The 72,089-nt window shown below is 37.6% G+C and overlaps 2 protein-coding genes across 10 annotated transcripts; one reads left to right on the top strand and one right to left on the bottom strand.

Moving 5' to 3' along the window:
* Positions 1 to 22,628: 22,628 nt before the first annotated feature.
* SLC24A5 (solute carrier family 24 member 5) lies at positions 22,629 to 41,826 on the top strand. Its single transcript, XM_006191785.3, has 9 exons — positions 22,629 to 22,824; positions 23,536 to 23,715; positions 33,955 to 34,038; positions 34,128 to 34,231; positions 34,574 to 34,674; positions 36,379 to 36,662; positions 38,780 to 38,986; positions 40,923 to 41,024; positions 41,504 to 41,826. The coding sequence occupies exons 1-9, from the start codon at positions 22,704 to 22,706 to the stop codon at positions 41,824 to 41,826; spliced, it is 1,506 nt and encodes a 501-aa protein (XP_006191847.1). The 5' UTR covers positions 22,629 to 22,703.
* Positions 34,317 to 71,478, bottom strand: MYEF2 (myelin expression factor 2). Of its 9 annotated transcripts, XM_032481246.1 has the most exons (17): positions 71,180 to 71,474; positions 65,915 to 66,123; positions 64,623 to 64,675; positions 63,380 to 63,387; positions 63,185 to 63,278; positions 59,456 to 59,647; positions 58,626 to 58,779; positions 58,014 to 58,063; positions 57,831 to 57,894; positions 53,072 to 53,173; positions 51,551 to 51,601; positions 51,183 to 51,251; positions 50,773 to 50,871; positions 50,398 to 50,469; positions 48,416 to 48,624; positions 48,285 to 48,336; positions 34,317 to 42,555 (listed from the first exon to the last, which is right to left on the bottom strand). In XM_032481246.1, the coding sequence occupies exons 1-17, from the start codon at positions 71,338 to 71,340 to the stop codon at positions 42,392 to 42,394; spliced, it is 1,803 nt and encodes a 600-aa protein (XP_032337137.1). In that variant the 5' UTR covers positions 71,341 to 71,474; the 3' UTR covers positions 34,317 to 42,391. The 9 variants fall into 9 exon arrangements, with proteins under 9 accessions (XP_032337137.1, XP_032337138.1, XP_032337139.1 ...); XM_032481247.1 differs by lacking the exon at positions 51,551 to 51,601 and having other exon boundaries at positions 71,180 to 71,475; XM_032481248.1 differs by lacking the exon at positions 50,398 to 50,469 and having other exon boundaries at positions 71,180 to 71,472.
* Positions 71,479 to 72,089: the final 611 nt, after the last annotated feature.

Below are 72,089 nucleotides of genomic sequence, written 5' to 3'. Positions count from 1 at the left end.
ACAGCTCAGATTTGCAAGAAAGAAAGAAAAAAAAGTAAACAGTACAGAGAGTTCCAGTGTATCTCTCGCCCAGTTGTTAGCATCTTACATTGTGACGGTGCATTTAAGTGTGACACTTTTCATTCTGGTTTCTTTCACTCAACCTTACTCTGAAGAGATTTAGCCATGTGTTGCATGTAGTTGTCACCCTTTCATCCTCACTGCTAACTGGCACTGCATTATGCGAATAATCCATAATTATTTATCCATACTACTGTTGATGAGCATTGGACAGTCTCCAGTTTGGAGCCCTTACAAGTAGTGCCACTATGAACATTCCAGTAGGCATCTGTATTTTTTAAATCTCTCCAGGGAGTCTAATGTGCAGCCAGAACTGGAAACCACTCAACTAATCTAGGCCAAACAATTCATTCCTCCTTGGATTGTTGTCCTGTTATTTCTTACTCCGTGGTGGTGGTGGTGGGGTGGGGGGCGGGGTTTGGAGCGGGGCATGGTGTTCTCGTGCTCCCAGGACACAGCTCAGTGCTAGAGACAAAAAATAGGTCTGCAACAAATGCCCGTGTATTGATCAATTGCTTATGCTTCCCTGTTTCATGACACTCTTTGTTCCAGGTTGGGAACCATTTCTGTGCCGCAGTTTCTCTCCTGCTGCTGGAGCAAGCCGGGTAGCAACCACCTTTGCTTCCTCTGGCCTGAAGTAGGCCTTCTGTCTGGTCCTCACAAGCCGAGTCCTGAACGTGCATCTTTGGGACACACCTGAAAGAGAAAATCTTGAGTAGCAGTTTAAGAGGAGGCAGGATGCACCGTGAGCCCAGGTCATCCAGGTGGTGATATTACTAGTCATTTGCCACTTTTCCTTTGCGTATTGATTGTTTCACGACTTCCCTCACTCTTCTAAAACGTATTTATCTTTTTTCTTTTTTTAATTAAAAAATTTAAAAAAATTTTTTTTAATTGAAGTACAGTCAATTCCAATGTGTCAGTCTCTGGTGTACAGCACAATGTCCCAGTCTTGCTTATACATACATATATTCACTTTCATATATATTTTTTTCCTTATTGATTTTTTGGTAGTAGCTCTTCATATGTAAGGAAATTTACCCTTATTTTCCTACCATATGTGTAACACTTATTTTCAATGGGCTGTTTTCTATTCAATTTTGTATGTGCGTCCCCTTGGAAGCCCTATATCTGAGACTTTTTCCCTCCCTGGTCCTCCTCGGTGTCCACACGAAGCTGTCGTGTGCCTGGCATCATGAACATTCCAACCTATTCTCGGTGGCACATCAGACCCTGATTTCTACTAGGAAATGCAGCTGCAACACTGCTGAGTTTATCTTTATATTAGTTTCCTAGTGTAACAAATTACCATAAAGTAGGTGGCTTAAAACAACAGAAGTTTATCGTCTCACAGTTCGGGAGGCCAGAAGTCCAAAGTCAAGGTGCTGGCAGGGGTGAGTCCTTCTGGAGCCTCTGAGGGCGGCACCGTCTCAGTACCCACCACCTATACTTCCGTGGTTGCCGTCAGCCCTCGGTGCTCCTTGGCTTCAATCCCTTCCTCCATTTTCACATTGCCTTTATCCCCGTGTGCCTGGGTCTCTGTGATGGTAAATTTTACATGTCAGTTTGGCCAGTCCATAACACGGGAGGTATTTGGTCAAACATTATTCTTGCTATTTCTATGAAGGTGTTTTGAGGTAAGATTAACATTTAAATCAGTGGATTTTGAGTAAAGCAGAAGGCTGGGCCGCCTTCGACCAGTTGAAGCCCTAAATATAATGAAAGATTCACCTCCTTCCCCAGCCATCCCTACCCTGAACAAGAGGGAATTCTGCCACCAACTGGTCTTGAACTACAAAGCTGACTCTTCCCTGGGTTTCCAGGCTGCTGGCCACTGCAGATTTTGGACTTGCCAGCCTTCATAATTCCTTAAAATAAGTCTCTCTCTATGTATACACACATCCCACTGGTTCTGTTTCTCTGGAGAGCTCTGACTGGTACAGTCTCTGTGTGTCCTCACCTCTTTGCCTAAAGACACCCGTCATTAGATTTAGGGCCCACCTTAATCCAGCGTGGCCTCATCTGAGCTAGCTGTACCTGCCAAGACTCTATTTCCAAACAGGGCTACATTCTGAGCCTCTGGATGGATATGAATTTGGGGGGTGGGATTCTATTCGACCCTGCACAATCTATATATGCTTAGAGTTACTGAATGGTGGACATGGCCTAAGGGTCTTGGTGGACCCCAATTCTATCTCCCTTTTCTTATCGACCTGCAGGTGTCATGGCCTCAAAGAGCAGAAGCTACACAGCTCTTGGCTGCCTGGCACCAGCCTGGCCCTCCTGCCTTGGCTATTTCAGGTTGACTCTATAGGCAGAAAGCACATCTTACCCTCCCCCATCTCTGTCTTGTGTACCGAGCACACAGTAGGTCATCAGTAGATGTTAGTGGTTAGTCAGATGGCTAATGAGTGCTGTGCGCCAGCTTTATCTGCTCTGACAGCTTCTCACTCATCTTTTGTTATTTGTGCTGCACTGTTTGAAATTCTTCTGGAGCATGTTCTCCTAGCATTTGTCCTTGTCACTCTACATCACCCACCTGTATTCACCATATAGAAACCAGTCGGCACATCCATGGTCCCTGTCCACACATGCCCTGCTGGGTGGGGCTGGGCCACACCAGGACTGCTCTGAAGGCGTGAGTTAGCTGTGCCACAAGGCTCCAGTGCAGGAAATCTCATCTTGGCCCTTGTCGACACTGCTGTGCCTACATTATGGCAGAAGCATATTTCCACCTTATTCCGAACATGATACATCTACCTGTAAACTGACACTCTTGACCTGCCCAGTGGTAGAGACTAAGCTCTTAGCTCAGGGATCTAAAAAGCATACACAACTTAGCCATGATGGAGAGTCCCAAAGTATCTGAGATCCAACCCCCAAACAGGTGCAACCAGCTAGTGTCCGAAGGGTGAGCCAGATGGCTGCATGCCCTTCTCAAGAAGCCTGACATGGAAGACAATGGGCATTAAAATGCCTCAGGTCTCTGGTGAGAGATGATGAAGGATTTGCTTTAAGCATTTTCCTGCATTCCTGGTGCAGTGGCATTTAGGACTACCAGCCTATAAGCATGGTAGAAACCAACAAGCCTGATTTATCTCTCCAAGTCACCCTCCACTTTGTGACCGAAGAGGTCATTCTGAACTCTGACCCCTCAATGGAGTCAAATGGCCCAAGGCTCCTCATTTCATACAAGATTAGACCTAATCCAGCCCGAGCTTCCTCTAGAGAAACCAGTCACTCTGCTCCTCACCTGCACTCTGACCACATCACTCTCCTGTCCTTCACCCAGACATGGGGGGCTGTCTCTCCTCTGTGCCTTGGCTCCTGCTAGTCCCCTCCGGTACTTCCACCTTCACTTGTCCTGCTGGAAAATGCAACTACATGCACATTTTCCCCCACTACACTATATAATGAATCCGAACTAGAAGCCATGGTAAACTGGGGGTTTTTGGTTGGATTTTTTTTTTTTTTTTTTTTTTTTTGGTGGCGTGAATAATAAGAACGAGTGTTATAAAAATATTCATGGCCTGTGGGCATGGATGGAAGAGCTGCAGTGAATTCTGGGCACACATCTGACATCAGCCTCTTACCTCCCCCCGTTCATGCTGCTTAAAGTGGGGGCCTAGCCCAATCCCACTGGTGTTAGAGGCTGGGACGCAGATAATACCTTCAGTGCCTGCTCCCCGCCAGGGCTTCGCCACCAACCAAACGTCCTAATCAGGTTCCAAGCTCACCTGCAGGCTGTCAATAACACTTTACTTACATAAAAACAACATTATGAACCAGCCAATTTGAGCTTGAAAAGCTGAATTTTAAGAATTAATTTGTACAACCTGCCATTGGGGTTCTTACTCCATCTCTCACCCTACCAGCTTTGACTTCCCGCCATCCTTGCCCCTCCCTGAGCCTCACAGTATCTCTTCCTCCCTCCTTTGCCCTTATCTCGTCCTCGATGGGATAAGCAGCAGAGCTGTGGTAAAGAAAGAGCTGCTTAGAAGGGAGGCGGTGAGGAGTGCAGTGATGCATCCTGCGTGACTATTATTCGGTAATTTCCTTCAAGATCAAAGTTTAATTGTTTTCAGTCAAGTCAAACTATTCTTGTATCCAATTATTAGATATGAGATATAATATTTTTTGACACAATGTCATGTGATGCAAGAAAAGGAAAACAGTAATGGCTGTAGCCAGGGGATTGGGTTGGGGGCACCTTCGGTTTTCAGTACGTATGATTAACACCTTTTGTATTCTGTGCTGTGTGCATGCATTACCTGGTCACCAAAACATAAGTGAGGGGATTTTTTTTAATAAGGTTATATATTCCCTTAACAGACCCACTGCCCTGGGGTCCTAGAGACTAGTGCGTGCCAAGTCCAGGAGGACTTAGGGTAAATATCCAATTAATTCCAATATATTTGCACCCCAGCTTTGTTGGAGATGAAAATTTGAAGGGTCTCTTAGACATGTTTCCTCTTTTCTAGTATTGGAGGTAGAGTCTAGAATTGCCTGTGAGCTTGTAAATAACTGAACACAGGAGTAGCTTCAACATCGCTTCTCCCACAGGAAGCCAAAGAATCATACAAACACGTGTCTGAGAAGCAAAGGCATATTTAGGAATGCAAACTCATGTTTCCTGATTGGCGAATAAATGTCACAGTCCTGTGACTCAACACACAGAGCCAGCAGGCTTTAATACTAGAGTTCATTGGCTTATTTATTTCTCAGAAACTAAACCAGCAAAATAGAACATGCTGCAAATTTGGTTCATTTGCTCTCTTCAGTCAACTCCTGATGAGTTAAGACTGTTACACTTTTATAAGCTACCAATAGTTTTTCCTTCAAAGAGCTATTTTAATTCATTATTGATGCTTTTCAAAAATGTCACTGTCTAGCCACCATCCTATTGATGGCAGAGGATAAAAGAGGAAACATCTGAGGAAATGAGGTATGAATTCTGTGAGTACAACCGTTGCTTTGGTTTTAATATGGTTCATTAAATTATCTCTGATGATGCAAGCAAACTCAGCAGCACCTGCCTTACCCACTGGAGCAGTGGGAGCACCAGCAAACCCCCCCGTGCACGCCTTCCCCCCCCCCCCCCCCCCCGTTCTTCCGAAGTCAGTCAGTGTGGCTGAGAATTATGCTTTGGGGCTTGAGAGCCAGGCTGAAGTGCTCTACTAGCTCCTAGCTAATCATCTTGGCCAACTGCCTTCCCTTTCCTGCCTACGTTTTCTCATCTTCAAAATGGGGAGAACGGTTCTCTCTCCCATGGGATAGTTACGTGGAGTATGTAGGACAGCATGTCAAGGCCTCGGAAGCAAGTGAGTGCTCGGGATGTATCAGCTATTATAATTATATTGTAACACAACGACTGGATTCGGGGCTCTTATACCTGGAAACTTTCCTATCCAGACGCTTCTCCACTTCACCGTGGCCTCATTGATGATCCAATCTGTGCGTGGAGAGCACATTTCTAACCATCACCATGTTCCCCCCTGTTTCACTGCCTCATTCAGCCTCAGGTCTTTGCCACACGTCTGATATTCAGCAGTTTGTAGATCAACAACCTGGAGGGTGTATCCCCTCCTCCGCGCTGCTGTGATCCCGCCCCGGCAGAATGAGGGGCGGGCAGTGAGGTACCATTCCACAGGGTAAGGGAGGACCCAAATCTCCGCTCGACCCCAGTCCATCCCTCACCTCTGGAGAATGCCTGCACTTACGCCATCGGCTCGTTAAATCTTCAATTAAGAGAAATGAAAAGAAAAGAGGAAGTGAAATTAAAACTCTCCTAAAAGGAAAAGGAACACAATTTTACCTTGTTCCAATCTACCTCGAATTCAAGCTTAAGATATGACAGGAAACTCTGGCAGATTGTGTAGCCTGTGGGTTATCTTAAGAACCAGATCCACAGGTTTTGGTTGCAGTACGTCACCAGTAATAGACACATGGATTACCTTTTTCCTTCTGCCTACCCAAGTCCTACACATCATTCAAGACTATTCTTCAAATAATCCACCTAGGAATAAACTTTCCCTTCTTTATTTTTTTAAGCTATTTTTTGCAGATTTTGGTGGGGGTGGGGGAGGCTGGGGGAGGTAACTAGGTTTATTAATTTATTTATTTGTTATTTTTTAATGGAGGTACTGGGATTGAGCCCAGGACCTTATGCATACTAAGCATGCACTCTACCACTGAGCTGTACCTTCCCCTCAAAACTCTCCCTTCTTTAAATGCCCAGAATGCCTTGTACTTGATTCCAGCCTTTATTAGTTCCTGCCTTATTTTAGGTTGTTTGTGTGTAAGTGACTGTGTCCTAACTTTTCCACTGGGCTGTCAGAAACCTGAGGTCAGGGCCCCTGCCTTTCTCACCCATGTTCATTTTTGGGTCGTGTCACCCTCATCGCTCCAGCCTGCATGACAGCCCTGTTTGATGCATGAGCAACAACAATTAGAGATCCAAACTTACAGTGACTTTACATCTTCACAGCCTCACAGACCGTGACATGAGCCAAGAAATAATCAATGGCATAGTTTTTAATAGTGCAGCTAAAAATGGATTACCTGCTCCTAAGCATAGAGAAACAATTACAGCCGAGCTGCCGCAGAGAGGAAGGATGGTGTTCGATAACGTGATACAGGAAATCTCATGAAACTACAAAAATGAATTATTTATTTTTAGCTCCAACCTGGAAGTGACTTTTCACACAGAAGGGTGCAAACCCCATTAATAACCACAGCTCTTAAGAATCCAGCCTCTGGCCCCTAAATTACTAATCCTCACAAGGGAAATGCAGCACTCCAATCGATCTCTTCTTAGAAACACAAAACTCAAAAATCTATATGAGCGTTGGGGGGATTTCGAAGGGAAGTCTCCAGGGTCCCACAAGGTCTTCTAAAAAACGTATCTGATGGACTCAGAGCCAGTGACATCAGAGCCAGACACAGCATGTTCTTCTCATCAGCTTAAGCACACCTCGAGGCACATGTCATTCGGGGGTAGAGATTCATGATCTCCCAGACTTTATTCCAGACTCTTTTCCTTACAGCTTTGGAAAATTTACAAGGAACCCTGAAAGTAGGGGCAAGTCCCTGTTTCCCTGATTTCCTCTGATGTCTTCAAGGTTTATATCCACATAGTCCCTTAAAGACTGACTACTCAAAGCAGAGAGCCCACATCCATGCTGCCTGGGTGCCCCAGTGGCCTTTACCTTGGAAGTCCTTCCCCCTCACCCCGAGCTCTGCTATGAGCAGGGCATGGGCCCCAACTGCTCCCCAGACAGGCCGGCTTCCAGACCTTCTCAGTGTCTGGGGTTTCCCCGCTCTCACCTTGTCCTCGAAGGTGCTCCCTCTGCATCTCTCTTCTCCAAAACACCCAACGCCATCTCTGTAATAAACTCAAGGTTTTAAAACGCATTGGAGGGGCTTTAGCCCTCAAGCAGCTTCTCCTCTCTGCCCTGCAGAAGTTTCCAAGGTAATGAAATACAAACAACCTGTTTCCCATCTGAAACAGGGCAGGAGGAGGAAGAATGGAAAACCCACACCAATTAATATGTCAATCCTTTTTTCTGCCATAAATAACGACTCTGTAATAAAGACATAAGCAAGATGCAGATAGCCCAGGGCAGAGGGGAGCATTTCAAATAAGAGCAACATGAGACAGACAGAAAAGAAAGCCAAAAACCAGTTTGGACCAGAGCTAGTCTAGTAAAAGTTTACCTCTAAGTTCCTTAGGGAGGAGGGAAAAGAGAAAAGGGCAGAAACTGCTATACATCTTTCCTTTGCAGCCTGAAGTCTGTACATAAGAACAGTGAATAGTGTTTCAATTTATTCTCCACAATACATTTACCATCTTCATAAAACCCAAGGTATAGAATCCTTTCTAAAAGTGTTAGAAATAGACACAAGATTTGGGTGATGCACACTTGAGCACCAGAGTCAAAGTAAGTAGACAAAACCAAACAAACAGCCCCCTCCAAGAGGACTGACTTAACCCTAGATTATGCCCATCTGTATGTGTAGAATAGGACCGTCACACAGTTTTTGAAAGGAAATCTAGGTGTCCAGGTGAGACTTTTGCACAGCACGGATGATGTGAAAAACAGCAGATGCTTTTATCCAATTTATTACACCACTCACTTACTACGAAAATAGAAATTCTGGAAGTGGGCCAGACATGCTCAGCCTGAAGATCTGTGCTTTCCACAAAGGAGTGAAGAGAAACCTAGATAAGCTTTCCCATCACAGAAAAGACCTACACAAGGTGAGAGTTTTCCACCCATAATATATTGGCCCCAAACTTTTCCATTTTCCCTATTTGTTGGGCAAATAGTCCTGGATGAAACCACCAAAGAATCTTAAATAGGTGTGGTAGACAGGCAACCAACCCATCTGCGCACACATGAGGAAGCAATATGTAACTTTTTATTGCACAAGTAATTAAGTAATGCTTGCTTATTGTTAAACAAAAAAGACCTAGAAATTATACAAGTAAGCCAATAGTACGGTGTAAACTTTTCCAGACTTTTTTCATACGTTCGCATAAGTAGACTACATACCTAATTTTTACAAGATTAGGGTCATTGTACATATTATTCTGTAACCTCTTTTTTCATTTAGGAATAGACTTTCATATAGACAAACTTCTATTTAACCATTTTAATATCAACAAAGCACTCCATTGTACCATAATTATTTTATTAGAAAATGTAGGTTATCTGCAGTTTTTTGACATTATAAACAATGCTACAAGAGATGAATACACACTAGATGCATTTCTGGCCATTCCCTTTGGACAAATTCTTTCAAAAGGAATTTGAGGTCAACACGTTCCAGATTTCATAGGTGGTTTTGATGGACGTGGCCAAATCGCCCTTCAGAAGAGCTGTTCCACTTTCTACTCCCACCCGCACAGTGGGGTGAGGGTCCAAAGCAGTCATCTTAATGCTGTGCAGCAAACGCACTGACAGACCCAACTTCTGACGGCTGCAAGAATCTGAAGCCTTTACAGCATGTTGTCCACCCTTTGCACACAAGCAAACTCAAGAAGCAAAATGTTTGTGTTGATAAGTAATCTATATCAAAATAAAAATCTGTAGGAGATTCTCACTTGGCAAGAACTATTAAATCATATTCTATTTTTAAATTTGTAGTTCAATCAAGTCACCATCTGCATCTCAGGTTCTTTATCAACTAGATGCTAAGGTCCCTTCTGTTCCAAAATCTATGGTTTCTCTCCTCAGAGGGAGATACAAATGCCCAAGCACCCTGGCTGGGAACAGAAGGCCCTTTGTGTGACCCAGCTTCCTCTCCAGCCACCCCTCCCCCCGTCCCCTGCAGGAGCATTTCATGCCCCTGAGCTGCTTCCTGAGCGAGCCAGGCCACTTCTGAATTCTGTGTCTTTGGACACGCTGTCTCCTCTATCTTAGAATATTACCCTTCTTTTCTTTCTCCCATGGTGGCAAATTCTGCTCATCCTTCATGGTTCACCCCTGATAGCACTTTCTCTGTGAAGCTTTTTTGGGATTCCCTCCAAAAGTCACTCTTTGTTTTTCCCACAGCGCCCAGCTTCTGCCTCTTTTACATCACTTAGAATCCTGAATGAACGATCTTCACGTCTCTCTCCCATGAGACTGTGCGCTCTCTGTGTTTCCTGAGTTAAGAACTGCCCTGTGCATCTTAAAGGTGCTTCGTGAGTACTGGATAAACGTGGAAGTGAACACACAGGTTACAGTTCTTCTGAGTCCACCTGTGACATCTCCAAAAACGTCAGAGATCTACTGAGACCTATATCAACTGGAAGACTGTTGTTTTGCACGTGTAGGAGCCAGGGATTCTCCTCGGGGTAATCCCACCTCCAGGCGCCTGTCAATAGCGTGCTCTTCCCTCCTCCTTATGAACATGCACCTACTGGCAGTTGCTGTCTTTCCTGGACTGGGCAAGAAGGGGGATGAGCCCAGCCTAAGTACACGGTGCCTTGGAACCAGCCAGGGACTCGCCACCATCTGTAGTGAGAGGTCCAGGGAGAGAAGCGAAGGCTACAGGGATTCTAGGCGAACAAAGGTGGGCTGGTAAGTGTGAATGGGAGAGATTCTTTGCCTGCCCTTCCAGCAGAGACAATAGCATGATAGGAGAAAGCAATGAGAGGAAACTAAAGGGGAAAACATGTTTCCACTACTATCAGCTGAATTGTGCAGGACTCAGGCAAGGGCCCGATGTGAGTTTCCCTCAAGCCTCAAGAACATTCTGCAGGTACGTCAGGGAACGCCTTAGAAGCACTCACACTGCACATGCACGTCCCAAAGACACCCCACCCCCGACTCATTTGCACACAGCAAAATAGATTCCCAGCTGTTTTTCAAATCGATTTTAATCAAAGACCTGTTTATCTTTTTACCATGAAGCTGTCGGAAGGCTGCCCGCGATCCTCGGGGGACAGCAAACCCTGACGTCGGAAGCTGCAATTCCTGCAGCTGAGCTTCTACACTCGAAACTGCCCTCTGGGCCTGCGGTGAGATCAGCCCAGAACGCTGAGGCGTGAAGTGTAATGGTCCACAGTGACGGTTCCAGAGTTTGACACCCCTGGGCCAGAATTCCAGGGCAGCTGTTTTCTGTGTGACCCTTGGCAACTCACTCAGCCTTTTTTGGAGGTTTTGCTTCCTCTTTTATAAAATGACTCACTCTCTCCCTGGATACAGGTCTCTTCTCAAACGTCATCTCCTGAGAGAGGCCCTTCCAGATCATTCTGTCTAAAATGGTACTTCCTGCCACTCTCAGTCCACTGCTCCAGCTTGACATTCTTCCTGGTGTGCATTACTCTCCACGGTTCATTAGCTTCTTTGTCCGTAGTCCTCCATGAGTGGGGAAGCTCCAAGAAAGCAGGGTGTTCATCTCACTCACTCTAGAGAAGTTGCCAGCACATATTAGGAACTCAGTAAATACTTGTTCAAGGCCTGAGTGGGGGTAGTGACTGTATCTAGCATCCGATTGCCATGAGGATTAAGTGAATAAGGCACAAAAATGCTCAGCACATTGCATAGCATGTTAGAAGCACACAGCGAATGATAACTAGTAGTTCTAATAGTATCAATAATAAACATTCCACCCCGAAGTCATTTCGTAATCCAGCAATGAAAACCTGCCTTTATGTAGTCCTTTTCCTACGTTCTTTAATGAATAACCCAGTTTCTCCCAGAAAAGGGTTGTAGATATTTTACAAAACTATGTAAAACTAGCTGTACTAACATAACATCATTCTGGAATATTTTTACTGTTGTTGATAAAATTTTAATGCCTTTCTATTTGCTTGTTCAGACATTTCACGGTAAACACAACGAACAATGTCACTCTTCTCATACACAGCTCTTAATGAGACTGGTGATCAGTCTTCACAGAGACACGCGTACAGTTGCCTCGAACCAAAGACACGCAGTGGGTCTGGTCTCAGCCCCACTGTGCGCATGAGCGCCTGAGCCGAACTGCACCCGTCCTCGGTCCTGCAGCTTCGCATCCCTATCAGGAAACAGCTCTTATAAAACACAGTATGTGTCAACTAGTGCTCTGGAATATACTTTCCATAAGGACAATATTTAATGTACTTAATTTACCTAATGACTCTCCAATGTGGTGTATGGCAAAGCTCACAGCTGTACATGTTTCCTCCGTTCTTCCCTTTCATTTTCTTAACAGCGTGTACACCTCTGTGTTCAGTGCTCTGTGTGGTTAGCCCCATCGCGCTTCCCTTGACTTACTCCTACTCTCTTCTCGTCCCACAGTGGCTTCTGTCCTTATTCATCACGATCTCTGCTTTGTTATCGCATTTGCATTTCTTGTAAGCTCCTAGGGTCTTTACTCAAGATTTAGTTCTTTTTAACCCTTCTTAAATTATTTGATTAAGCAAATGTATGCTCAAAAAATTCATAAAATTCCTTAATCAAATTAATAAAGTCTCAGCTAGGAGCTTTGGATTTAATTGATAAATGCTCAGAAGTGTGTTTACTTTTTGTAAGCAGTTTTGTACCTGGCATTGTCCAAAATAGATGACATGTTGAATATTATTTATTGTAGAAATTCGTAAGCTTAACCCAAAAAGATTATTAGCTCAGTAAATCTAAATCCTCAGAAACATGTATTTTTTACACATGGTCCTAATTTGAATCTTTGCTATTACAGTTTATAACAGGCTTGCTTTCCACATGATCACCGGAAGCTTGCACCAGCTGAGGTGGTCAAGAGACCATTTCATCCAGCTGAACCGTGGGGAAACACACTTTAGCATTAAATATTTAAGAAAGATTCTAGAATAGAAAAAGGAATGTGAGAAGAAATCACTGAGATGAGGAAATCAGAAAACGATAATATAAGGCAAAGTGTAAAATAACTTCTAAGAAATGGACGCCATGTTTTTCTGCGTAATTGCTGAGCCACAGTTCTGGTTGTAATGGGTGTAGCAAAGAGGAAAACATATCTGCTTATGAAACTCCCAGATGGTCAGTTTACTTAGGAGAGTTACAAGTCTTCCTAGCAATGAAATCCTAGAAAAATTCCCTTTGTGTGTCCTAACGAAGGGAATACTGCGTAAGGGAGTGAATTACTTCCTCAGCAACCCCCTGGATCAAATGCCACGGAGAACTGAACAGGAGCGCTTCTCACAGCACCCGCAGCAGCAGTAAACGTCATTACCCACAAGGCAGCTCACAAAAAGTGGTCCATGAGGAGTCGAGACAGTGGCGTCCCAGGATGCAGCTCTCGACTCAGGAATACCTTTTAGAATTTTTAAAAGACTGGACTTATTTGTTCATTCAGTAAATATTTATCAAGCATTTTATGGGTTAGGTACCATGCTGGGCATGAGGGAGGGAGAAGTGACAAGACAAATGTCACCCCATCCTACAGAGAAGAACATACTTGTTGGAAAGATAGACAAACAACTCATGTGTGCAAGATGAGAGGACATCCAAACTCCGGATCTTCAGCTCCTTGACCATCTCCGCTCCCGCTGCATTTTCCTCCACTTTACTACAGCTGATCTAGCCTTATTATCACACACGACCTGGTTATTACTGCAATCAGCACCACCTGCAAATCTGCTTCAGAAAAATCGACTTCTAACTCATACCTCCTCCCCTGCTCCAGCTCACCCACATGGTTCTTTAACCTCGCCGGTATCTCCAAACCATCAGCCACGGTCTCATTACCTCTCCTCCTTTGTACCTCTCTCTTCCGTCAACACTTATTTGGAGTAAAACACACCTGCGGAGTCCAGTTTATCCACACCTGCATTTTAAAGATGAAATGTTACTGGAGGATAAACACACACACAAAATATGGCTGACCAGTTTCACTTTAAATTCATGATCGAAAACCTGAACAAAATACTATCCTCTTGTTTTCCAATCTCGTAATTGACTATTTCATACCTTCTACAGTTTCTCTTCTCAAACCCTCTTCAAATATGAATTATGTGTCATTTTAAATGTTCTTTATGATGAAAATACAGAAACCATCAGGTAAGAATTTCTCTATCTTCCTCCCCGCCTAATCTGTGACTCTATATCCATCTTCTCCGTTTCTCTTGTTTCAATGGAGGAAGCAGAGCTTCTCCAGCAAAGGTCCATCTACCCTCTCGAGGTCTGGAAACCTGAGCCCTGCACCTTCTCAGGATTCCCTGCTCTTTGCTGCATTTTCAGTTCTGCTTGTGTTTGGATCATCTTCATCAGTGCACAAACGTGCTATAGAAAGTCTGTCTCCTGGTAAATACAGACAAACGAACAAAACCCCAAATCCCTCGCCCAATATTCCCCTCCAGATGCTCAATTTCTTGTTCACATAAGAAAAAAAACCCCTCTGTTTTCTTTCCTTCTCAGGTTTATTCCAATTTTACTCCAGTGAAACTTCTCTGTTAAAGTCACTCGCGATCTCTGGGCTGCCAAATACAATGGATTGTTTTGTATTTCACCTCAACCTCTAACCAGTCCTCCTTGGAGACTGCCCATCTTCTTCTCTGACAATACCACATTCCTTTGGTTTTCTTCCTGCCTCAGCGACCCTCTTTCTGAAATTCACTCGCTGGCTCCTCCTTTCCTACAAGGCTGCTCCTCCGATCTGTGTGCTCCTGAATTCAGCTGCCCATTTGACACACAGGTGTTAGAAGGACAGCTGACCGTAGGGCGGCAAGAGAGATGACCCCCTTGTCAGGAGGCTACTCCAGAAGTCTGGGCAACAGGTGATGGTAGCAACGGCTATGGAGAGGAGTGTATTGACGCAAGAGATGCTTAGGAGGAAGAGTTATCCAGACTCGGTGACTGACAGAGGTGGCCGGGGATATGAGCAGTAGGAATCAAGGATGACAACCAGGGCCGTATCTTTCAGGAAGATTGAGGGAGAAAAGTGGGCTGCAGACAATACATCCTTTAGACATTTTCCAGAAACCTGCCCACCCATGGGATCTGTGGTATTCATTGCTTCAAGAAAAGGATAGACACAGCCTAGAACTAAGGAGTTATTCCTCAATGTTGAGTTTCAAATTTAATTTGTTTTCTCCATCCATAGATGACACCATTGTTGAGAGCCAAGATTTGTTGAAAGAAAAAAGTGTTTCCTCAAATCTAAAACTCACTGTTCACATATCAAGAATCAAGTTTGGAGTTTTGAGATCAGACTCTCCCAAGCTACCAGGTAGGCTGAGTCCTGTCCCAGGTAAAGCTCTCTGAACCTGCCACTCAGATGGAGTTTGGGGTGTAAGATGGTTATTGTGGCTCAGCACCTGTGAGAGAAAAGGAAGGAAGTAGGATTTGGAAGTTAAAGAAGCTGAATTTCAAGGCAGGTCCAAAGAAGCCTTGATCCAACCAGCAGGGAGCTGTGGAATGAGCGCTGCCCATCAGAGCTGTCTGTGCGGAGCTAGGTGGGCTGGGCGTCTGCTCCCCGGCCTTACTGAGACGGGGGCTGCCCTGGGAGTGGGCTGGTCTCCGGTGAGGCAGCTCTGCCGCTCGGGCAGTCCCTTCTGCTGACAGCACCGCCAGTGCTGGGGAGAAGAGTCATCCTTCGAGGGGTGTCTGGGGGGTCCACATCCATGTATCCCACAGGAAACTTCTAGTTTGGGGAAGAACTGGAAAAAGAGGGAGAGAAGGACAAGAGGTGAAATATGTGTGTCCTCAGGTTCGAGAAAAAAGTAATACATTTCTGGTTCTTTGGGATTATCCAGCCGAGGACGGGGCAGCCTGAGATGACCTGCCTCGCAGCCTGGAAAGTGAGGGCCCTTTTCCCTGAGACTTGTGCCGGCCGTGCCTGCAGGAGATGGATTCACACGGCGGGACCCCATTCACAGCACCAACAGCAGTCCCGGCTCACGGGCACTGGGTACCAATCTTCTTGGTCAACTCCCCTACCTCCCCCAGCTGCATACCCCCCACGACAAAAGCAGCAGAGCTCTGACCATCTCCGCCGCTGCTTGCCAAGGAAGGACTTTGAAGCTCATGAAGTGATGTGTATAACCTATCCCGGCATGGAGAGGAGACAACGTGCTTACTGGCATTCCCTTTTTGGGACCAGATTCTCTTATGTTCAGTGCTTCTGAGCTCTAGGGCTCAGAAATTCTAAGCCCAGCAAATTTGGAAGAACCTCTGATGAATGCCTTGTCCCGATTATTTAGAGTAAAGGAGGCATCAATCACCCCATGCAGGGATGGCAGCCTTCACCGAGCAGACTAAAGAAAAAGGATGATGCTAACTCAGACCCTGAGGGGGTTTATTATATTAAAGTGAAGACCATAAATCTCACTCCAGCACGTTCGAGTCGAGCCCCCCCACCCACTTCTTGTCTCACTTGCCACCCCTCCGAACACCCCAGTGAAATAGAACTGGAGGAGAAAATGACGAACCCAGGCTGAGGTAGGCCTTTTTCCAAATCGCTTATTAAACCACCACGTCCTGAAGCACTTGGGGAAGGCTGTTATTTAAACTCTGAGTACAAAGCCAGAGTAAGGCTAGCACAAATGAAGTAGGTCTAACAAGTATCAAAATGTAGGCCAAAAGCAAAATGCCACTGTTTGTAAAGACAGCTAATGAAATTCCTATCTATTCATTGTTTTTTTCCTGCAGCTCGTGACCTGCCCAGTGCAGTCAATTTCACTGAGAGCTAAACACTCTGCCAAGTTCTGGGGCCATAAAATGTGCTCTCATGGAGTTCTAGGGGGTTTTGTGTGTGTGTGTGTGTGTGGTTATTTTGTGCTTTTATTTGCCAGGATAACTTAGCTACAGTGTCTTGCAAATTTTTTTGCCCTAAAAAATACATTTTACATCACAATCCAACCCCACATCAAAGGAGATGAATGTTTATGTTCTATGTCTGTAATCAAATAGCCCAAAAAGTGTGTGGTATTGTTCCCATTTACTGAGTGTCAGAAAGACTGGAGGAGGAAGCTTTAACCCAGGCTTAGCTGATTCAAAAATTATTTTCACTCTAAAATGTTTTTTATTTTAAGTGATATTTGACCTGCAAAATGTGAACTTCCCCTTTAGTATCCAGAGAATTGGAATGTGCCCTCCAATAAAAGAAAAAATAAAAATACAGATTTTGAGAAGACTGTGAAGGCCTTCTAGGAACTGAAAGTAATTACCACTGAGTTGGACCCACACGGCAGTGAATGAAACTAATCTGACCTGGGTTGAAAATTGGAAACGTTCAGTCTTACTCTAAGCCGGCCTATGCTTGACCCTGATTTTTGCTGGTAAGCTCACTAAGGATGAGGGTGTGCCAAAGTTGACGGGTACCTTGTGAATATGTGAACCATTGACTTGCTTGCTGCTCACCCACAGTCATGGCTGTGGCCCCAGCTAGCAACCGCTATGATGGTTAGAGATAAAAAATGAAGGTGCTCCAGGAGACTGAGCTGAAATCTCCTTGCAGTGCGGATTCCCAGGCTACTTTCCTCAAGGAAAGCAGCAACTGAGACACAGAGGGCTCCCTGTAACGGTGCACTTACGGCCAACATTCACTCAGCCCCAGCCCTCAGGTGGCTCCTAATGTGGTGACAATCACTCACCTGATTAAGGGTTATCCATAGGGCTTGACTCTATGTGTTTAAAGAGCAAAAAGCAATGGCAAAATATGTGCCCCTTTCTGTAGGCATATTATATATTTCAACAAAAAGTTAAAAAATAAAAAGGTAATAATGACAAGTTGGAGTCAGAGCATGAGAATAGCAATCTGCTTCCTTCCCTCCTCTTCACAGTAGTCAAGGACACCTACAAAAAAAAAAAAAAATGCCAGTGCTGGGGTGCAGATGATAAGGCAGGGGCTGGCCAACATTCCTAGCTCTCATTCCATGAAGGAAAGTCAAAATCTCTTTTCAAATGACCAGTTTCACAGGGCCCCTCATTGTAGATCTTCCCATATTCCCTCCAACAGGAAGCTGGAAAGCCCAGCATGTTGGAAGCGTCAACTGGCGGAGAGCTGACTGAGCCTCCTGGTTGGGGGATACGTCAGACAAATGCCTGGAGAACTGAGCAGATATCACCTAGATGAGACAAAAGGGCCAACTTGTAAAAGAGCCTGTGTATTCTTATTGGGTCCTGTGGACGTTGTCAGGGAAAAGTCATTATGGAATTCCTTGTTTCATTCACTCCTTCATTCAACAATATTTAGTAGATGCCCACCATGTGCCTAGCACTGTGTTCAACACTAGAAGTGCAGGAGGAAATTAGACAGACACAGTTTTGCCCTCATGAAACTTACATTCAGAGGAGCTGGCTCAGGTTAGCAGATAAGGACATTCCTGCACTTTGGCATTAGACAGACCTTTGCATCCTGGCTCTGACACTTAGTTGGGAGCCATGTAACCTTAGGTCTTGGGCAATTCACTCAATCTATCATCCATAAAACAGGGATAAAAATATCCATCCCAGCCGTTCCCAATACTCCTAGAATCACCCAGGAAATTTTTAAACATATCCATGCCTAGCAACACTATATACAATAGCCAAGACATGGAAGCAACCTAGATGTCCAGTGACAGATGACTGGCTAAAGAAGTTGTGGTATATTTTTACAATGGAATACTACTACTCAGCCATAAAAAAGAATAAAATAATGCCATTTGCAGCAACACGGATGGACCTAGAGATGGTCCTTCTAAGTGAAGTAAGCCAGAAAGAAAAAGAAAAATACCATATTATATAACTTATATGTGGAATCCTAAAAAAAAAAAGACAAATGAACTTATTTATAAAACAGAAACAGACTCACAGACATAGAAAACAAACTTATGTTTACCGGGGGAAAGGGGATGGGAAGGGATAAATTTGGGAGTTTGAGATCTGCAACTGTTAGCCACTATATATAAAAACAGATTTAAAAAAAAACAAATAAGTTTCTTCTGTATAGCACAAGGAACTATATTCAATGTCTTATAATAACCTTTAATGAAAAATAATGTGAAAATGCCTATGTATATGTAAGTATGTGCATGACTGGGACATTGTGCTGTACACCAGAAATTGCCACATTGTAACTGATTGTACTTCAATTTAAAAAAAGCCCCCATGCCTAAGCCATTCCCATAGATTTTGATTTAATTGGTCTGGGTAAGCTTCAAATCATCAGGAATTTAAAAGGCCACAGATACTTCTACTGAGCAGCCAGTGAAAACTACTTCTCTATCCTACTAGGGTTAGTGGGAGAATTACACTGAATGATGCACATGAATACCTCATGCTGAGTAAACAGAACTGTTAACTTTGACTCCCAAGCCTAACAGGGGCTAACTCAGCAGAGGTCCAGGTATCTGGGAGAAGACGGTAAGTGTGAAATGGTCAGTGAGCAAGAAGAGCTGAAGATAATTCTGACAGTTTTATTCCTCAAAGGGAAAAAAATGACTACCAGTCTGTACCTTGATTACAACTCAGTAACCACCTGTGCACTGATTTTAACAGGTTAACTGACTTGGCTATTTTGGGAGATGGTTTGTTCTGGGCTTCTTTCTTTCTTTCTTTCTTTTAATTTTCATTGTGAGTACAAACCACAACTCAGAGTTTAATAATGTTATCAACATGAAAGCACTCAGGGAATATTGGTCCCATGAGCCCTTCCAAAGAATCTACTAGCATATACATTTCAAGCATCAAAACTTCAGAGAAACGTCGACCTAAGAACAGCGGCAAGCATTCAAAATGTAGTTATTTGCAGTACCAAGACTAGAAGAAGGTTAAAGGGAGAACAAATATATTTAATGACCATATGCTCAGGCGACTGTGGTTAGATAGGCTATAGCTCTTAGAATAGAAAGAGAATGCAAAGAGCACACGCAAAAGTTTAAAACCCTTCTTGGTAATGATATGAGTGGTGGTGGTATCAATATCATTATTTGAGGCTCATATATAGAAATAGGACTGGCAAATGAGTAGTTATGAAACACTGGATATTCTAATTCTATTGTCCTCTAAGTACTTGAGAACCAGGACTCTTGAATGAGAAGTACTAGTATGAACTCACAATGTATTTTACTAAGAGGGGTGTGTGTGTGTGTGTGTCTGTGACAGAAAGACAATGAGCAACCCATTAGCAGTGAGAATCCCAGCAACCCAGATTCTTAGATGCTGGTCTTATTTTCCACTTTAAAAAAAAAGGCATTTTGGAGAATGGCTGGTTTGATGTGTAAGATGAGCTGAGAACATTTTTTTTACATTAGGTAGTAAGGAAGCTATCAAAAACTATTAAGATCATGTCAATCTGGTGAGCCTCCCACTGGCTAAAGACGAGGCAATTCGAACTTCAGAAAGGATAACAATTGCAGTTGGAACCCATCAAATATAGGTAAATACTCTAATTCATGATAATTGTTTAAATCAAATTGGTTATTTTGGGAGGAAGATAAAGAACCAATTATCCTGTGAACTGAAATAAGAGGAAAAGAATCAAGTACATATATTGTCTTTTCTATATAAACCAGGTACCTATGGGTACTCAAGAGTGGATGATAGAAATCATCTTATTGTAAAATATCCCAAGTAATAAATGAAGAGTAAATTATAGAATTAGAATGCCATTATTTTGCAAGTTCTAAAGAACAAATGGATTTAGGTAATGAGCATGAGTGGCTGCTGATATCACCAAAAGAGAGACAAGCAGACATCGTGTGTTTTCTGAGGAAAGACCTCACCACTACCATAATGAGAACAAAGCAACATGATGGATTCTGAGCAAGCAGAGTTATTCTTGGCAAAGAGACAGAACTGAGTCTGATCAAGCCTTTGCATCCAGCTGTCAATTGACAAAAATATAGAAAATGGAGGAACATACTGAGCTATACCATAGGATACAATCAACAAAATCAGGACTGCGGAAAATTCTGCAGATCAAATACCCTGAGGTTTTCCAACAGATAAATTATAAGGAAAAGAAGAGAAGGAAGGGAAACCTATAAACTAAAAGAGGCTTAAAAGACTTCTTTTTTTTTTTTTTTAAGCTAAGCTATAGTATTCTAAGGATGCACCCAGTTAGGGATGGGTGATAAACTATTAAAAAGACACGCACATGGAAGTAACTTCTCTAGAAGTAAGGAGCCTGATTACTTCCAGAAAGAAGGATAAGTTGGGACTGATGCACATGAAAGGATTTCTGAAATGGCTGGCAAAGTTTTATTTCTTGACCTGGGGTGTTTATAAGGGAGTCCATCTCATGAAAATAAAATAACAGCAATAATAGTATAACAATAAACTATACATTTCTTTTATGTGGCTTTTTTATCTGTGTTTTATTTTACAATACAAAGCTTTTTAAAAACCCTTTTGCAAAATGAAGAATAAACGTAGAAAGCAAATCTAATTAGCTTCCTAAATTCTCTTTTTTTGACACATCCATATTTTATTGGATAGTTTGTTTGGAACAAGTACATGTGTATTCTGGGAGTATGTTTTCAAAAATCATTACAATGTAATCAATCAGCAAATGCTTACCAAATACCTACTGTGTGCAAGGTTCCATTGTAATTGTCTCACTGGAATTGGTTTATAGCTTCAGATACTTGCACTGTTTCCTGGATTAACAATGTATGTTGGAAATATTCACTGTGGGGTTGAATTTTTCTGTTATTTTGTTTGTTTATAATGTTTAGTTTTATTAATTGGTTGAACTACTGCATTCTGGAGAAGAAATGCTTGTGAGACACTTCCATTTACACAAAGAAGTGGTCTCTTCCCCTGGGCTTAGCCACTGCCTGCACTGAGGCCACAGTCCAGTGGTCCAGGGCGCCACCTCCTGCAGGCACCAGCAGCCGGAACTCTGCTTGCTGAGAATCTGCTGTTACTGGGCCACCCTAGAGTGCCTCATCATCCCACCCTCACAACCACAACCACACATACCAGGATAGTCAGTTCCTGGAAATGACAGTTTCGGAGAGGTTTATGATGGGTACCAATTCCCAGCAAACCAAAAGGGTGTTTGAGAATTTTTACCAACTCAAGATGACAAACATCCGGAAGCAACTTACTCCTTTCCACCAGAAAAACCCAGTTTCTAAATTTAAAACTTAGCAATTTTTATGCCTTTTGTGCAAAGCAAAGGAACCACGAAAGTTGCAAAACTAAAGTACTCCTTTGTGGCCAAGAAGCTTCTATCTCAATCAAAAATAATACAATGATAGTAATAATAATAGTAAAGATAGATAGATAAATAGATAACATTGACCATCTGGCAGAGGCTGTGGATTCATTTATGTAACCCTCAAACAACCCAAACAGCAGTGGTACTATCACCTTCCCACTTTACAGAGAGTGGAACCGAGGAACAGAGAGGGTAAGCAATTTGCCCAAGGTCACGCAGCTAGTAAACAGCAATGCTAGGACTCGAACCACATGGTCTGGCTCCAGAGCCTGTGCCATTAGCCACGTGTTACCATACTGCCAGAAACTTTTAACATCTTGGCAAGCCCAGTAAATGCTAGTGTAAGGAAGATTGTAGTTTATATTTGAACATTCCCTGGCTTGTCAGATTTGTATTTTACAACCTCTGGCAGAGAGCACAGCTAATCAGTGGTCAAATAGCACCCATCCTCTATGTCCCTTACTAGTTCTTGAAGCGGCCCATGTCTCTCCATCCCCACTGTCACAGCTCTGCTTCAAGCCACCATCATTTTTCCACTAGATTATTGCGGGAGCCTCCTAAGTGACTTCCTGCCTCTAGCCCTAATTGGAGAGAAGATGAGAAGCCAAAACAGAAATATAAAAGTGGCAACCTCGCCAAAGAATGCACATACACCACCTCCAACAACTTCTAGAAGCAAAGGCTGGAGAGAGAGGTGAAAGCAGTTGCAAACTCAGGTCCTTCCAAATCTACAGAAAGTCAAAAGCAGAGCCAGTAGGAACACGATAAGTGAAATTCCTCACAAACAGCAAACCGCCTGGACCTGCCCTCAGGAACGAGGGGCCACGGGGCTATCTGCTCTCCGCCCTACCTCCTCCAGCCTCTCTGGGGCTCAGGATACCCGATCAGAGAAGCTTGGCTGGCTCAGATCACCCTCCCTCTTGCGCTGGCCTTGCTGCAATGTGCCCTGGGCAGGGCACTGGGCAGGAAGGAGCCTCCTCACATGATCCAGCTTAATCCTCCTCTTCTCCCTTCCCAAGTCTGCACACTGCAGTAAGAGCACTGCAGAAATGCAGACAGAAGGGGGCCCGCGGTGGGCAAGAAGGGCCTTGCTCCTCGGCATCCTCTGGGCCAGTGCACACCTGCCTCTCCCAGGTGCCTCCCTGACCCAGCGCCTCCCAAGGGCTCCAGGTAGGTGGACACTGGGGTCGGCTACCCCTCTGGCTGCTGCCACATACAGGACGAACAAAGAGAGGGAAATTCTCACTTGACTCACTTTTGTTTATGCTTCCTGCTGTATTTGCTCTGATTTCTGGCGTTTGGTAGGGTATCAAACACTTTTGATCCCTCGAATAAGTTCTCAAAGACAGCTCTGAAGTAATTCACAGATGTCATGAAGCAGGAGAGTCTCCGGTTTTTATTGTCAGAGATTTTGTCATGGAAAAAGAAATCCTTCCTAGGAATTCCCTCTGTTATGGTGGATGAGTGATTCTTGCTGGGCTTTGGCTTTGTGGACGGCTTGGGCTCTGAAATAGGAAAATGAAATTGCACAGATACTAGACGTCTTCATCTTCAGAGCTACAGTTTCTGAGGGGGAACAGGGGTTCAGAATTCCCTTTTAGAAGTGAAGCAGACAAGGAAGACTGATTTTATGGTCTCCTCTTTTTAATTCTTCCACCATCATTATCTTATTTCATTAAAGCCCCTCTTTCGGGTCCCAAAGACCAATTCTTTTAGGGATCCACAATTACATCATATTCAAAAGTGCTTTATACATTTTCACCAGGGTTCTTAAAATCCCACCCAGAAACTGCACACTTAGTTTTCTTAAGGAATTTCTTTGTGGACTTGGAGTGTGTAACTCTAACATCCTTCACATTTTCACCTCCTTTTCCTTACCAGGAAATAGCACCCAATGTGTTGTGTCGCCATCATCAGAGTTTCCTGAAGGGTTTTTCACAAAACAGGAGGTCGCAGATGGAGGCATCATTATCTACTTCCTAATTATCCTGTACATGTTCATGGCCGTGTCTATTGTCTGTGACGGGTACTTCCTGCCCTCCTTGGAAATCATCAGTGAGTGTAAGTAGCTGGGGATCTCCCCTGTAACCTTCCAGAACAGTGGTGCCACCCATGTAGACAGCTGTCTTGGAGGTAGCTCAGCACCAGTCCCGCCCATCTCAGCGGGTCGCAGGGCACTGACTCCTGTGTCATGGGGCCCCGTACCTCAAGGAAGTGGCTGAGCGTGGTTTCCCTTGGTGGTTAATGTGCAGCAGAGCACCTCTAAATGAGCACAAAGCAACTATCATTACACTGCTTATCTCCAGAAACTTCCGGTTTGTCTACTGCACCGCCTGGCTGTCAGTAACCTGTTCCAAGTCTCACATCGATGCACTTGGCACACTTGGCACTCTTAATACATTGGGCTCTTAATACTTGCCATCTGATACTTCAAAAACCTTTTATCAGTTTTACGTTATAACGTTTTTAGAAAGGTAGATGGCAAACAGATGCCTTTAAGGGCCGCCCTCCCCTCTCTTCTCTTTCCCAGGCTCCTACAAGTAAGGAAACTAATTCGTGTTTGTGAATCAGTAAGTAAATAAATAGGCCCTGCAGCTTATGTAAAGTGACCTCAGGCATCAGGTCATTAGAAATTAAGCTCAGTTACTGGTTTCTGAAAATAAGATTTGCCAGTTCAAGTCCCTCAGTTCTATCCCTTTGGTCTTGTACATCGCCCAGGATTCCAAGTACAGACCTTACATGGGTGCAGTGGTCCCTAAACTCGGGATATCAATGATGTTTTATGACAGATAAGCAAAAGTGCCAGCGTTTCCAGTCTCTGTCTCTGACTTGGTTAGTTTAATTGGCTGAGAATGCTCACTTCAAAGAAGGTCAAAGTTAAGAGTTAATTTCCTACTGCATACTCACAGGATTGCACAGAAATCGCATCCTCCTACCCCCCACCCACACCCCACACCTTGCTGGGAAAGAGCATGAATGTAAACCCTCTCCTTTTCCCCTTTGCCATGGCCCCACCCCCAACCCCTGCTGAAATGTGAGTCATAGTCTCTCTTGTTCAGTGCAGAATAGCAGCGTCCTTAGGACCTAAAACAGGATCTGGCAATAGTGGAGGCACTTAACAAATATTTCTTTAATGGAAAAAGAAATTATAGAACAGTCTAGTGTAAGTTAATTATAATTATTATTATTTAACATACATATATTTTTACATTTATTTTACATTTGGCCTTGACATTGATATATTTCTTTAATAGAAATTAAATTACTTTATAACATATTTTTACTTAGATTGATGAAATGTGAGAAAAATAGAAGAAAAAAGTAATCTCCCCTAGATTTCCATCACCCAGAGATGGGGGAGGGTATAGCTCAAATGGTAGAGTGCATGCCTAGCATGCACAAGGTCCTGGGTTCAGTCCCTAGTACCTCCTCTAAAAATAAATAAACCTAATTCCCCCCCCCAAAAGAGAAAAACGAAATTAAAAAAAAAAAAAAAAACCCATCACCCAGAGATCCTCACAGTTACCATTTGGTATATTTCTTTTCAGTTTTTTGGATCTTTCTATACATACAAAGGCCTTTTGAGCCTTTTCCTTTTCCTCATATAATATTTTATTGGGTACATTTCCCCATATTATTAAATACTCTTCAAAAACATGATTTTTTTTAATGGTATCACAATAGTTCCTGATTCTGTAAGTGATTTGAGCACCCAACACTGGTGTTTATACATAGTAAGCACCCAATAAAAATTTATCACAATTTTTAAAATTTTTGATCTCTTTATATTTAAAAAAATTTTTTTGGTCTAAATAATGTTATGCCCATATTTGTATCAGATCTTTGCAAGCTTCTCTGATCATTTTCTGATAAAGATGCAGAGCTGTGCATATTTTAAGCTCTATCTTATACATTGACCAAGGCCTGTCACAAAAGGTGTGCCAATGTGAATCTCCACAATGTGTGGTAGCTTCCATTCCAGAAAACCACGAATAACATCATTTTAAATGTCTTTGTTTAACTGCCTAAAAATGGAAATTTATTTTATTAAATATGTATTTATCTCATTATTTGTGAGGTTGAACATTTTATATGTGTATTGAAATCTGTGGTTTTGCCTTTTTTTTGCCCATGTTCTAATAGGAGAAGTCTTTGCCTTTATCTTATTGATTTCCAAGATTTTTTTTTTTAAATATAGGGAAATTAGCCTTTATCTTATTGATTTCCAAGATTTTTTTTTAAATATAGGGATATTAACTCTTTCTCATATAATTTTTATGTTCTATGCTTTTTATGGTTTGTTGTTTGGTTTTGTATTTTATGTGTTTATCACACTGATGTAAACATATTTTTAAGTAAGTTTATAAATATTTTTCTTTATGATTCTCCTTTTGGTTTTACACGTAGAAAGACCTTTTTATCCCTACGTCAGAAAAGTTGTCATCTTTTCTTTTACTTATAGTTTCTTTTTTAAAAACATTTATTTATTTTTTTTAAATATTTTAAAATTTCTTCCACTAATAATTTGCTTTGCTATAGGATACAATACCATTTTTGCTTAAGTTGATGGTAATGATCTGTTTGTTCATGCATGTGCCAGTACCATACTTTTTATTAGATAAACTACACCATGTTAATTACATAAAACTAAGAAATTTAAAATTCAGGGTACTAAGTCCCCCACCTAGAACCTTTCTCTTTGTGGAAAATTTTTTAAATATTTTTTGTTGTTGTTGTTTTTTGCTTTCACATTTCCAAACAATGACTTACTTGACTGAAAGAATACATCCATTAAGAATTTTTCAAATAAAAACCTGTCTTGGGAGTAGTAAATAAATAAATAACTTTTCTAGCCCTGCAGAAGAAACTACTGCATTAAAATTTAGATTGCTTCTTCAAAATAATCTTCATTAAGTGACTTCATGGAATATCTATAATCATGACTTCCACGATGCCACTTGTGGAATTACTTTACAACGTCATCAGCAAACATGCATTTCTCAAGCGAATCGCTCTTTGCTCTGAAATATAATACAGTCGCTATTATGGATGTGTGATTGATGGATGCCCATGCCACTGCCAAATCGTCTTCAGCTGCTAAGAATTGACCCTGCTCTTGAGTATTGAAAATACTGGCAACAAAATGAGATAGACAGAGTGCTAGTTCAATTCATTTTTAAATGCCTACAAATTAATTCTGTCATTTCTCCTTTCAAGGTCTTAGCATGATCTTGTCCAAATTAGGACATCAGCAATAAAAAACAACTTCCGCAGAATTTGTTTACGTCCACAGAAACTAGCTTCAAAAAGTTTGCAAATGCTTTACATTCCCCTAGAGTTCTTTGATAAGCACTGAGTTATAATGGGTGCACTCAACAAGTAAGTATTAATATAATCCTCAAAAAAATTTACTGAGCATTCTACAGTGTACTGAAATGTGATTAATTATTTATGTATTTATTGTAGTCATTTATCACAAAACAACTATAGAAGACCAAGCATGGTTCTAAATTATATATGGTCTTCACAAAACCCCTACAAAATCAGGACTATCAGTCTGGTTTTACTGATTAAAAAACTGAGGCTGACAGGACATATAATTTCTCAAGACTACATAGCCATTACACAGCAGAGCCCTGCTCTCTCTAATGCCAAAACCCAAGAATGTTCTCGATTGCTATGTGATATAATTTTACTCGTCCTTGTTTGATATTAGCTGCCTTAACAGGGTTGTTTCAGAAAAACTATTCTATTTGAACAATCTTAAAAAAGGTGTTTTCCTCCCAAGGGCACTGAAAGTTTTGCCCCCCAAAATACATTGAATATTCATTTTAAGTATAGATGAAGTATATCACAAAATAATGAGGATCCGCTGAGTCACTTAAAAAAAATCAGTTTAGACTTTTAGCAGCCTATTGGGGCTTGTAAATTAATGTTGTAAAACAGTTACCCACAATAATTAGATACTGAGAACTAAACATTTTGTCTAAGATGGACACGAAATTATAGTATAGTCCTGTGGGACCAAACCATCATGTATGAGGCAATGACTTTCTGTGGTGTCCATGTTCTGAGTCCCAGCCTAGGATACAGTGATGGAGCTGGCAGGCTGCTAGCCCACCCCTGCCCCCATCACCCCATGACCCCTCCTCAAATCACTAGCAGTGGTTCATTTGGTTAGCACAAGGGTCTTCAGCAAGGTGAAGACTAGAAGAAGCACAGGACTGGAGTCTCCATGCAGGAGATAAGTTGGAGGTGGTGGAGGCCACAGCCTCTTGCTGATAGTCAGGCCAGGCCCAGCTCAAGCAAGCAAATGCTCTTCATTTGTAGCAATATATGTTGGTCTGGCAGTTTCCTCTAGAACCACCACTACTTGAGGCTTCCAGCAAGGATCTTTTCCTTTCTTGCTCTACTCAAGATTATAAAAGTCACACAACCTTTCCTCCCCACCTCAGCCCTGGGAAAGCAAGCACCTACCTCTCTTAGACAACATGAGACATTTTTCTGTCATCTTAACGATGTAGAACCAATACGAGAAAATGCTATTGCTAGACCCCCTTCCTCTAATCCAATCTTCTTTTTTATTCATTTAGGTCCTAAAGGAAGACAGGCTAATGATTCTTTGAACACATTTATATATAATATAAACTGTATTAACTTACAGCCCAAATAGTACTATTACCTCTCATCTTTATAAGCAGTTGTTTTAGAAACACAAAAGTTCAGTACAGATCCTTTTTATGTATCGTTTTTGTTTGTTTTTGCTGCATATTGTATGGGATCCCTCTGACTGTGTTTTGTGTTTTTTATTTTTTAAAACACCTTTATTGTGGTATAATTCCTTTAAAGTGCACATATTTCAGATGTATAATTTAATGAATTTTGATAGAAGTTAGGTGCCTCGTTAGCGCAGTAGGTAGCGTGTCAGTCTCATATATACCGTTTTGATAGGTACTGAGGATCTCCTACAGTTATTTAGCCACTGTTTGGAGAACCCTTCTTTAACTTTTTCCAAGCTAACTAGATAGAAAACGGAGACGCCTTCATGACTGATCACTTGATATAGCCCAAAGTCCACAGTGAGCTAGTTTTGAAACTTTTCTCTTTAACTGTTAAACTAATATGCTCTTGAGTTAGAAATTCTGGTCCCTCCACCATGCTGATCCTTTGAAGTATAACGTGCCTTAAGTGAAAATGATCTTAATAAGGTTTTGGGAAACAAACTTAAATAATATATTTACTTTTTTATTGGAAAATTATTCTCATTCACTATGCTTTGAACTAATATTTGCCCATGTTCTACTTTATGTTTCAGAAACAGACAATAAGAAAGAAATGCAAGCTTTAATTCCAGGTAGAATTGGTTTTAAATTGAAAAATTGAAAGAGAGTCAGATAATTCTGTGAGTATGGCATTTGGATAGCCGACAGTTTCAGGGGATTGTTTGATTCTTAATCCTTATGAAATTTACAGAGGCAAAGCCTTCCCAAAGAACAAAGAATCTAAGAAGAGTAATTCCTCCCTGCCACGCAGGCACCCATTCTCTTCTTAAGGGCATTTTCACCCTCTTTTTCTTTTTCCTCTAATCTAATCTAAATTTTAAATATAAATAAATAAATATATTATGGTCCCCTTGGGTTGCATCTAAATCTGCCCTAGGTGTATGGGTCTAAGTAAGTGCCAAGTGGTCTGGATCTCACTGAGATGGTATTGCAGGAACAGGCAATGCCGTTAATCGTCATCATAATAAAGCTATGTATTAATCTCTTCACTTTACCTACATGGGTAACTGAAAGAGCAGCTTTTTAAACTCGGGAAGATCTAGGTGCCCATCCCATCTGCGGAGCTACTACCAATGTGCCCTTGGGCAAGTTACGGAGGCAAAACTCAGGTAATTGTGAAGTTTGGAGATAAAATGTCTTGAGTATGCTTTACGGGATAGATTTAGGGCAGATGGAAATTAATATTATAGCACAGCTATAGCAGTTAGATTAGGGCATGGGGAGTCCTTTTTGAGTGGAATCAGGCCTTTCAAAGCATTATACAGGGTTTCAGAATTTATTTAGTTATATCTAGACAAAATATGAGATAATAACTGTAAAGTACTCAAAATATTTTGATTTATTGTTCAAAGCATCACAGATCATATATATGCAGTTATGCACTGAGAGGCTAGGCATTTATTCCAATGATGCTGATGTCACTCAAAATATGCCTAGAAATATATTTGAAGTTAATGTCAGAACCAATTTTGCAAATCATAAAAAACATTGGTTGAGTAGTAATCACTATGCTGTACACTAGAAATTAACACAACATTGTAAACCGACCGTACTTCACTTAAAAAAAAAATGGTTTGCTGTCAAACTTCATTTTGGATCTTAAATAGAATTAATCAGCATGACTACCCAACTTGGTCACTAGAGTTGGGTCTGAATGACTTTTGATTGCTTCCAAAACATGAATCCATTCACAGAGCATGAAAATTTGCTGTCATTGAGGACTTTATAAAACTGTGTCAGAAATCACCAAATTGCATGTAGCCTACTATTGTAACTCTGTTAAAAAAAAATGTGCATTGTCAAAAGGACTGGAAACACATAAAAGCCAGTAGCAGTGGTTAAAATACAATGGTGAAAGCATAAATGATCCTCTCCCCTCCTCCACCTTCTAAATTTACAATAATGTAGGTTTTTTTTTTAATTATAAAAGGAATTTATTTAACAGTAAGAAGTGGTACAGAGTCTTATGGCATAAAATGCATAGCTCACATTTTGAGTAAAAACTGATAACATTAGAAGATATCTTAAAGATTGTGTAGTCCAGTGTGTGTTTTTTTTTTCATATGGCAAAATACACAGCTTGGCTGAATGACTTATCTGAAGTCTCACATTAAGGTACTGGCAGGGCCTGAATCCAGGTCTCCATTTTAGTTTAAAACCCTTTCTACTGTATTATATTTCCAGAAGAGGATTTTCAAAAACTGTCACAAACTTTCCAACATGGTATCATAGAAGAGAACACGTTTAAGAGAAAGTGATGAGTTTTAGTAATCAGTTTACTATCATAAACTTCCACTTTATATAAATAATGTAATATCTAAACCTATAAAGAAAACTCACCTTAAACATTTCCACTATATCCTGAAGGAAATGTGATTATCCCTGTAGAGTAATAGAGAGGAAGAAACTAATAGCTCTGGGGAGGAAAAAAAAAAAAAAACAGAAAAATTTATCTTGAATAATAAACTATAGCAGAGAGAAATGCTACCCAAAGGTCAGTGAAGACAAAGCCAGTCTATTCTAAAGTTCAAAGGTATAAACCATTTTACAAAATATGCTTTGAACCTGAAGATACAACTTGTTAAAATATCTTTGAAGTTTTACACATCCATCTATACAAAACCTTTCTTTTCATAACTCAAATAGAGCCCAGTGCCTAGCAACAAGCTTTATTGTTACTACTTTTTGAAAATGAAAGTGTTCAGTAGGGCCACCTGTTTCTTCCCTTGCATCAGCTAGATAGATCACATTTTCTCTCCTGAGACTGAATTTTTCTAATGAAGCATTCTTCAGCCAGCATTAAATGAAGCTGCCCCGAGTTTAGACAGTTACTTCAAGGTAAAGCATTTTGCTCTTTTCCAATTTCTTCCATATATTAACTAGCCCTGATTTGATTTGAGAAGAGGACTCGTGGTAATATCCAACATCACTAAATGTATATATTGTCTGGAATATGCTGGGAAACTTCTGAAGTATTCCTGATTCCCATTAGCTATTTTTCCCCCGAGGTAGAAATGGAATGGGAGTAGTCATGTACCAGTGCCCAAGGCAAGGAAGAAAATGACTCAATCACCCCCCACGTTATAACTAAGCGCCATTCTTATGTTGGGTTTTAGGGTGAGAGAGAAATAGCACTGGACTTAGAACCAGCAGATGGGGTTTATGCCCTAACTCCTCACATTTAAGATCCTTACTCTCCATGCAGCTTTGAGTTACTTACCTTTCTGGACCTGTTTCTTTAACTGTAAAATGGAAATGTCACCACTCATATCTGAGGATGGTTGAGATTATTAATTTATGTATATGAAAATGAGTTATATATCATGAATGTAAGACATTGTTTACTTCTTACATAAAATGAAAAAAGTTAATCACAGACAATATGCTTCATTTTGTTCTATTTCAGGTTTATGGTCAATTGATTCTACTATATATCAGAGTTTAGTAAGAGTGTAAATAATATATATGTATTATTTCTATATACAAAATCATTCTAACCAGTGTAAGAAATGCTAGGAACGGTAAGTTACATAAATTATTACTAGTCTCTCTTCATCAGTCATCACAGGTAGATGTCCATCAAGCAACATGACCAAAGGCAAATAGTGGAGAGTAAGATAGAGGACCTGGGTTAGGTAATTCCAACTGTCCTGAGAGGACTCTTCACAATGGAGGCTTAACAGGTGGCAAAATGGCTCTGACTAGAGCTGGTTGGGCCGCTGACACCAGGTAACCCCCCGGGGATAAAAAAGATGACTGGGGCTGGTATCATCAGCAGGCAGTATTGTGGATGGCTTTCCAAGCACTGCCGTATTTTTCATAATAAAAGCCGAAGTCCTTACTAGGATCCACAAGGCCTTCCATGATCTGGCCACCTATTACCTTTGATCTCACCATCTGCAGCTCCCCTTCACACACTTCACCCCATACACTCTGGCCTTTTTCTGTTTCTTAAACACCCAGGCTAGCTTCTACCGCAAAACCTTTGTACTTACTCCAGCTGCCTAGAATATGCCTATCCCAGGTCTGTGTGGGGCTAGCTCCTTCACTGTGAAGTCTTGGTAAAGTTACCATCTCAGTGAAGTCCTTTCTGGTTACCCAAGCTAAAATTACAATCTTTCCTCTATGACATTTGATATCCACCTCCAACTCTGCTTTTGCTCCTTCTGACATAATACATATTTTGCTTACTTTGTCTGTCTTTTCTCACTAGAATTAAACTCCAGAAGAGCAGAAGCATTTGTCTGTTCTGTTACTGCCACATTCCTAGCACATAAAAAAAGCATTCGGCATGGTAGGTATTCAGTAAATACAACAAATAGGGTTCCAGTTATCTTCCACTGCTTAACAAATCCCAAAACTAGTGGCTTAAAAGAAAAATCATTTTATACCTCTCATAGCTTTGGGGGTTTGTTAAGCAGTAATGGTCCCTAAAGGCAAGAAGTAATAAGGAAACATCTATCACAGGTGACAGAGCCTCCACCAAGCACACCTAAGTTTGAGGGTCTGGGAAGACTGTCAAAAACCAATAGGTACAGTAAACAATAAACATTAGCAGAGGATTGGGAACCTGAATTTTAGATCTAACTTTGACATTAACTTTGTGACCTAGGGCAAATAATGCCTAGCATGCTGTCTCTGTCGCGGCTATTTTTAAGTCTGCCAGTGAAGGCTGGTGGGGGACCTGATGCAACTTGGTGTCAGCCTTCCCAAAGCAAGGCAGTTTCTTCAACATGGCTTCCTCTTTCCTTCCCAGAGTATGTCCCTTAGCTCTAAAGTTGAAAGGGTCAAAAATTTCTTAAGACTCTCATCCTATTAATCATTAGAGAATGGACTTGCATGCTTTTTAAGTCTGAGGGATATACACAAACTATTTGAATAGTAGTATTTTCTTATATTTCCTACTCGAGCAAAGTTTTGATGATTCCACATTTCAAATCAATAGACTATAATTATACAATAGAAAACCTTATTGAGTTTTTAATTTTTTCTCATTTGTATTTAGACAAGGTTGAAATCGACAATTTGTGAATAAGCTCCTTAATTCAGCTTCACTTATAGACCTTAAAAACTACCAGTATTTCACTTTGTTCCTCTTTCAAGTAGATTAGGACTCCTGGACTACTTTATTTTCTCAGCTCCCATTGGAGCACCATTGACAGTATAGTTTTAAAGAAGTCATATGGTTGCCATACACCCACAAGCCCTATAACTATAAAGGAATCTTTTCTAGGTCCCAAAAAAATCCCATATTGTGGCACTCAGGATACTGAGTTGCAGCGCAGTTCCAATACTCTCCTGGCCTTCTCTCTTTCCGCAGAGGCATTAAGTAATGAATTAATAAAGCAAGCAAAACACTGCATTCCTCTATTTTTAACCTACATTTTATTTTTCCAGTTGAAGTTAGTGTTAGTGCTTTTCTGTGAAGATGTATTTTGACACCTATTGCATTTCGTTACCAAGTTCTATCTTTCATTTGTCACTTTACCAGGCATAACATAATTTCATTTGTCTTCAGCCTTTGGATTGTCTCAGGATGTTGCAGGTGCAACTTTCATGGCAGCCGGTAGCTCAGCTCCTGAACTAGTTACTGCTTTCCTAGGTAACTATCGCTCGTTATATTTTTTGCATATTTGGTGTGATTTTATCCTCTCCAAGTCAACACTAACTTACCTACCATCTTGCTCATAGGTGTATTTATTACAAAGGGTGACATTGGCATTAGCACAATTCTTGGATCTGCAATTTATAATCTCCTTGGCATCTGTGCAGCCTGTGGCTTACTGTCTAATGTGGTAAGAAAACTTCATTCAACAGAATTTATTGTCTTGACAAATGACAAGGACTGTTCACAGGCTAGAACAAACAAGGCACTAGTAATGTGTTCAACTAAATTTATTAATCAGTAGAAAAACAACATGTATTCAATTTTAAGTTAACCCACAAATAACTCTTGGTCAAGTTTATGAAAATCAGAGTCGGTTTAGAAACACAATTTTTCTTAAAATTCTTTTTTCTCTAAGCAATATGCAAAAGATAATATTTAGCTACAAATATACAATTTTAGTATTAGACTAAGCAAGTACTTGAAGAATTTACAGTGTAATGGAAACAGTAAATTAATCACCATTTTGCAGGTTTCAACGCTATCATGTTGGCCCCTATTCAGAGACTGTGCGGCATATGCGATTAGCGTAGCGGCAGTTCTTGCCATAATATTTGACAACCAAGTTTACTGGTAAGTTTGAAACAATCATAACTCTTACATAAAACAATTACAGAAAATATTTTATAAAATTCTGATGGTTTGGTAACATTTCTTTTTTTTCAGAAACATTTCAGTTACTTCTCTAGTATCTGCGACGTCCATACCATTTCCCAGTAGGTCTCCGAGCTAACCTCCTCATCACAATCGCTGGTTGGGTTCTTCTCCCTTCTTTGCGATTTCTTTTTAGTCAAGTCAGTCTCCCTTCTGGTCTCACTAACCACTGGATTTACCACCCTTCCTTCTCCCCACTGACTGCCTGTTCAGGAAGTCTCCCAACTTTTGTTGTTCATTAAAACCCCAACAGGCAAATTTGTTATCTACTGGATTGTTTACCTTGCCTAGGTTAGAAGTGGCTGTGGTCATAAGATTGGAGAGAGAAGATGAACAAGGAAGTAAAAAAAATCCCTTTAAATTCCTCCAACTTTCTCTGATGTTCATTTAGCAAGAGGAACTACAGCTTGCTTCCTCTAAAAATCAAAAATGTTTAAGTTTCAGTATTAAAAATTGTTTGCTTTCTTTATAATCTCCCCATGTCTTACTGTTCCAAGAAAATGAAAATGGAGGATGACTTAGTGGAGAGAGTAACTTTTTCAGTCAATAAGTACCAAATATCTACTAAGTGCTTATCAGTATGCTAGGAGTATTAAGGGATAAAGAAATGTAAAACACAGCCACATGAGTTGTACACTGCCAGTGCCAGAGGACACTAGAAAAACAGAAAATGAGGTAAACAGCACCCTTCTAGAACACTACTTGGCAGCACTGCATAAATAGCTGCTGTCAAGAAGCTTTAAATCTAGCAGGGAGCAACATTTCTAAGTGAATCATCCTGAAACCTAGTCTCTCTCGCAAGGAAAGACTTTTGGTTACAACAGGGATGCTTCTGGGACTCAGCAGTCGTCTGAAAGGGGACAATGACTGTGAGAGTATCCAAGCTAATGATCCCTCCATTAGGGAAACCAAGAACTCTGTGCTTTTAAGCTGTAGCAGAGATTCACTGGCTATAAAATAAAAGGTAAGTGCAAGGTTCAAGTGTGATGGTATTAGCTAATCACAATTCTTTAAATAGCAAACCAGAGTATAGGAAAACAGTTCTCAGTGCCTTAGGTATCATTTTATTTTTGAGAATATTCTTGTTTTCTTGTGAATGCAAGCCAAATTCATTTACATTAAAATCATCAAAAAAAAACTCTGTATAGCAAACTGAAAAGCTCCAGCCAAAGCCTAACATATTCTGAATATTTTACACAAAATCCCCATACTAGAACAACTGAAAAGAATATATACTATTTTCTCTTATAATTATACTCTTCCAATGAACTGAGGTGGAGAGCTAATCACAATCATTTGTTTCACTTTTGCTTTGAAAATCTGTAATTATTATTATTTTCAAAGAAATTTTTATGCCTGCCATTTGGAAGGGATCTACAAATGAAGACAGGAGTTTATAATCCTTGGTTTTGAAATATAAAGGACAGTGTCAAACTTTCATCAATAAATGTTTAATAATGCTGTAACTAAGTCTGGACACATCTACAAAACCAAAATATATCTAGCATATTTCTTTGTTCTATTGCTGCATTAAAAAATTAAGCAGATAATGCCCTAGAGCTATTAACTCTAAAATAACTTCCACTTTTAATTTACAAACACACAAATTTCTCTAATTTATAGGTATGAAGGAACTTCACTACTTTTGATATACGGATTATATGTTTTGGTGCTGTGTTTTGACATTAAAATTAATCAATATATTATAAAGAAATGCAGTCCTTGCTGTACCTGTCTCGCCAAAGCTATGGAAGAGAGAAGTGAACAGCAGCCACTGATGGGATGGGAAGATGAGGATCAACCATTCATCCGTCGGCAATCAAGAACCGACAGTGGAATATTTCACGAAGATTCTGGCTACTCCCAGCTTTCTGTAAGCGTACATGGTCTTAATCAGGTTTCTGAAGGTAATAACCACATTCTGCCCACTATTAAGTATTCACTAGCAACACAAACACAAGTACTATATACCTATTAAGTTTAAAAAACACAATGGGGACTCAGAGATGATGAAGAGGCAGCCCTATCCTTAAAGAAGCTTCTGACACTTTGGGGGCAGGGAAAGCAAAAAAGCTAAAATATTGAAGTTTAACTACTGTAAAGAGAAAGAAAGAGTAACTGTGGTTCCTAAATGAGACAGATGGTATAAAATTTGATGAGGATGGTTACATAGGAAAGACTACCACAGAAAAGGGAGCATTAAAACTAAGCCTTGCAGAAGAGTAAGATTTTAACTAACAACGTGCTTTATGACTAAGTAACAACTATTATTAGACTAATAAAGACTTCAATAGCTGTTACTTATTAGTCATAAGCAGATCACTCAGAGATAACAGTAAAGAGTATTCCATGGATTGACAAGCAAGTAACATGAGCAAAAGGCTTACCCAAAGACTAACATAACTGGAGCACAGAATGTACACAGTGTGGACGCAGAGGAAAGCAGGACAGAAAGGAATAGGACAGTCATAAATGCTAGATTAAGAGTGCTTGCAGGCTTGTGAGCAGGGAAGTTATCAGAACTGAAATATGGGATAAAGGACATGCAGGCCCTTAAGAGGCTACTAAAACAACTCATGTGCTTAGTGTCTGTGTAGACAGAGTGAAGGCAGTAGGACTGAAAGAGAACAGACGTGAGACAATGCAGAGGAAGCATCACCAATACTAGGCAACTGCAGGGTTACATAGGGCCAGAAAAGGGAGCAGAGATAATTTTGAGGCTTCGGTCATGACTGACCGAAAAAGTAAGAACACCACTTACAAATACTAGGAATTTAGGAAGAAGGGCTGGTGTGAGCAAAAAGAAAGAAGGAAGGAAATAGTTGAGTTTAAGCATGTCATTTGAAGCAGTAGCAAAATATTTAAGTAAATGTTTAGTAGGAAGTCAAATTTAGCTATGACCAGAAATACAAATTTATGGGTTTTTTTTTTTATAAAGTGGTTGTAAGAAACAGTTTAAATTTTATTTAGTACTTTAGACAGGGAACTTATTCTCACTTATTACTTAAAGAAATTTAAACATAACTTTTTCCCTTCTTAAAATTATAGTTTCTAGTCTTTGCAGGTATAAGAGGTATACATCTATAAGTTACATTTTGTGACCAAGAACTCAAAAGAACCAGTCCCAGATTTTTTTATTACACTAAAACTATATCTAATGTTACTTACTGGCCCATTGGCTGAGGTTTGGCAAAAAAGGTTTTGTGAGTTATTTTACTAGCACTAATGTAATGTGATCTGATCTAACATACAGTATTCTACAAATAAGACACAAATTTTAAACAATTTTAAAGTTAATCCCCATTTTTATCCAATATATTATTATTGTCTTCCACTAACTTAATGAAACAAATTGAATAAAGAAACATACTCAAGTTTTATAAGTTACATTAAAGATTCTATACTAGTCTCTACTTCCTTAAGGTTCATTCCAAAAATTGTGAATTCTGTGTTTAGAAATTAATGAAAGAAAATAATGAAACAAGATCCCCACAATCACTTACAATTGAATTAGAAATATTAAACTTAATAAAAAGATTTCTGCTATAATTATAGGGAGTATAAATACTCCCTAAGTATACATTATCTGATACACAAGGCAGGCTAGCGGAATCATCAGTATTGGGAAATGGAGACAACCGAGGTGGCTAAGATGCCAGGTTAATCCTATAAGCAAAAATTACTATAAGATTATCCACACTGTGGAAAATCAAGAGATGTTGAACTGACACCTCCTAAACATTATGTCTCTAACACATTTAGTGAATGACCAAGCCACTTTGATGGATTCAAAGCCCTAAATCGAAAAATGCTGAGAAAATGCTGACATTTTTATACCATCTGCCCTGAAGTCTCAATTAGTTTCTGTTCGCCAGCAATATCAGTAATGAGGTATTTGAATGTTTTAAATAGCCTCTTAAAAACTGATACAGCTAATTTATTTCAATATAGCTTTCTAAATGGACATTTCTAACTTAACTGGCCGTTTGAGAAAACTCAAAATCGTTTAATTTTTCCTTAACAGATCCACCAAGTGTTTTCAACATGCCTGAAGCAGACTTAAAAAGAATTTTTTGGGTACTATCCCTTCCGATTATTATACTACTTTTTCTAACCACACCAGATTGTAGAAGAAAGTTTTGGAAAAATTATTTTGTGATAACCTTTTTCATGTCAGCATTGTGGATATCCGCATTCACATATGTCCTAGTTTGGATGGTCACAATAACTGGTATGTATCTCAAGTACAAGAAAATAATTTAGAAATAAAACAATCAGTTTTATATAAGAACAGTCAGCATATATTCACTAAATGTAGTCTAGCTAAAGAGCAAATTTTTTTCAGCAAAGACTAAAGATTAGTGCTATTTACAAAAGATTAAGTATTAATATACCAACAAGATCATTCAGGTTTTGTGAGTTTCATATCACATAACAGGGATATGATTATACAGCCCAGGGCTACAAGTCAAAGGATCATTTTATAAATGAAATCAAATTCACAGAATGTCTTTCTTATGCTAATAATTAACTCACATTGCATGGGACTACAATATAGTCTTTATATTGAATTCCATTCCCTAACAAAAAATATAGCAGGTTGCCAGTGTTTTGAGAAAACAATGGGTGTTCACTGTTTAACTGGATTATATTTTATTTTGCTTTTTAATATGGCAATATAAAAGTACTATGAAATGAGTAAACAGGGTATAAAATAAAGTCTCATTTTAGGTTTCTACTACCTTCATGATTAAGATTTAACTATTACTGCTTGGCCATAACCAGCTCTAGTCCCACAAAACTCCTAGTTCAGAAGGAAAAACTGAATATAAACATAGAACAAAAAAATTAGGAATTTCTCCCAAAAAGGTTAACCTGAATGGACCTATATCAGAGGTGAGCAAAATACTACCTTTGTGCCCAAATCACTGGATCTTCTGTTTTTGCAAGTGAAGTTCTACTGAACATATAATCTTGCCCATCCATTTACATATTCCCTATGGGTGCTTTCACACTACACTGGCAGAACTGAAAAACTGCAATGGAGATCATACAGCCACAAAGTCTAAGATAATTACTATCTGGCCCTTTCAAAAACAAGTTTGCTGACCTCTGACTTTTCCCAAATTAGTATGTGACTCAGAATAGTAAGGTATTCTAGGAATATTTTTTTTCTTTTTTTTTTTAATGAGTAAGATGAAAAAGTCCAATATCTTGCATATTAAAACTCTAAATTTTCTCAGCCAGATCACATTTGACATTAGGAAAACAAGAAAAGAGCAAAATCAAGTACTGTATCATAGAACAGCCCCGACGATGAAAAGTATTAGTGTTATTTGTGTACATATGAAGTCTGGTAAAGCAGGAACAAAAATTAACAACCAATTACAATTCCAATATCAATATACAAGCATGCAATAAATATGCTACTTGAAGTTCTTTTAATTGACATTTTAAGAAAAAGAAAGAAGGTAAAGATTCTAAAGGAAGTTTTCAATAACAATATTAAGAGCAGTTACATGTACTTTCTAAAAAACTTTCCTCTAGTTCTGTTTCCCAAAATGAATACATTTATGAAAAATGTTGAATTGACATCAGGTTTAACAGAAGTACTGAACTGGGACCATAACGTTGGAAAGACTAGAGGAGAATCCTATTTTGTTTTCCTAAGATTTATGGTACTTTCCCAAAGAAAACAGTAAATTAAAGTATATCACTAAAGTACGACTTTAAAAATGCATACCATGTTAACACATTTACAGTTTTAAAAAAGGTATCCATAATTTGCTTAAATCTGACCTCTTTAGGAAAAATGTTTTTAAAAAGAAAGAGAGAAAATGATCAATCTCATTAGCATATATTAAGCAATGGCCTTGATAACATCAAAATATCAAAAACTTCTGTAAGCATACCAGGGAGGGAAATTACTCCTTGGTATCTTTAGCTATCTTTAGATATCCATCATTAAAAATCTGTGCTACCCAGGTTACCCAATTTACTAATATGATTCAAATATTTTGCCAGCTAAAATCTAAGTACATTTTGGTTCTGAAATCTAAAATGTGCCCACCTTCTTTTTGTTCAGGAAAGAAATATCTGAAATATCTACAGAGAACAGTCAGTGAATCTATAAGATTTGTAACTTGTAATATCTATGTTTATTACAGGGGAAACATTAGAAATTCCAGATACAGTAATGGGCCTTACTTTATTAGCAGCAGGAACAAGCATACCAGACACAATCGCAAGTGTGCTGGTTGCAAGAAAAGGTAAGAACAAGGTCCCTCAAGCTGCAATGCCCATTCTTAAAGCCTGGCTGAAATACACTGAGCAAAGGTATCTTTAGAATATTTATCTCCTTAGTAGCATACTTTGAAGAAAAAAAGAAAAAGAGTGACTCAAGAGGAAAGATTTACTATTTAACAGCAGATTAATTTCACTAAATCTAATCCCCCAAACAATTTTCATCTGAAATGTGCATTAAATAATAATTAACCATGTTAGAATGAAAAGCAACAAGTAATCTACATACCTTATTGAAAAATGGTTTAATAAATAATTATTAGATAAATAAATGTTAAGACTTTAAATACTAACCCCCCCAAAATTAAAAAATACAAATTCAGTAAGACTTTTGCTCCAATACAATTTTCCAAAACAAAAAGTATCCAGTGTTTTTCTTTTTATGAAGCTTATTAATAAAATACAGTATTGGTATGCACATTTTAACAACATGCTTTTCTTACAGGCAAAGGAGATATGGCTATGTCTAACATCGTGGGATCCAATGTGTTTGATATGCTGTGCCTAGGCGTTCCATGGTTTATTAAAACTGCATTTGTAAATGCATCAGCTCCTGTAGAAGTGAACAGTGGAGGACTAACTTACATAACTATCTTTCTCAACATTTCAATTATTTTACTTTTCTTAGCAGTTCATCTCAATGGCTGGAAACTAGACAGAAAGTTGGGGGCAGTCTGCCTGTTGTTATACTTGGGGCTTGCTACATTATCAGTTCTTTATGAACTTGGAATCATTGGAAATAATAAAACAAGGGGCTGTGGAGGTTAATGTTAATAGTGTTATGTGAAAACTGTGAACAATGTGGAGGGGCAGAGAAGGAAAACTCCATTTCTTCATTTAAGTCAAATAAAAAACTTCCTAAACTTTGGAATCTAAAACTTCTTTATCGCCAACAAAAAGTAATTTAAATCCAACCAAAATCATATCCTAATTTGTCTGAGCCCTTTCTTTTCAAGGACAATTACATATATAAAACAGAAGTTTTGAAAAAACCATCTATGTTTTTACCTTACAATAAGTTGATAAAAGCTGGGGACACTTGAACAAACAAACCCCACTATGTAGAACTGAAAATAACAAGAAAATGGCTTATTTCATTAAAAATAGTATAACCATTCATTTAAACTGAATGACCAGACTTGCTGTCTTTAAAAACCCAAACTTGAGATTAACAAAAATCACAGTATATTTAACATTATACTGTTAAAAGCTGGTGGGAGTTTTAAAAGTTCATTTTTACAACTTCTGTAAGCATTCAGTATTACTTAAAAAATGACTTTTACTAGGAGATTCAGCAAAACAGATGTAAGAATGTTCCAACCGTGGTTTCAAATTATGCATTACGATCCAAGCGAACATCAATTTCTCTGCCACTGATTTTTATGCCATTCATTATTCTGCAGGCTTTTTCAGCTGATTCTGGGGAGTCAAATCTGACTGTTCCACAGCCTTTTGACTTTCCATTCTCCATTTTTATTTCTGCAAACATTACATGACCTGGAAAAAAACAATTACTATTCAGTTTAAACAGGTACCATTTCACTACACAGGCTTGAAGTTTTTTCATAGCCAACAAAGTGACAAGTAACTTGGCTAAAAACATTAACATTAATGATTTTAAAATAGCACATCATATAAGTATTATTCTCATCATTCTATATTCTGAATATAATGCAATTCATACAAAATAATGAATATACACAGGTTGTAGCACACAAAATTGAAATCAAAATAAATTTGCTAAGCATTTAATATTAAAGCAAAATTTTTATGCTAAATCCTTTTTCCTGAAGTGAACTTTATAGCAAGATAAGGTAAGCTAGCACAAAATGACACCAAGTCACCATGCCTAATGACAAACTTACAAATTCAAACAAAACTATTTTTAGAAAAAAAACTGCTGCTTTATGGCCCATACCCTAATCTCTCTTCCTTCCCTTTTATCCCTGAAAATAGTAGTAACTGCCCAGAAATTTAATTTTTACCAGGCCATAAAGGGCTCCACTAATTCTGCTTTTTAACCACAGTGCCAAAGTCATACATTCAATATTACAATTTGAACTCCAAATGAAAGAGTGGCACCAAGTATGCTATGGAAACAGGCACGGGAGAGATACTATAGACTTAAATCAATAAAGATAAAAAACAATGATGAGAAGAGCACAAAGAAGAACCTCAGAGAAGCTTCCAGGAGGAGGAGTAAAAACAGACAATTGTTTTCATATAGTTACTATCATCACTGATTCTATACAGACTAGTATTTGAAGTAAATGGATATCATTTATCAAAATATGTGGCCATAAAATTCCATCATCCAAACTGGAAACTTCAGATAGTAAAAGGGAGAGTTATTAATAACCACACACAAACAGCAGATGTAAACAGTGAGTCTATCCCCAGGCAAAAAGGGATGTATGATCACTCAATTCACAGATTTAGATGTGAGGTGTGTGACTACTTACCATATTTCCCTCCCCTTGAATATTATAGTTACCAGATCACTGTGGGCTAATTTTAGTCTGACAACAAAATCAGAGAGCCAGACATATTTAGTTCTATAAAGGAAGGGAGAAAAAAAAGAAAAGAGGGGAAGGGAAAAGAAAAGTGCTTATCAAAAATCACATGAGCCTTTTTTCCAAGTGATGGGATGAATTTTTAATCTCAATCATGAGTAAGTTTTTTTTTCCTGTTTAAATTTTGATCTGAATGATTTATACAACATCATGAACTACTTACTTTTCTACTTTTGTTTATTCATCCATCCCTGCTTGCCCCATTACTGAGTTTATTTTTTTTAACCAACTGGTAGTTAATCACTTACTCAATATTAATTACATGGTCCAAGTTAATAAATACCATAATGAGCCAAAACCATGATCTGTAACCCAGGTCAAGGAGTCTTTAACTGTGTTGTAAAAGTTATAAAACAGACTAACTCCCAGAGAAATTTTATCACAATGGTTAAAGTGGATCCAAATAATTTTTAACCTACAACTGGTAAAAAGCATACCCCTCTTCATTGTTAGTGGTAATGTAAATTGGCATTGCCACTATAGAAAACAGTATGGAGATTCTGCAAAGGATTAAAAATAGGACTGTCATATGATCCAGAAGTTATACTCCTGGGTATTTATCCGAAAAAAACAAAAACACTAATTAGGAAAGATACATGTGCCCCTATGTTCACTACAGCATTATTATAATAGCCAAGATATGGAAGCAACTTAAGTGTGCCCATCAACAGATGAACAGATAAACAAGATACACACAAACACTAGAATATTACACAGCCATAAAAAAGTATGAAATCTTGCCATCTGTAACAACATGTATGGACCTGGAGGGTATTATGCTGAGTGGAATAAGTCAGACAAAGACAAATACTGTATAATTCCACTTATATGTGGAATCTAAAAAACAAAACAAATAAACAAACAACAAAACAGAAACAGAGCTGTAGATACAGAGAACAAACTGGTGGCTGTCAGAGCAGAGAGGAGTGGGAGAAGGAACAAAATAGGTAAAGAAGACTAAGAGCTATAAACTTCCAAATGCAATATAAGTGAGTCACAGGTGTGAAATGTACACTGTGGGGAATAGTCAATAGCTATGTGGTTTCTTTATATTGTGACATATCGTAACTAGACTTATTGTGGTGATCATTTGAAAAGTATGTTGTGTAACAGGAACTAACAGGGTTGTAGGTCAATTTATATTTCAAAAGCAAAGAAACAAACTCAGAAAAAGAGATCAGATTTGTAGTTTCAGAGGCGGTGGGTGAGTGGGAAGGGGGAATTAAACAAAGATAGTCAAGAGATACAAGCTTCCACTTATAAGAGAAGTAAGTATGAGGGATGTTACTGTACAACATGATAAATAAAATTAACACCACTCTATGTTATATATGAAAGTTGTTAAAAGAGTAAATCCTAAGTGCTCTCATCACAAGGAAAATGTCTATGAGAAGATGGATGTTCACTGGGCTTGTGATAATCATTTTATATCTAAGTCAAACCATTATGCTGTACATCTTAAACTTATACAGCGCTGTATGTCAACTGTATCTCAATGAAACTGGAAGAAAAAATTAGAAAATAAACACACACAGAAATCACATATTCTAATAAACATCATAAAATCAAACCGGAGAATATATTTTAAAAAAACTTTAAGGACAAATGCAGAGTCATTTCCAGAGCCCACTTAATATCTTGAATGCTGGGACCTGAAAAAGAGCAAGTTTAACCAAGCATACCTTGGTAAATGGCAGTACTTTACAGTGATTTTGAAGAGGACTGTGAAGAATTTTCAAGAGCTTTTAAGATTAAAAGTTCTCTGTTATCCTAAATTTACCTAAAAATTTAGGTTTTTTTCTTAACATTAAGTATTCCACCATAGTTTTATTAACAATAGTAAGGTTTCCTCAAGCAAGAAATCTTCAAAACTTCAAAGGAAAATATGATTACCTTTTGCAAAATCTGTATCTCAATCTTTCAGGACAAGTTTCTCTCTTTTTCCCTCTTAAATTTTCTGTTTAGGAATAATCATTCAGACCCCCCCCCCCCCAAATTCCTGAACTCACAATGATCTAAAGGCTTTTCTAGCTGACAGAGTCTCTTGGCTAAGATACTAGAACATTCTTACAGTTTGGAGATTCAAGCTTACAGAGAAAGTGGCTTATAGATACTTGTTTCATGGTTGGACTGCACAAAAAAAAAAAAAAAAAACAAAAAACCCAGTAGGTATAGAACCAGAAAGTTCTGTTTTCTAAGCTTCTTTTAATTCCATAAAAACATCAATTGAGATATTTGCCTTCTAAAGATAAATAACTGAGGAGAAAAGAATTTAGTTTAAAATAATTAATTAAAATCAAACTTCTCTGGCTTTTTATATGCTCTGAGGACTCTTAAATAACTTAAACACCTACTGATCTTGTGTGATTCCAAGGAAAACAAAATAGGACTGCTAGTTTAGCAACAGTATACAGCAAAAGAGTATGCAATGAGAAATCAGCACTACAATAATCAAAAACACTGCTGTTACATATACTAGTTATAGAAATGACTTATCCTGCAATAAAAGAAGCCTTCCCACTTTATTTAACCAAGCCTATTAACTATTCTTGTGGGGAATACTTTGGAAAATGCTGATATAAAAGCATATCCAAAAATAGGCCAAATTAAAGAAAGTAATTATAAACAAACAAATAAATGGTTTAACAAAATCTACTTTCAACATAAAGCTGTAACATAATGACAGGCCAAAAAAAGCAAAATCAGATATTCTACAAGAAACTATAATTATAAGGGACAAAAAAAAATTCCAGTGTTTCTTTACAAACAAAAGATAGTGACTCTATTTGTGAATGTTCTGCATATACTGTTTTTACTGTTACTGCATTATTTTTACTGTGAACTCATCCTAGAGTTAAAGTCTACTGGTCATGCTTGAAGCAGTCTGTGCTTCAGTAAACACTGAAGTCTCCATTTTCTATGCAGTTAACAGGCACATGATGCAGGAAACCACACAATGGGCCCTGTGAACAACATTGTATCTGTCATGGTTTAGCAGGAATAACTAAGAATGGGCTCTCCCTGCACTGCAGCTATAAAACGTTACGGTCTCGCATCACAGTAAGCCAGAGCACAGTTAAAGTGCACGGACAGTATGGAAGTTTAAAGACTCTGCCTATTTAATCTCATCAGCACAACCTGAACTAATGTGGGTTTCAACCCTGAACAGGTCAGTTATTTATACTCAGCCTTCTTAAAAATGTGTATTACTGAGAAATTACAGACAGCAGAATAAAAGGAGATCTATTTTACTATACTCACTTATTTCTCATCTTGCTATATTTGGGGGTATCTGAACACATTTTTTCCTGCATTATAAATTCTGAGGAAATCTTGTATTGAGGGTTACATAATTCTCAATATAACATTTTCTCAGCCTTTGTAACTGCTGCATTAAGGACAAATAACCACTATAGACAATAATCAGAGGGCTTTCTGATTGGCCATTTACTGGCATTACTCTACAAATATTATAGATTTAATTAATGAATAAATAACCAAATAAATGAATGAAGATCGTTTCAGAATGCTTAACTCACTCATAAATATTTAATAAACACCTACCATATGTACTGAGGCAAGGAAAGGTGCTAGGATAAAAAGATGACACTTCTTGCCCTCAAAAGCCTCTATCTGGGAGGCAACAAAATATGTGAACAGATTATTACAATAAAGAACATAGCTGATAATAGTATCCAGAGGAATCACTTTGGTCACAAGTGATCACTATCGTTTGTGATAGTGGCTACAAAGTCTTCTTTCGTGAGAGAAGAGTACAACCCCTTCATGATCTCTGAAAGTCAAAGATTAATTCCAAATACTCTTAACTTTCCATTAACTCTCAAGGGTTGAATGCACCACTTTTATTAGCCATTTTTTTAAAACAGTGTCTCACTTACATAGCTTACTATCATGATTAGTCTCTGGGTTACCATCCAATAGCAGAAAAAAACTAGCAGGAAATCTGTCACTTTGTTCCACTCACACTAATTCTCTCATCAAAACAAAAAAAAAGGCCCTCTTTCAAAAGTACTAAACCACCTCATCTACAGATCTAATGAATACATTAAGCTTGCATAGGTAGTACCCTTACAGTCAAGAACAGTTTATAAAAGAAACAGAAGGGCCACCAGAATGTACCTGTCCCAGGCATTCCAGGCAGTGGGTTCTATGCTATCAGCTAAGTTTCCTGTGTTGTGTAGGTAACAGAGTATGCAGAACAGGTCTCATCTATTAACTCCGTATCATTTGGATGTCAGCATTTCACTGGCTCATGCTGACAAGGCACTGCATACACTACAAAGAAACACATATACCACTCACTAATATTTCCCACAGAAAAAAACATCTTTGTAAATGTGAGCAATGATGATATATTAACCATTTAAGAATCAGGAATAAAATAAGCCCTTTTCTTTATCTACAGGAGACAATGACAGACTCAACTCTAAATCTTGTTATTTAATAGTAATTTGCACTGCTGTATATCCAAGGATAGCAAAATAATTCACTTATTTCAAGTAGAATTAGATCTGTCATACTTTCCAGGAATAAGCATCTGGACAGGTAAAGGTCTAAACACAGTGTTTAAAAGTTTAAAATCAATTCTTCCTCCATAATTAGTAACATATCTACAGTCATTGGCATACTTACCACACTGACTGAATTTTTCTTTTAGTTTCTGCCAAGTCAAGTCAAAAGGCAGCTAGAATGAAAAAAGGTATTAGTAACAGATATACAAGGAAAAAAATAATTTTAAGTATCCTTTACATTTAGTTGCTTACATTTCTGACAAATATCTGGTTGCCTTTGGAGCCTATTCTGTCTCTCATTCCGCTTCCCATTGGACCGGATAAAAATCCTCGATCCATATCGATGCTCCTTTCCAGTATAGCTCCTATTCCTGGTCCCATTCTATCAAAGCTGGAACTCATCCGATCCAGTCCCATCCCCATTCCTCCAGTCACACTGTTCATGCCACCCATTCCACCACCTGGATTTTCAAGAAGGGAAGGGAGGATTTGGGAGTTCGGTGTTTTTGTTTTAAAAACAGAGGGAAAAGGAGAAGGAAGAGGGAGAAAGAGAGAAAGAGGAAGGAGAGAATCATTTTTGAGAAAGAAAAGGAGAGAAAAATTAATTCATTTGTGTAATTAGATAATATATAAATATAAAATTATTTTCATACACACAATATAACAATCTTCCAAGAAACAGATTTTAATTTGGTATACATTCGGTTAGCTGAATGTTAATGGCTAACTGAATCTGTTAATTCTAGCCGCTACATAACAACATTATACATATATACTTCTATAAAATTATATTCTGATCATAAAACATATCATATAAGTTACATACATTTTCTACCAATTACTTTATCTATTAATGTTACAGTAGTTTTTATCCTCACTTTAAAAAAAAAAAATACCAAGCTTAGTAATTGTTAGAACAAAGATATATCGGATAAATTCAAATAATTACAACTCCAACATATCAATGTTGCTCTCATTATACTCTCCTACATAATATTCCTTTCCTAGCTTACCTTTCACCTCAGTATCTTCTGTTTCACATACAATTTCTCTTTTCATATCAATTCAATTTTCAATAACCATAGAAAAACCTAACTTTTACTCTCACATTATACAGAACTTGTGGAGACAACAACAAAAAATGGAATCGCACCCCTTTAGCCACAGCTGGAGACTCTAGCTTGTAGCTTATACCCATTTGGTTCCTACACATCAAGTCCCCGATAACTATTCCAATCCCACTCTTTCTCAAACGTATCCTTTTTTCTGGCACCTAATATCCCCATTCTAAAAATGAACATCACCCTCATATTGGTTTTCTGTGAATAGCAAATATAAAATTAGGGAAACAGAAGTATAAACACTGAGGTGAAAAAGGAAGGCAAGGAAGCTATGATTAACAGGAAAATGGCCAAGGCTGAAAATATAATGAAAAGAAGGGAAAAAATGAGAAGCAAGAGAAAATGGAAGTATCTTCAGCTGACAAAGATTTTTTAATTCACTCTTAGAACGGCTCAAGTAGATTGTGTCTCTTATTTGTGAGATTTCAATTAAAGGAAGTCAATAAAGCACAGAGAGCTCATAGAGACATGGTTCAGGAGAGCTCAGAAACATGGTTCAGTAAGCAATGGAGGTCAAAAACTAAGCCATGTGTTAAGGCTTAATACAAGGTCTAAAACGTGGTACTGGAAACAGATGGAAGAAAATTTGGCATTTCCCAGTGTTGCAACTACAGTATTTTTGATTCTATCACAGCAAAAGTTTAAGAGGAGATGAAATAAGCACCTCTTTCAATTTTGCCCTCAATCTCAGGAAGTCTCTAGAAGTGTTAGATCTGAGGCAATTTACCTGTGTCTACCAAAAGACACAAGATATTCACGATGGAATAAGCTAGTAACCGATAGCAGTTATAGAGAATAAGCCAAGGAAACAAAGTTGATGCTTAAGCTAAAGTTGTTCCTGACTGACATATGATCAAAGAAATCCCCAGATTCTTTAGTTGGCAAAAAGTTTCTTGAATTGGGTGACAGTTAACACATATTCTGGTGTTAGTTTAGAAATGTCAAACAGCAATAAAACAGAAAAGCTCAATAACTATCAAAGCTTCTCTAAATTATGACAAGACATAATAACATGTAAGAACAAAGTATTACTGTACTACAATAACTGCTCTTGCAAAGTTTTTTGCAAGCACTCAAAAATTACTGTAAAATTCTAGTAAAATTTAAACCTACTTATTCCAGATCCTACTGGACCCATGTTAGAAGCTCCTATTCTTCCTGCAAACCCTCCAATCATTGCACTGCCTAAACAAGGATGGAAAGATAATATACTAATTAATTTAAATAATCATACTTTAAAATTCCCAAGGTACTATGCTCTCAGAAGATGTACAACTAAAAAGTATAAATTCTTCTAGATTTAGGGTTCAAATATGGAAGATACTGAAAAAGAGCACCAGTACATTAAAATCCCTAAAGTATTTTTCTTTAAGTAATAAATTGCATGAAACATTATAAATTTCCAATTTTTTATACACAAAAAAGAGAATCAAGTTTTGAAAAATATAACCTGTAAAAAGAAAAGGAGAAGTAAACAGCCAACCCTACCAAGTCTACCAAAGGAATCTCCAAAGCCTCGATTTATTCCAATATCACCACGTCCAAAATCTCTTTCCATGCTACTAGTCATCGCACCTCGGTATAGTTCTGAAAAGATTATGCAACAAATTAACCCTTTTCCAAGTATTATTAATACACAAGTAATCCGTTTAGAAACTTACTGAAACTAAACTGTAAAGACAGCAAAATCACAAATACAAAAAGTCCACGATTTACCCAACTTACCTCACATGCCACATATATCCCAGTCCCATCATGCCTGTCCCCATCCCCAGTGCCCTTACGTTCTCTGTCTTCTGAAAACATTATGGTACCCATTTCTATGTGAAGGGGGAGAATTTTTAATAACAAGGAAAATGAAATGTAGCATACACATCCCACTACATACATTTACCTACCTCCCATTCGGCCAACTCCTCCAAATCCTCCCATGCTATTCATTGCTTCCAGACCACCAAACCCAATTCCTATGGAATAAAGATTAATTTTGAGATTTGACTGTCAGTTGTACAACTGAAATGTACACTGGGTAAATGTTAAGTCTCACCAGTAAGCTCTTCATCCACCCTACCTTGTGCAGCTGCTTCTTAACATATCACCTTCCATATCCCTTAAGTATGTACCAGGCTCAATTTCTGCTAGCAGTCTTTAGGACATGAGCCAACAATAAACCATGGCTTTTGTTTTCCTTGGAATTCTCAACATCATTTCTAATTTACTAAACATGGTGTTGGGTACATACAAAGAAACAAATGCTTATACATACCTCCTCCAATTCTATTCATTCCTCCAAAACCTGGACCATCCATTCCCATACCTCAAATAAAATACACAGTATGTGCTTTCAGTAAATCTTCTTTTAATGACTAAAGAATGACATAATGCAACACAGCAAAATAGATACCATTGGTTTAGTCACAACGGAATACTAGGGAAGCAGCAGGGCACAGGTGGGATGGTTTACAGCAATATGCCACAGTAGTTGTCTAACCATGAGTCTTCAAAAAGGCCTCTTTGAATATTCATTAGATAAGGAAATAAAAGTCACTGGTCACACATTCAGCTAGAGAATATCCAGGACTGGGTAATTGTTCATTTTCTTTTCAGCTCAAACACATAAATATGACTACAGCAGATTTAGAGATAAGATCAGAAAGCAAGGACTCCTTTAAATATGGCAGCTAAGGGAGCAGTAAAAAATTTAAAAATAAAAATAGTATGTGTTTAGGAGGGTAGAGCGCCTGAGAGTAAGGGACAAAGTTTCCATCTGTTTAGATCAGAATGATTACCATAACTACCCCTTACAATTTTAAGTGTAACTATAGCATCTCAACATTAATAGGAACCAGAAAGCATTTATTAGTCCCACAATTAAAACAGCAATTCTCAAAATATGGTCTGGGGAACTTTGCAGGTCAAAGCTACTTCATTATTCAAATAACACTATTATAACATTATCCAAAAGATGCTGACTGCTTTACTCTCATTTTCTTATAAATATAAGGTGGAATTTTTCAGAAACTACTTGATATATGATACTGTAACAAACTGAATGCAGAAGCAAATATAAGAGCTTGTATTAAACCAAACATTAAAGAAATGTACAAAAAGGTGAAACAATACCACTTTTCTCGCTAATTTTTTACATTGGAAAATACAATTTATTTTCTTAAAAATGATGTTTAGGTTAACACATAGGGCTTATTACTGTTATTTTATACAAATATGTAATTTTTAAAAATTTCTAAGTTTTAATTCCTAGGACAGTAAATACTGACAAATATAACCACATAAACAAACATTTTGGAGTCCTCAACAAATCTTAAAAGTATAAAAGGGTTCCGAAAACAAAAAGTTTAAAAATCAGTCTTCAAAGTAAACTATAGGTTAGGTGAAGAGCTAAACAGCTATCTGAAAGGCTACCTTCCCAACTAGATATTCAAATTTAAATTGCTTATGATATGGTAGCATTTTAGCCATTTCACAAATACTGTATATCCATAATACACAAGGCACAAACTATTTTGAATATTCTCCTTCAACCTTAAAGACATTTCAAAACCCACAGTGCTAAAAGGCTAGCTAGAACATGGCTGGCCTCAAAGAAATCCTCCTGACCTTTGCCAAACCTCTTTCATGTTTTCTGCTCTCAAGGTTTCATTCCTCTTTCAGACTAAAGTATCATCTTAAATACTCAACTTAAGAGTCTTTTAAACATTATTACAAACTAGTAAATATCTAGTCTAGCAAATGTATCATTTAAAAAGAAATAATAAAGAATACTCACCACTTGGACCTAAGTTTCCCATTACACCACCTATGTTCAACTGGCTGGCACTAATAGGCTGTCCACCTGGGCCAAGTCCCATTCCAATGCCTCCAAGACCACCTAAAACACAAATAAGAATATTATTACCAACTCATGTATGATCAACTAACTGGCACCAAAAATTTTTTAAAGCTATATGCCTACAGTAGTATTTCTAAAATTTTGCAAATTTATAAATAAGAGTATTGGAATGCAGCACACTGAAGCCTAACTATAATATCACTTATTAATGAAAAGTGTTTTATAAAGCAGGTCCATCTTATACCCTACATAAAGGCATACTGAAAAAGAGTAATGAAATACTAAGAGAATTTTGAATAATATTAAATCACCTTATAAACGGCATATATAGCTGAAAATAAGAATCTTTCGGGAATGTGTAGATCCTCTTAAAATCTAAGAATACTACTTTTAAGACAGTTCAAATCAAACTAAAAAGTCAAAAACCGTTAAACATAATACTGAATACAGCAAATGTTATATTACCTAGTTTTATCACTGACATATTTATTTATAATTATATGGTACCTTAAGTGTTTTCACATCTATTATCCACAGTTGAGGTCACTTTTGAGACCTTAAGTTACTTATACAATGCTATTCAGCTATGTAATTAAGCTAAGACTAGAATTTAAGTTTTTTGTCTCTAAATCCAGTATTCTTTTTACTTCCTCTCTTAAAATAAACTAATTAAGTTCACTGAAAATAAGATTATACGAAGATTATCTGATGAACTTAAAGACTGTGGGCACTGTTCTACTAAGCTTGAGCATAGTTTTATAAAGTTCTTGCTAGTCAATATAGAAATTATTAAGTTGTAGGGGCTGAGAAAAACATATAATATACATATTTTTTTAAAGATACATTGTGTTACACTGTAAATATAAATGTGACCTGAATAATTTTTTTTCAGCTCAGTCCCTAAAAAGGGTTCAACTGAAAGCAATAGCCTATCTGACTATCAATGCTCACATCTATACCGAACACTCATGTTTTCATCTCTAACATCATTCTTCACTAAAAGAAACCAGGACTTCTTGAAAGTAGGCCAATCTCATGACTTGGAACAAGAAAAATCTTCATGGATCTGGGAAATCTTGTTTTTACCAGAAAGTAAGAATATCAGAGGCATAGGAAATGCGGAGACTCCCACTGCTAAGTGATAATAATTTGAGCAAAGGAAGGGTGGTCGGAAGGAAAAAATGGGGAGTTTAATGATGATTAACTTAACTAAAACAACAAACTGATTCTATCAAAGTCTGTAAGTTCATATTACATCTCAATAGAGAAGAGTATATAGAATCATAAATCTCAAAAAGAACAGATATAAAAGAAATATGAATAAAGGATACCTTTTATCTAAATAAATTGAAGAGTACTAATAGTGGGAAAGTAAACTGGAAGCCCCTACTTTATAAAGCCAGGATCTTAAAAGATTACACTCGGACCTTAAAAGATGACATCCTGAGTGATAAGGTAAACTTGATTGAGGCAGAAAAGGACTGCCCTACAAAGGGAGAACAGGCAATATTCAAAGACACATAAGCTGAGAATTTTCCAGAATTTATTTAAAAAAACCCTGAATTCTCAGATAGTGAAAGCCCAATAAATAGTAATCTACACCCACATTGTAATAAAACTGCATGCCAAAGACAAAGATCTTAAAATCAGCTACATGAAGAGCACAGCTTATCTAAATTGATAGCTGACTTAATAGCAACAATAGAAGCCGGAAGACTGGAATACTTTCAAAGTGCCGAAAGAAAACAACTACCTTAAACTAGATAACTAGTGAAACTATCTCTGAATTTCAGACATATATAGACAAATGAAAATTGAGAGAATTTACTAACAACAGATCCTCACTGAAAGAGCTTTTAAAATACATGCTTCAGGGGAAAAAATTAGTGCCAGTCTATGAAAGCAGAGAAATGATGAGATAAGAAAATGGAAAGTAATAATAATGTTTAATCTGGGGATTGAAAAAAGCAATATAGAACTAAAAGAATGAGCAATAACAGTATATAGTTCAGTAGGAAAGTGATTAGGATTAGAGCATTCAAAGGTCACTCTGCTACTGAGTAAAAGAATAATTATATTAACTTCAGACTTTATAAAGACATTAAAATATCTGGGATATCACCACTAAAAAAGCAAGACAGGAGAAAAATAAATATTTGTAAAAAGTAGAAAAATAAAACACAAAATAAGAAAATGGGAATTAATCCAAATAAATTCATGAATGTGAATAAACAAAACAAAGCTGTTGTAGCTACATTACTATTAGACAAAAAAGACTTAAAGGTAGTTACTAAAGATGCAATCACCCTATAATGATAAAATCTTGATTCACTAGGAAAATATATCAGTTCTAAACTTGTATGCACATACTTAATTAGCTTCAAAATTGTTGAAGTAAAAACAAGAAAAAAATAGACAAATTCACCATTACAGCAGGGGATTTTACCATATACATCACTCAATAATTGGTAGCACAAGCAGGCAAAATTATTAGCAGAGATATAATATAAATGACTAACAAACTTGATTTAATAGACCTATATAGAACGGTGCATTCACTATGCACACCTGGAATACTCATTAAAATGTATAATACATGAGGCCACAATGCAAAATCCAAATTAATTCCAAAGACTCACAGTCATATAGACCCTTCTATGACCACACTGTTAAGTTAGAAATTAACAAGAAAAAAAAAAAACATACATTTGGAAATTCAAAAATACATGACTTAAGAAGAAATCATAATGGTAATTTAATAAAAATTAAATCACAATAAAAGTACTCCTTGGCAAAACTTGTATATAGTAGCCAAATTTATAGTCATAACTACTTGTATTAAAAAGGAGAGCCTGCAAATTAGTGAAGTACACACTAACTTAAGCAGTCAGGATAAAAATAAGAGTCTAAACCTAAAGAAACAGAGATAAGGAAATAATAAAACTAAGAGCAGAAATTAAGATACAAAAAATGAAATTGACTTCTTTGAAAGCACTAAAAAAATTTACAAATCCCTAAGCAAAACTGAAAAAAAAAAGGAGAAATTTAATCCTTTGGAATTTAAAAAAAGAACTACAGATGTGGCAGAAGTTTAAAGAGACTATGTTATGCCAATAAATCTGAAAATGAACAAAAGTGGTAAAATTCTCCAAAAATTAGAAATTACAACTGACTCAAGAAGCAACAGAAGTATGAACAGTAAGTAGTTAAAACTCTTCCCCCAAACAACACACCAAGGTCAGACAGCTTTACAAATAATTTCCAGCAAACATTAAGAGAACAGATTATTCTAACAGAAAAAGAACACTCCCCAACTTAGTATTGCTTCCAAAAAGAAAAAAATTCAAATAACCTAAAAACCAAAAATATACAAAATGTGGTATTATTAGTTAAGATGAAGGAGCTAGAGCTGTACCCATCAACATAAATGAATCTCAAAAACAATGTTAAACCAACAACAGCAAGCTGCAGAATAACATGTACGATATAATGTCACATTAAATTTTAAATCCAGCAAAACAATTTCATATAACGCTTATGGATGCATAAATGTGTAATCAAACTATTAAAAACTAGATGACAAACACTACTCATAAGCTGTTCCCTCTAGGTAAGGTATCTGGTGGGAGGTGGCAGGGGAGGAGAATCTCAACTTTATCTGTAGAATCTTAAAGAAAAGATTTTAAAGAAAAATCACCTAAAACAAATATGGTCCATGACAGCTACATGAGTGATTTTATATTTATCTATATATTTTAAATATTTTATAATAAAAAACTTTGATAATAGCGAAAGAAAATACAATAAAATAGTAACAACAAGAGCTAGTATTTACTGAGTACTTACATTATACCAGAACGTTCTAAGTGCTTTATGTGTATTATATATTAACTCATGTAATACTCATGACAACCCCATGAAGTATATACTATCAGCATCCTCATCTTGCAGATGGGGCACTGAGGCACAGATGTTAAGTATATTACACTGCTGTTTTATAATCCTTTGGGAAACAACTGGATAATAATGAACATACCCAAGAAGCTATAAATACTTCAGGATATCAAACTTAAGGAAAGAACCAACAACATATCAAAGATTTGTATACAAAAAGAAAGGAAAAGAAAAAGAAAAATAACTGTTGGTGATTAAAGGAAAAAAAAGTTAAAACACTTAAATATGCATAACAGTGAAATAGTTATGGAGCATCCATATGAGAAACTACTATATAGCCAATAAAAAATATTTGGAAAGAATTTTCAGCACTGAATAATGCTTATACTCTAATGTTAAACAAAAAAAACAAACAAAATTATTTATATGGTAGTTCTCAATTATGTAAAAAAAGCATATATGCAGAAGGAAAGACTGGAAGAAAATGCACAAAAGTGTTATAATGAAGGTCACTCATGTGTGGTAAAATTACAAGGACTTTCTTCCCTCCTCATGTATGAGCTTACCAAATTTTTTAGTATATATTGCTTTTATAATCAGGAAAAACTACAAGAAGAAAAAAAAGTGGCACGTATGTATGTTCTCCATCTTCTTACTCAATTTGCCAAACTATCTCCATAACTCCAAACACTAAACTATGGGCAGCTGGGCACATATGTATAAAAATAAAGAGTTCTGCTTAGTATGTAATAAAATTGAAAAAGAATAATATGTATTATTTCTTATAATAGCTTTTACTTACGTGGTAATTGTGGTGTTTTACTATCATGTGAACGGTAGTCTTCATGAGGGACAGACTTGTCATCCTAATTGCAAAAAAGTTTATTATATGGTTAATATATAACTAAAAAGATTTGTAATGTAGAGGAGAGCAGATAAAACATTTGAAGAAGTTAGAGAGCTAAAGTGATATACAGGAACTCACCATTTTCACATGCATAGGTCTATCAAACAAAAACTGCCCATTGAACATAGCTGTTGGTTCAGTCAAGGAAAGCCAGTTAAGATGACTACAAAATTATACTTAAACATAAACACATTTTTAACAATCTTATTTGGCATCAGATTATCTCTAATATTTTAATCAACATCTCTAAAATTTTACTTACTTGTATTAGTCTCTTCCATATATTCAAAGAAAAATCTTCAATTCTTTGCTTTGTAGTTTTATAATTTATAAATAAAATATAATCTTTTAATTCAACCATGAAAAAAGAAAATTAACAAGGCTTAATTTAAAGCAACTGTATTAATGTACAGTGGATTATGTAACTGTCAACAGCATGTACATATATATATAATCAGTTGTGGCAGGAAGAGAAAGTAGAAAAAAGTTCATACTAGGCCTGTACAATATGGCTAATTCAAGTTTTAAGAGTGACTTTAGTACTTGGACATAGTAAAGGTTTTATGTGCTGGAGACCAAATTCTAATACATATTTCTAAGCCAGGCAACCTTAAATTCCATGATCCCCCACAAAATGTTATTAAGCTTCTTTAACCTTATTAAGTAATACTAAAGTGTAAATCAGGATACAAATTGCTTGAACTGCTTCAATTGCTTGTTCAAAAGTGACTGTGCCCATTCCTCTGCTCTTGCCATCTTTGTCTTCTTTAATATCTGCCCGCTTTACAGTTCCAGCTATGCTGAACACTTCCTTTAGCTTCTTCCAACCAACTTTGAAGTCAAGCTTAATATAAAATTATATAAAGTTACATAACTAATAAACCCCTCTCCCCATAAATAACACAAACAAATCTTTTCTAAACTCTCAAAAATATGAAGAACCATAATTCTTATTAAATAGTATATCAACAGTATTCAAATAAAAACATCTTAAGTTGTTAAAGATCAGTTAAGCCACATCTGTGTTGTTCCTCACCCTTAATTTTTTTTAATTCCCAAAACAGCCTGCTCAATCCTGTTTTGAAACTTTCATATCTACTTTTACTGAGAGAAATTCAGATTTTTGAAAGTATTGTTGATATCACTGACGTTCAAAAGCTTAGCACAAACAACAAACCAGCTACAATGTGCACATTCACAAAGCTAAAGAAAGAAATCCATTTACCAATATGAACAAAACCACATATAATAAACATAAATAATTTCAAGAACTGCTTAAGTGTTTATAAATTCCACAGTTCTCTTTTAAAAAATCCTAAATACTTGTATTTACAATCTCACCTTATATGTATAGACTTAAATTGGGTTTTTGAGTTTACAAAAATTACTGTTTCATTTACTTCAGTTAAAAGTAGACAAAACGCTCCATAAACCTATGGTCCATTCATCTAACTAAATGATCTCATGATTAGAACTAAATTATCTGAACAGCAAAATTTTAGAATAAAGCTTAAACTTACATTAGCAACAAAAATTGTGGAACCAAGTCTACCAGCCTGCAAATTACTGATAACCTCAGGAGGAATGTTTGGATTATTGAGAATGGAAGGTGGTAAATTCATCAATCCCGATCCCATATCGGGTACATGTCCTCCTGGAAATGATCCTCCTGTTCGTTGCAATGCCCTACGAGCATTTTCTCCATCAGGATCCTATAACACACATTGAATGTTAAATGCCACTAGATACGTAAGTAAGTCTGTATCTCTAAAATAACAACTTCAAATTCTATAGCAGCTATCCCAACTGGCTCAAATTACGGGCCCTCTTGAAGAGTGAGCTTTTTTCTCATCCAGAGAATTCAGTCCCATAAAAACCTGTGGACAGACAAAAGATTTCAGTCTCCAGGGATATCAATTAAATACCTCTTTCCAATCACTAAAGTCACTTAAGAACTTGAAATTAGTTTAATTTTGCCCTCATACAAGTATACACGTATATAACACATATGCATAAATCCAAACTCAAAGAGGAACGAAATACTTACTGTGACTCTTTTCTTTTCAAAATGCAGTAGTGGTGAATTCTTACCACTAGATGCCCAATGCAATGCCAAATTCACACTACTTCAAAGTTTTCAACAGCAGAACAGACTGTTAGAAAACTCAGGAATACTGGGGTAAAGGGGAACTGTTACAATGTATAAATTTCATTCCTGAACAAAATGCATTATCCACCTTCCAACCTCTCTCCAACCTCAACAGTGATTATGATCTGAGATGGAGGAAGAAGGGAGATAAAGAAAGGCTAAGTGTCCAAGGAAAGAATGGTACTAAATATTGTTTGGTGTTTTTTTCAGTACATTAACTTTATAAGAAATATTCTACCTTTAAACAAAACATAAAAAGCAAGTTTAAACATACTTCTCACTCATCTCACTAGGCAGAGTGCAAAAAACAAACAAAAACCACACAAACACACAGACAGCCTATCATCTGCAATACCAGATGAGTATGATATATGAAACCATCAACCCTACTCTGCTGGCCTCAGTCTAGGAATATTGATAAAAAAAAGAAGGTTGAATGACTTTAATAAATTTTCTAGGAAGGCTGGGAGACTAGACGGTGAAGTGAATGTAAGAATAAAGGTATTCTGGCTTCCAATGTATTTCTTCACCATGAAGAAATAAAAAGAAATACAAAAGCAAAGAAATAAATGCTTTAAAGAATGCCATAAAACTTTTTAAGTTAATAAATAATAAATGCTTCAGGTCTAAGGTTTCAAAAATTTACACAAATACAAAACTTAGAATAATGGATACCTATGGGGGAAGCAGTAGGATATAGCATGGAAGAGGCTTTATGAACCACTAAGATAGACTGTCCTTAACATCTTAATATTACTAAAGCATATTGCTATATTTTTGTTTTTATATGTGACACATATAAATACATGTACACACAAAAATATAAACACATATCATGTAGAATATACAAAATATAATTTATATAAAACTACCTACTACATGGCATGGCTTTTATTTCTCTTTTCCCTTAGATGTCAGCCTGCCAGTCATTGCCTGCTATTGCTATGAGAGGGCCTATAATAAGTTTACAACAGCTATTAACCCTCATTTAATTAAATTAAAAATGCAAGTCTAATATCTGTTAATGAACTTTGGAAATACACTTTTTCCTAGACTCAAACTACTATTTCTCAACACTGACACTAGCCACCATGTGTAAATCAGAAAGGGAACTTTAGAGATAGATATTAATCCAAAAAAGTTAACTGAATAAAGAACACCTCATCATTTAGCTAGGCTAAACGCAATCATTTCTCTCATTAAGAAGTTGAAAATGGAAGTATCCTACATCAAACTGTTCACAGAATTCTATTACAGGGTCTCTGAAATATTACTGAGGATCCACAATGTGCTAAAACTTAAAAGAACATCAACAACATGGGCTTGGTGTTAGCATCCAATAAACTTTTTTTCCAGTTAAAAAGAAAGACACAGAATCTATAACACTTATCTTTTGAAGAGGAATAGGAAATACCATAAAAATGCAAGTCATAATCATAAAAATAATAATTTCCAAAATGGTGGCTCTTCTACAAATGTCACTCTTGTGGGAAATTATTAGGGTATCAACACATTTCTGCAATATTAGTCCTGGCTTATGCACAAAAATTACCTAATCAATGCCTGGCACAGACTACAACAGTCTAAACTCTCTCTACCAATTCTCTATTTCCTGGTTAAAATATTAAAAAAAAAAAAAAAAAAAAAGAATAAACTCCCAGGCTCAAGTAGAATTAGTGAACTTCAGAAGCTGACTCCAAAAAATGAATATGGGAGACTTGTATGTGGGATACTTGTATTTGTCAGCAGCACGGTCTTTAAGCTATTATCGCTATCCAGGAACAAGAGACCAAGGACCAGTAACATTCCCACCTTGGACAGGAATAACAACAAAATTATTGTTACTGCTAACATTTATTACGTAGTTACAGTATTTTCAGCACTATGCTCAGTGCTTTATATAGTATCACAATTGTAACAAATAGTTAACATTTATTAAGTGTTTTACATATATTAACTCTGAGTCCTCTGACACTATCATATAGATTCTAATATTATTCCCATTTTAGTGATAAGGAAACAAAGAAGTAGAGCGGTCAAGTAATTTATCCTGGGTCACACAGATTCTCTAATGCCAGAGCCTGAGTTCTTTTAATCCTCATAAATGTATTTCATTAATCCTCATAAAAACCCTCCAAGGTAAGTATTATCAGCAGTATTATTACAATTACTAAGGTTTAGAGAATAAGTAACACCGCTAGTCACACAGCTAGAAAGTGATGGAGCTGAGACTCAAACTAATACTATACTATACTAAACTGTGACTGACAGTACTGTTCTACTACCAATGATTTGCATCCACGTTGGCAGACTCTTCGAGGTCCCAAAATTATATCCTCTATCCTTTTTTAATACAGACTTTAGCAAGGATATATACATAACAGGTCTGTGATCAAACTATTCAGTTAAGAGTAACAATATAAACTAAAGAAACACATGAAAATGACTGCTATTCAAGCTAATGACTTCCAAGGTCAATTATACCTAATTGTAAACAGTTTTTTATGTATCCTCTGATCATTCTTTTGTCAACATAGTTATACTGCTGTAATTCCATACAAAAAGGAACATTTCCATTTTAGGGGTTTCCAAGTTCCAGATATAAATGAAGCTAAAAGATTTATATCTTCTCTTAAATTTTAATCTGGCATAATTTCAGGTCAATTTTATTAAAGTGTATATCAATTTTATTCAAATCCATAAGGTGTTTGCATTATAAAGCAACATTTAATTATCAACTACAAAAATATCTACAATATTTCTCAAATCAAACTACATAATCTAAAAACTGAAAATGTCTATACCAAATAAAGTCAGAACCTGAAGTCTGTCATCTTTAAATTTCTGTGTCGTATTAACTTTTTAAAATCATGCACTTCTGTTTATAATCACTTGGAACAAATCAAATATATAGGATAATGGCCTAAGGGCAAATAGGAAATCATGTACAAGCAAAATTATCACCAATTAAATAATGCTTATTAAGCATCTATGCTTTAAAGAATATTGTAATCAGATATCATTTCCAGATGAAAATCCAAAGAAAACATGTCCTTATATTCAAATGTTTAAGTTACTCCGAATATAAGAAATTTCTTACCTCTTTAATATTCAAGGGTCTTCCACTAAGATCATATTTGTTCATAGTTTCTAGTGCTTTCTTTACAAATTCTTCATCTTTGAATTCAACCACACTTAATAGGGAAAAAAATTTATACGAAATGTTTATATACTATGATTTTTTTTCCAATCAGAAGTTTAAATTTGACTTAAGATACTTAAAAAAAATTCTTACCCACAACCCTATATCCAGGTAGATTTGTCAATACATGCAAAAGAAAAAAAGTTTTGGATCAGTAGATGAAGTTAATGGTAGATTCTAACATTTAAATCATTAAAAGCAAGCAATAATACAATTATTTTTTGTCTTTTAAACCTCCAGAACATAACAGGCAAGTGATCACAAATTTTCTGTAAATTTTTAGATCTATCCATTTAAGATTGTAGAATCTAGCATTTAACAAACTTGGAGCACATTTTTACTTTTAGCTGACTCTTCTTTAAAACCAAAGTAATGTCATCACATAAATTCAATCAAAAGTAATTCAAGGAAATAATTGAAGGCTCTCATATACCTATCCTTACATTATTACAAATATTTTCAAAAGATATACAGTGCACAAGCAGTTTTTAATGTAAAATTTTCAATTTTATTAAAGTTAAAATAAGAAACATTAATTTTTAACAAAGTTCTCTATTCAAGAAAACTGGCTGCATACAAATTAATAGCATCCAGCTGTAACTATGTAAAAAAAATCTATGCCAAAGAAAAAAATAAGTAGAATTGTTTAAAAATAATTTCTTGTCATTATTACTGCTCAAAGTGCTATCTGAATGTGATAACAAAGTTTTTATTTCTCAAGCACCCAACTGGTTTTTACTAGTATAATTAAACATTATCAAAAAGCTTCCCATTGTATTTCTTCATTACACTGCTTTCTTGTTGCTAAAAATAAAAAGTCTACTATCAACCAATTCCTTCTATGTCAATTTAATCATCAGTGTTATTCATACCAATTGGTCAGAGCACTGCCTCTTATGTAGTCCTGTAGGCTACCAAATTAAGCTCTTCAGTGTAAGTTTCAAACATATATTCTGAGTTAACACCTATAAGCTATAGGCCTTTCATAGAACTCTTGGGAAATATTATCAATTCAGTGACTTTTAAAATATCCTAGAAGACATCAAAACACAACAAAAAAAAATCCTGTATTAAAATCTTTTGGCTAAGAAGAAGCATTACCTTAAAGCATTAGAAAAATGAATGCCCTTTATGAGCATTTACAAAAACCATCCTTTCAAGGCAGCTGATTTGGTTTGTATAAGTGTCAGACTTGCTAGTATAAAGCCTCAAATCTTGCATAATAAAGTAAAACAAAATGAAACTTAAGTTTCCAAAAACTGGTACAAGTATTTACAAAAAGTAAACCGCTGAGGAACTTTTAAACCTCAAGCAGATTATTGCCCATAGCACTTACCCTTGATTTTCCTTCCGCATCCTTAAAGAGCTCCACGTATGTAACCTCACCAACTACATAAGACATACAAAAGGAAGATACCAAGAAACAATACATTTAAACACCAGTATCTTGCTTTACTGCACACCTGTGCACAACTCTACAGAAAAGCACCTATTATTCACCAACAATCAAAACCAGACCAACATACCCTCCTTCAATGGCTATATAAATTTAACTAATTTTCAGAAATGTACATCATCCACATTCTCTAAAAAAGCTAACAACAATATTAACCTAATTCATGCTACAGATCATATTTTGGCCAGCATGATATAGTTGGTGAACAAATGCACATATACATACAAATAGTCCCTTAGCCTATCATATTAAAAACATCAACATTAGCACTTTTCAAGTAACTTTGGTCGCCTACACACAACAGCTGTTTTAAGGTGACTTTCTACCTGAATGTCTTCAATCATGTTTGCCGTCTGTAAACTAAGTTTACAAGTCATGCTTCACAGCAAGCCACACACTTTCTAAATAAAGTCAATGAATAAAACCAATCAAATAGTTGTCACCTTACAACAGATACACCAATGCAAATTTTTAAAAATTTATTAGAAGAGATCAGCCTCAAAACCAAGTACATAGTTTGCAGGACTGTTGAAACTCAATTTTTCAAGAGATAACAAAACTCACTTTTACAAGATCAAGTATTAAAATTATTTTTCCCCAAAATCAACCATGTATATAAAATGAAGGTTTTCAGATTATTCTGAAAACAAAACTGCAACAGCAGTAACGCAATTTTAGTATAGAACTGCAGAGACAGCATCATGGCATTCATGACAATGCAAACAAAATGAATTCCACAGCCAGATTCCAGACTCCACCAAGAAAATAACAAAACAGCTTTTGGGAAAAAAATGATCAGACCTTATTATTCATACATTAACAAGCTAAAATGTATTGCTTACCTAATGCAATAGTCCTTTAAAAATCTATAAAAACTTCAACTAGACAAAGCAATCACATTAACAAAATTCTTGGTGGCATGCATATACTGGGCTCACTACTACCCCACTAAAATGGCAAAAAAAAAAAAAAAAAACCTTCATTTATCCAGACTACCTTATAATGAAATTGTGTCAAGTGAAAGAAGAGGAAAAGTTTAATTTATATGTCAAGAAGTAAACAAAAATCAATTTTTTGAGTCTGTGTGGCTAAGAGGAATAAAAAAAAGTTTGCTTAGGTCCCTCCCGGTTCTATATGAAGATTATCCAATAATGGGTTTATCAAAAAGTTACCTTTTTCTCTCATTAGATCTTTAATGGCTTGCCATTTCATGTCATACGGGATGTTGCTAATAAAAACTCTGTTACGATTTGGACCCTTCTTTTCTCCAGTGCCTGAATTCTTATCTTTTGAATAAGGATGAAATCTATTGGCCTTCTTATTTCCTGTAGATTTTTCTTTTAATTCAGATTTCTCTTCTTTGATTGATTCATCATTCTCCCTGTGAATCAAAACCAAACCGAAACAACAAAAAGAAAACCTCAGTGGTGCTTGCAATAATGGAAGTCTACATTAAATAAATATTTCATATTTATCACTTCATCTCACAAAATTCTCCCCTAAATTCGACCTCAGCAAAGCAGCTGGGGAGTCAGCCTACTGGCTTTGAAATTACCTAATGCCTTTTCAAAGCAAGGATTTGGGCATATTACCAAACTTCTCATTTAACAATCCTCCTTTTTTCCGTATTAAATAGCTGCAGCATCCAAACACTCACTCAGTTTTTCTTATCATACTACTTAATAAATGTTACTAGAACCTAACAAGAGGGAAAAATGGATGATTTTATTCCTAGAGTATATTAAAACTGCCACCTTTAATGGAGAATTAACTTTCTGGGCCTTATTCAGAACTCAGAATTTACAAAATGATGCCCTGAAAAAGCTCATCTCTTAAGGGTTAATGGTTTCCTTTCGAACTTTTCTTCTCCATTGCTTAAAACATAATTAAAGCACAGTTATATCTATCTCTATCTCTATTTCTATCTCTATATCTATCTAACTCTCATAAAACTCCTAATTTTTGTTTATTGCCAATTTTGATCAACATAGAAAATTGGTAAGGTATCCTACTATTTTCATGCTGAGTATTTTCTGTGTTTTAACCTATAAACTAGGATAGGGTACTTCATAGAATCATGCCATTTTCATTAGTCGTATTACCTATAATGATGGGATAGGATGGAGGAAGGAAGCAGTACTTAAATGCAACATGAACCAGAATTTTATAAATCTACTTTTTAATGAGGCCCTAACTGAAAAAAGAGAATACTTAATTTGTAAGATCGTAATCACATTACAACTGCATGATACTTATCCACCAAGCATCTGTAACATGTAAGTATACACTTACCGTAAATCCTAAAGATAAAAATCTCGACATACATTTTTAAAATGCAATTTATTTTTCAAAAGTGATCTTTTCTTTACAGAAGTTAACAATTTCTTTTAAGTCACTAATTACTCTAGTGAATTTTAAAGTATTTAACTAAAACTTTGATTTTAAAGCAATTTTTCACAAACATATACTAAGAAAAATCTCTGGGAATGCTGTCCAGGAATCTAAATCTTTTAAAGCTTCCTGGATTATTCTGACAACCAACCAGGCTTCATAATCCAGGCTCTATATTATCTTCCAAGCCAAGAGGCTGTGGGAATCTACACACTGTAGTGCTCCACACACATCTCTTACTATAGTCACTCATTCCACATTATATTGAACTTTTCAGACATTACTGTTCTGAGCAGTTAACAACACAGCCATAAATATAGTATGTAAAACTGTATGAAAACAAAAACTATATGCATTGGTATCATCAGCAGCATCTATTATGGTAGCAAGTGCTTGATGAACATTAATTTTTGACTTAATAAATAATAGTCAACTAAGAACCCATACTCATCTGAGCACAGATGATGCCAGAAAAACACTAAAATCAAGGAAGACACATTAGGGCCAAACATGATTTGCCATCTTTTCAGACCTTGACAGGGACACCTTCACTATCAAATATCTTCCCTCATCAGAAATGGCACACCTGGAAGTGGTCTTCTCAACTGTCTGACTCTAGCAAGTACCTACCTGTCTGAACAGAGTGGTACTCCTGTGAATGACAGCAAGCAGCCAAAAGGCACAGAGGCCTTGTCTCTGGTTCTGGGTACAGTAGATACAAGAACAAAGCCTTGTTTTTTATTCCTTAAAGAACCTATTTACACAGTAGGCTGAATTCAATGAATATTTTAAAAATAACTCTTTGTTCAGGTGACTAGATATCTACGTAGTCTGTATCAAAATACTCCTTCCCCTGCCTATCTTCTTCCTGGATGAAACCAATTGTGAATACTGCACAAAGTTCTGAAGTACTTGCTATGTCCCTTTATTCTTACGTGGATATTGTTAAGCTTACAACAATCTGACAATTCCATTAAATAGCTGTAATGTTATATAGGATACGCTCGTTAAAGTATTTACTCAAAGGATGACAAGAGGGAGAGATTTCTTCAAGTTTTCCCCAATTAGTGGCATCTTTAACGATACTGCTAATTTACAATGTATAAATTAAGATTATCTAAATAAGGTGGATCAGTTTAGTTGCTAGAGGTATAGTCTGATTATTAAGAAACTAAGCTATAATTACTCAATTTCTGAGCTCATTTTCTATGTCATAAATACACTGTGGGAAAGACAGTAAAGACACACGTGAAAATTCTTGGGGAAATGACGCTACATAATATCAAAATATTGGCACTATACCCAGAATTCCACATGATCATTCCCAAACTATTCATCTAGTAATTTCCAAACTATACATTTTGATGTACTTGAAATAAAGACTGTGATGATTCTAAGACACAAAAACATTATACACTCTTAAGACTGATTTGTATCTACCCAAATTAACATCATTTTCTGAAAAATATCAACATCAAATGAGGACATATAGTTTTAATGAGATATTAAAAGCATAATGCTACAGTATGAGATCCAAAATTAAGCCTAATTCCATTCTTTACTCCTAATATGATAAAAAAAAGTACTCTATTTCAAACTCTATACTTTGCACCAATGCTTAATAGTTTACACAAGCACTGTTATACAAGCACCGTTGTACAAGTATCATAATGTAACTCTCAAGTGCCAAATGTTCTAAGGTGTTACTTTGTCACACATGGAAAATGAAGAGTTATAATACGGCTATTTTCCCTCCCATTCACGTAAGGGCTAGTATACTATTCTGGCATAAAGACAAAGACTAGACCTAGGGAAACATCTTTTAATTTCTTGTCAAAAGATGTGAACATGCCAAATAAATCCTCTGTGTATGAGTTTCGTGATCATAAAAGTTCACTTCTGCATTTCTTAAAGGTTTACTGGGCTTTTTAAAGTAATAGGGCTTGGGGATACAAAAATGAATAAGACACAGGTGTCTCTATCCTCAATTACTATGGATTAACCTCAGTAAAAATCATTTGTCTTGATGACAAGCAGCACTTTGTTTACTTCTAAGCAATATAGATTTTAAGGCAATATTTGGTGATTTTTTTTATCACCTCTATGAATTCTTATCATTAAAAATATACAGTAAATCACCTCAAGGTTTATGTGTTGGGTTGTTAACTACTCCAGCTGGTGCACAGGGTCAAAAAAGGTTGTTAGATTGATGCAGGTAAATGTTCTCAGGTATTAGTGGCCCAAGCTGGACCATTATATGCTCTTAAGGAATAGACAGCACAAGAAACTCCTCTGACAGTAAATTAGCCTCTTTATTCAACTTCTGGGAAAAGAGGAAGGGAGAGAGATGAATTATAAGCAATATGAAAAGAATCTATGTTTATATTTACTGGTAACATTTCTTAATGTCTTCACCTTACATTTTCCTCTTCCTTAATCAGAAGTGAAGGGGATTCTTTTCCCACTTGTGTCCTCTCCAGTCTACCTAAACCTCAATGAGACATTAAAAGGGATTACAGCCTTTTAGATCTGATGGAGATTTAGATACTAGCTTTATCTGTACCAACCCTATTACACTAATCATACTCAAGTATAGTAGGGTTTCAAGACTGGACTTCTTATTCCAGAGGAAAGAGTGGTAGGCCCATATTTAGATATAAACAAAAAGCCCTTATTGTCAATTTACCATTCCACTGGTTTTCATCTGCTCATGATACCAAATCTCTGAAAGCCCACATTCTGGCAAGCGGGGTAGAAGGTGCTTCACTCACTTTCTGGTTCTTCAGTTACTAAGGTGCACCGCATTCCACCTGGGAACAAACTCCACTGCGGCCAAATCTTGTATACCTGTACCTCTATTTTGCCTAGAAGATGCTGCCTGTCCTATTCAAACCCATCTGACAGCAAGAGTCTCACAATGGAGCTGGGAGACCTACCTTATCTTATCTGCAATAAACCCTTAAACAGACTGGTCCAGGTCTTACCATACTGTTCCAAACATTCTTGTACGAAAGAGAAGCAAGAACTTCTACATTTCCTATTGTAAAGTGAACATACGCTCACTACTTTCTACTCTGAGGCATAACTGAGGGAAGGAAAAGTATGTTTTCACTAAATTATTAATGTACTTTCTTCAAGTTTAAAGAGCTGGGCATATGCAAATAAATGCCATACTTCATATCCCCCTATATAACAAGAACAAAGGAGAGCACAGCATTTCCTTATAACTAGAAATGATTATGGATTGGAGTTGACTACATTCTTTATTGGCACTGATGGCAGCTGCAATCTTAAAAGCAGTGGGGTTTTCCTCAATTAAAAAAAAAATCTTACTTTACCATTTTACCAAAATTAAGAGCCTACTACCACACTGAGCTTTTTTAAAATAGCCTGCATGGCTGACAAACATGGTGGGGGGTGGCGGGGGCGGAGCAAGGCAACACGCACAGTTCCCTTTTTAAAGTACCTCTCATCGATTCAAGGGAAACACAATGGATTCAGTCTCACAGCCTGTTACTAAACTTCCTCTTGGTATCTAGCAGTTAAGAAATGAACGCACACTTTAGAAAACAACAGAACAGTAAACTTATAAAGCTCAGAAGGAGGCCGGTGAGATGGGGGGCTATCCCTTTCACACGTTCTCGGTGGTTAGGAGGAAATGTCCGATGATGTCATCCCTAGTTACTCCCTAGTGATGAACACTAACTACTGGCCTTTAAAAGGGGGACCATTTTCCTGCATACCGTGGCGGCGCTGAGCTCCGCTCAAAGGTTCTCCAGCCGAAGTCAGGGAAGAGAGGGTGACTCGCGGTCTTGGGCCGAAGCAAGGGAGGAGCGCCGGCCCCCCTGGCCCGCACCCAGGCTCCCCCGGTTCGGGGCGGGCGGGCCGGCAGGGCCTGGGAGCGGGCCGGCTGCACCTGCACCTCCCGCCGCCCACGGCCCGGGGACCGCGACCCCCCACCAAGGCTCAGCCCGGCTTCAGGCCCCCGCCCCCGGCCCACTTCCCGCCCCCCAGCTAGTCTCGGTCCCCAGAGGAAAAGACAATACATTTTAACGCCATTGGAGCTGCTGCTGTGCTGCGGCGGCTGCTTCTCCTGCTCCGGGGGGTGAGGTTCTCGCCGGGGCTCGCCCGGCGGCTCCGCGGGCTGCTGATGCGGGCTGTCGTTGCCAGCGGCCCTCAGCACCTCGGGCTTGTCGGGGTCCGCCATCCCGCCGCTACGGCCTCCGCCTCGGCCGCCTGCGCTGAGGGGCTCCGACCGCGACAATGGCGGCGGCCGGGGAAGCGGTAACGGATCCCGATTTGAAAAGGCCCCGAGCGCTCAGTTGCTCGGATCTCGCGAGAACCGGTCGGGGCTAGGAGACTGGGAGATGGTGTGAGCTGGATGTGGCAGGGGCGGGGGTGGGGGGCGGCACTGCGAGGGGAAGGGAGGGATGGGGTGGCGAGTCAGGGCCGCTATTGCCGCAGTCGGCCCTGCTCCAGGCTGGGGAGGGCCTGGCTTGCCCAGAAGCCGCTGGTGGGGCCGTGTTCTGACCACCAGCCCCCTTGTCGCCTAGCACCCAATGGGGTCTTCGCTTACAAAAAAGTCGTCTCTGGGTGTTAGAAATCCCTAGGGCTCAGAAACCCAGATTATTCTGATCATTCTATATAGGGGCAGTTTAAATTAGAGAAGTACACACTGCTCTGCATCTTTAAAAAACGACTGCAAATCTTCAGATTCCCCTTAGAAATCCTCTGAATAATGCAAATAAATCACTTGCCACTTCAATGTCTAGGCACCTTGTAGACATTCAATAAATTGTTATTGATGACTGGTTGCAATTCACCAAAATGAATGGCTTTGGATTTCTTTTGAGTTCTGGTTGTTCTTGAGAATAAGGCTTTCCTTTTGAACTCAGCTATGAGCTTACAAAAAGAAGACTGAAGTTTTTAATTCTCCAGGCAGCAATCAATGAGGAG

This window comes from Camelus ferus, chromosome 6 (assembly GCF_009834535.1).
Source record: "Camelus ferus isolate YT-003-E chromosome 6, BCGSAC_Cfer_1.0, whole genome shotgun sequence".
NCBI classification, from domain to species: Eukaryota; Metazoa; Chordata; class Mammalia; order Artiodactyla; family Camelidae; genus Camelus; species Camelus ferus.
Note: the sequence above shows the minus strand (reverse complement) of the source record. Positions and strands in the feature narration are given on the sequence as shown.

What these genes read in the sequence shown, in the direction of transcription:
- SLC24A5 (XM_006191785.3), top strand. Translation starts at nt 22,704, where the DNA reads ATGCAGACAGAAGGGGGCCCGCGGTGGGCAAGAAGGGCCTTGCTCCTC. An exon ending in CTTGGAAATCATCAGTGAGT is followed by an intron (nt 23,716 to 33,954) that starts GTAAGTAGCTGG and finishes ATTTGTCTTCAG; the next exon opens with CCTTTGGATTGTCTCAGGAT. An exon ending in GTGGCTTACTGTCTAATGTG is followed by an intron (nt 34,232 to 34,573) that starts GTAAGAAAACTT and finishes ACCATTTTGCAG; the next exon opens with GTTTCAACGCTATCATGTTG.
- MYEF2 (XM_032481246.1), bottom strand. Translation starts at nt 71,340, where the DNA reads ATGGCGGACCCCGACAAGCCCGAGGTGCTGAGGGCCGCTGGCAACGAC. An exon ending in GACCCTTGAATATTAAAGAG is followed by an intron (nt 59,648 to 63,184) that starts GTAAGAAATTTC and finishes TGTGTGTTATAG; the next exon opens with GATCCTGATGGAGAAAATGC. An exon ending in TAAAACACCACAATTACCAC is followed by an intron (nt 53,174 to 57,830) that starts GTAAGTAAAAGC and finishes TTTGTGTTTTAG; the next exon opens with GTGGTCTTGGAGGCATTGGA.